Source organism: Protomyctophum bolini (assembly GCF_963924005.1).
Source record: "Protomyctophum bolini genome assembly, chromosome: 4".
In the NCBI taxonomy this organism is placed as follows: domain Eukaryota; kingdom Metazoa; phylum Chordata; class Actinopteri; order Myctophiformes; family Myctophidae; genus Protomyctophum; species Protomyctophum bolini.
Window position 1 is genome coordinate 25012912 of NC_137865.1, and position 62264 is coordinate 25075175.

A 62264-nucleotide genomic window follows, 5' to 3' on the forward strand; every position below is an offset into this window, starting at 1 on the left:
TGACTATTAGTAGATCAGTTTTCAGTCCGTAACGGTGCATGCTCATAAATCTGAGGGTGTGTGTGTGTGTGTGTGTGTGTGTGTGTGTGTTATTTATCTCCCTTGACTTTCTTCCAGTGAAAAGCCTTTGCCTTTGTGTATGACATAGTCTCTACTGCACATTAAACGCGCAGAACTACGCTAGTGAACGCCTAGGAAAACTGACAGGGGGTTGCCAAATCATTTCCTTGCTTGGGAATGACGTCTCAACGCCACATTCCAGTTATATTTAGAGCCTATATATAGTGGAGTCGCCCCCTATGCGTTGTTTGACTTTGCAGCAGCCAGGGAGAGCGATCGTTATATTGAAGATGTGTCCTGAAATTGACATCATGTGACCTACATAGCATACTTACAACGGGCATCGATACATTTTAATGGAATGATCATAACAGACTTCCAAATGTTGGACATATATATATTACAATAAATAACCAAATAACGTACAACACGTAAACGACACTGTGTAAGACACACAATGTGAGATAATGTGACCCAAACGTAACCTTACAAAATCACATTCAAGAACAAAAATAAGAAAAATAATAAGAAAGAGGATCACCACATCGAGGTGGATCAAATACAAATATAATTATTATATTACAACATTTGTCAAGTGATAGCCGGCTGAAATCCCCAGCTATGCTTTCTGGGTAGCTTGATGTTATACTCGCACAGCGGTGTTGCTGCCCCAAAAGAGCAGATCTATACAGTAGCAACGCGTCGCATTGCGTCGAGTCGTTAGCTTGTAGATCTGCGCTTTGTCGAAAGCGACACCGTCGTACGGGCGGAGTATAAAGTGGGGCTGTGTGCTACGCTGCACCCGGTATCCGCCCATATTCGCGTACAGGCCGACCTGAGCAGCAAGGCCGAACGCTGGATCAAATGGAAAGTTCTAACGATTAATTTGTACAGTTTCGCGTGTCCCTATTTGCTTTTGAAACAACTTATAACAACTTAAATGCGGGCGTTGTTTCGGCGTGAAATAGGAAATGCAGAGATCGAGTGAAAAGGGAGGATTATCAGCTTGACTTCTTTGGTCGCTACTTCGGACACGGAACTCACACGCTAAAGGTAAAACAAATGGATCAGATTGTTACATTTGTGTATTTTTTTCAGAAGGACATGGTGCTACATTGTATCGTCCCACCTAGAATACTTTAGTAGGTTAATAGCCCACTTTGAATCTCTTCGCATGGATCATTTGAGAGAGATTCGCTGGCTAAAGTCTCGTTGTTAATACAAACTACGCCCAATTGTTAACCTACTGTCTGGCCCTGCAATGCAGACCTTTGCAGTAGCCTGTTTATGGCGGCTTAATCAATCTGGGTGTTATTTAAAGCAGCAATTGTGCTTTAAAATGTTTTGTTTTTCATGCACAAGAATCAGCCAGGTTTGCATTAAGTGAACTATTAAGATAATGACTCATAAAGGGCTATTTAGCTTCCTGGAGGCTGTGGATCTCCTTGAATGCTAGGCTAACAATGCTCCCAGTCCCAACCCTCTTTAGTTGGAAGTCAACTGTATTTAGGTACTACACTGATCATGGCATGCCAAAGGGAAGCCAGGTTAAGTTATGTGTACAGCAAAGCCATAGACTTTTTGGCATGATCATTGAACCCTAGACAATTTACTACTGCAAGACTTGACTAACATATAATTCCTTGGGCTGAGTGAAAAGTTGAAAGGCCTATCAAAATAGAATCCGATTATAAACTACAAAGTAGTAGCTATTAAAAGGGTACTGGGGTTGCTTACTGCTCACATATTTGTAATCACCATAGTTGGATCTAATTATTCGCCTGTTCATTTCAGTGACTAGGGTCCATCATTGATGGACACAGTCGCACAGAGTCCCTTACTCCCTCTTACATGCTTGTAGTCCTGTACATGAAAGATGTCTGTAGTGTACAGGTGTCAACGGCCAGTCAACCAATGTCTACTTTTGCTATGCAATTGGATGGAAACGTGGTAATATTTGTATCGTCGTGGCGATATGTCCGTGTTATGGTAAAGACGTGTTACACTGGCACTAACCCTTATCTATTCAGGTAAAGATAAGACATTTCCGATATATATTTTTTCTTCTTAATCGTGTTAAAACTTTACTGCTCCAATCTATTAAATTAACCTCTTGAGTGTGGCATGTGCAATATGTCACTGACCATTTAAAGTGGTTAAAAAGTGAAATGTGTTTCTCCACAGTAATTACTTCAATACATGTATGTATGTGTATATATATATATATATATATATATATATTTTTTTTTACAGATCATTTTTTTTGTCTAGACGAGACAATAATGTGCTTCTCCCTGACCCCAGGACTGTGTTCCAGAGACCTTACTATGCCATATGTATTATGAACTGAAAAGGGTGGCCAACTCTATTGATCATTACACCACTGGCGCACAGAAGAAGCCTCCAGTTCCTTATCAATGTTGGAACCTTAATGAATTGTCATAGATTTCTGCCTGGGGTTAGTTTGCATTGTGTCGTTGTTGGTGGCTGAACAAGCTATTGAATGTGCTGCCTGATTATTTTAAGACACTTTCTATAATGCTTGTGGACTTGCAGCCTGAGCCTCCATCATCAGTTATTTGAGAGCTTGAATTTATTTTTAAAATGGGCCTACTTAAATGGGTTCTGCCCAGTCAAATTTCCAGTATTTAACATCGAAACGAGTGTTTCTCCTCTGAAGTCGTCATCACTTTCAGAAAACCATTAGAAACGATGTAATTTGACAAGTAAACAATTGAGACTTCTCATGTACAGTATGATGAGTTGTGTTTGGGGTTGCTTCCCTAATATCATTCCATGACACTACACCAGGGTTCGCCTTGTTCATGTCCTTAGAAATGCCTTATGTGCTGTACTTAACTTTTTTTAAATTCTTCCTACTGTTTTTGTATTTGTTTCTTTGCTGTCCCACAGGTGAATCATGACAGAATATAAACTGGTGGTGGTGGGAGCTGGTGGCGTTGGCAAGAGCGCACTTACGATCCAGCTAATCCAGAATCATTTTGTCGATGAATATGACCCCACCATAGAGGTAAGTGCCGTATATGTGTGTCAGAGAGATAGTCTCCATGTGTATTTATGTCTGGGGGGGGGGGGGGGACTTTTATTATCGTGTTATAGCAGGTTTTTCTTGTTTTAAGTGCTGAAAGAGACTAAACAGGTTTTTGATCATTTTCAGGGCATACCTACCTGTCTTCCTCATTGGTCCAGTAAGGCCCAAGCAAACCATTACATCATTCAGATAATAATTGTAATGAATTATTCATGTGCAGTTGCAAGGTGGCGCTCTAGTGTGCTTTATTTGAATGCCTGATATTTGAAATGGCCTGTTTAACGGCATGAACCGTAGTGTCCCAATTCTCATGAGCATTTGGTGAAAATGGCAAATTGAGCTTGTAGATCTGCTATTTTTGGCAAATATTTGGTGTAGAGGGAATATGGGTTTGGAATTATCCATATAATTCGTTAATATTGATAACCTTATCAATAATATTGATTAACCGGTTCATAAGCAGTGTTTTAAAAAATATAATCTGAGAATCAAATTTTTCCTCGATGTCTAACATAAAGATTACATTTTGCTGATATACAGAAAGAATACAAAAAGCATTATATTCCTTATTCAAATATTTATTTGACCCTTTGAGATACAGGGCCATCTTTTCATGAGGAATAAATTAAATTAAAAGTGGCACGGTCTTATCTGTCACATATTAACAATCCTAAGGGGGAGAGAAAAGGAGGGGGCCTAGTATAGACCCCTGGGGGACTCTGGTTGGTATATGAAGTGTATATAGTGTTTAAGTCACGGTTAATCTATTACAACTGAGTAATGATGCACCTTCAGATAAACCGATGATTGATATCTGTGATTAAGTGCTTAGATTATCTGATGCATTAGAAATTACGACCCCATTATTTTTTGTGAGTGCTATAAACAATGGAAGATGGAGTGTCCTACCACAACAGCAAAGTTGATGATTTATGCTGAGTCAAAGAGAATATTCTGCAGATTTGCCTAACCTAATGAGTTAGAAATGTATGGGGGTGATCACGCCAAGATGCGTCACTAGAATGTACTTTTTTCCTATGGTATTGCACGCCTAGTGTGCGCTAATCTTCGTGTATTCTCAACTTTTAAGCACAAGGCACAGAGTCTCACTGCTCATCACAGTGCTTTGTTAATAAGAGCACCAATACAGCGGTAGCGCTGGCAGCTCAAAATCGCTTTGTGTGCACAGCCCCTGTTTGCCAGGGTGTTCCTGAACCTGTAGCCATGCGTCTTGGTAGATCCACAATTGTCACTTTATTATTGAACTGTAAGTAAGTTGCTACTTGAGTCCTGATGAATGCCCAACCTCTCCCTCTTCCAGGACTCTTACAGAAAGCAGGTGGTGATTGACGGGGAGACGTGTCTCCTGGACATCCTGGACACTGCAGGTCAGGAGGAGTACAGCGCTATGAGGGACCAGTATATGAGGACAGGGGAGGGCTTTCTCTGTGTCTTCGCCATCAACAACACAAAGTCCTTTGAGGACATTCACCACTATAGGTGAGCCGATGGCTAGGGAGAGTGTTTATCAGACCACTGTCTCCCTAAATGCCTCTGCAAGGTCAAGGTAAAATATAATAGCTATACTGTAGGTCAGGGGTTTCCCAAACTTTCGATTGCCACGGGCCGCAGGCACGCATCATCGTACCAAAACACCTAGTCTACCCGCTGCTATATTATTAAATCACAACATATGTTATATCATTGATTCATTGTCCATATCATTGATCCTGGTGACGGACGGTTATAGATTCCCTTCACATGTCCCGCATACCAGCACAGGTACATGTTCCTCTGCTGCCGCAGCGCGCCAAAGGTATTTACTAAGCATATCACAAATCGGCATTTGTCTGTAAAATTTGCTTCTTATTTCACTGGAGCTGAGTATTAAAGAGACAATGTGACTAATCACAGCCACAGAGTTAATTTGAATGCACGGTTACTGTTTAAACCAGGGGTAGGCAATGTTGGCACGGGTGCCAACATTGGCACAGTGAAGGGTGATCACATAACATTAAATGAAGCTCTCTCAAATGCATGCAAATCCTGCACAATTCTACTTTAATTCAAACTGAACTCTGACTGGGGAGGGAGTCTGGGAGATGGGTGCATTATTTGTAATGATCATTACAATGTCCTGATGTGAAAGAAAATAGTTCAGAAGAAGAAACATGTTAAATTTATGGACGAAAAAAAACATTTGTTGGAATTGTTATTATTTTTATGTGTTATAATTCAACATAATGTTGGCATGGCACACTGACTATCAAGAAAATAAAAACACGGCACGTCAAGTCAAATAGGTTGACGACTCCTGGTTTAAACCATTCAGGATGGGAACCCCTTTTGGTGTTTTAGGCATCATTATTCTTTAGATATTGAAAAATGTCAGTCTGTGCCGTGCTATGTTGCTGTTTTTGAAAAAATGTGAAAATGTGGCGCACATCTTTTGAATATAATATTCCTGCAGAGTGAATGTTTTTTAAATCAAGTTTTTGCTTCTTGGGTGGTCGCTGGAACAACATATTTTCATGTGGGGGTCGGCACCCAATTGAATATTAACTTTTTGTTATTTGCATTGCATTCCATAAAGACATTTTTAGTTTATTTTGTTCTCGTTCTTGCCTTGGTGCATCAATTAATAACATGTTGAAATAAGTTGTCATTTATTGAACAACTCCCTCATGAATTCCAAGTGACAAGTGTCCATTGTGTTGACATGTAAATGACAACCCATGTGGCATTTATGAATTCAATTAAATTGGGTCTTCAGTTAAATGGATAGTTCACCCACATAGGTGATTATTGTGCTGTGTGAAATGTAATGTTCTTTTAATACATTGATGTTTATTACATGAATGACTTACTTACCAGAGACGGCTCTGCCTCTCTATGCGTCGGCCATGGTTGGCGCTGACAAACGCAATCTCTCAATATCAAATGAATGAATCGTATTGTTTAAAATGTAGGCACGCACTTCTGAGAAATGTGACTACTAGGAAATGTATCACAAAAAAGAAAACGGTTGTGTAAACAGTCTGCTGTCATTACCGAATGGATCACCTGTTTCAGCTTGACCTGCTGTGGAATCAATTAAAGTGACATATGATTCAACGTGTTTATATTCAGTTCTGCGTTCTACGGCGTCAGGGTTTGTCTGTGAGACTGCAAGAAAGGGGCGTAACTTAAAGCTGCTTGCAGTCTCGGACTGAACGGCTCTGTGATCCCGTGAGACCAGCTTCTGTGTAAGGTTACAGGATGGGTGCCCAGGGCCTCGTGTGAACTCTGATATATATATATTTCTTTACAGTTTACTATTTATTTGTAATTGTAATGTTCTCAAATCGGTTGCCTGATTGCTCGTGGCAAGTAAATAAAACATTCAGGCAAGTGGAGTTTGCTTTCAGGTTGCCCCAACGGGGCGTTTTAGTTCGTTAGTTCGGTATAAACGCACCACAAGATGTCAGAGGATCGCATCTATCATGATTTACTTTTTGGGCAAGTGGACATGACCTGTACTTGCCCGATGGGCAAGTGCCTGCTCTGAGACCTAGTGTCAACCCCTGAAAATGTAATCAAATCTAATTCGTGAAATTAATTACAAGAGCTTTTTTTGGTTTTTTTGTCTTTCTTTACAAACATTAGTTGAAACATCTGTAAATGGCAATGGTTTGCTAGGATTCTGCAAAATCTAAACTTGGGTTCTTATTGCTGACATTCCTGTCCCTATCCAGAGAACAGATCAAGCGAGTAAAGGACTCGGAGGATGTCCCCATGGTGCTGGTGGGGAACAAGTGTGACCTTCCGTCCCGGACAGTGGACACTAAGCAGGCTCAGGACTTGGCACGTAGCTACGGCATCCCCTTCATCGAGACCTCAGCCAAAACCAGACAGGTGAGAGTCCAGACAGCGATGAACAACATCTCAACACTCAAACTTGAGTGGGATTTATACTTAGTTGTGCACTGGTGCCCAGCAGATGCAGTTCAGCTATTTTTCGTGCACAACCATGTATAAATCGGGTAATTAGTCAGGTTGTCACATAACTTCTCACAGAAGCTTTCCATTGGTTGAGTTTTTGTCACTGCATAATCAATTAGTATTCTTTGAGATAAGCTCATAGCAGCTGTTTTCAGGTGTACGTGTACTGGTTAGCTAATCTTAGTGCTTGAATCACATGAATGCTAAGGTAATGTGACTCTTGTGGGGTTTTGATCTTTGTTTAATAACGGGTCATGGAAATGTCTCCGGCAATGTGTTGTGCATCCTTAAAGACTCCTTGGTTAATTGATTAATGCTTTTCATGGGTGCTAATGGAATTAGTGCATGTTGTGGAATTATTTCATCATCACACTGGATCCTATATCGCAAGGAATCAACCGATCAGTGGTTGTGTCATGAAATATGCATGGCTGGAAAATGAAATGTCTAATTCATTGAAGGGGTAAATGATTCTGGCTAATGTCTACTGTTATTGTGACCTGATGCTGGAGGTAGTGCTATGCTGCAGGGTGTAAGCATAGCCTTGTGTGACTGAATGGATGGCACTGATGTGTGTGCACTGCAAACCTTTTCCTGATCTCTTCGGGGCAATTGGGGGGGTTAATCGCAGTTCCATACGGTGCTGGGCACTTGATGATACAATGATTCTTCTCTAATTAGTTATCTCTGCAATCCAATCTCTCCATCTGGGTGTACCTGTGATTTACTGTCCACAAGGTTGTTGCTACTACTATTGCACCAATCACGATCTTTCACATCCAGTCAGTTTGTTTATCAAATGTCTGTTTTGCTTTTAACAGACGACTGCTATAGCTGTTAAAAAGCTTATGACATTACATGCAATCCCTCATTTAGATTTTCTTATATAGAGTTAACCACTTTAACCCTATATACTTTGTTGACCAGGTTCCCCCATGGGTCTATATTCCCCCCCAACACACATACGCACACACCTCAAATCTACATGTTCACAATGTTTCATGCTGTGTTGGGGTTTGTACATTGGCTGTTCTTGTCAAATGTTCTCCCAAGAATCGGGAAGCTGTGGTCAAGTCAATCCTAAAGCACACATCCCCTCAGATTGTTGGCCTGCTAAGCGCTTCGGTTTGGTTCTACACGATCCCTACACATTCTCCTAATTCACGGGTGCAGCCGTAATCTGTTACATATGGACCTGTGTCGCCCTGTATTCCCTAACATTGAGGGAAGTTGTCTCTCACACTACAGAGAGTGGAGGATGCCTTTTACACTCTGGTACGGGAGATCAGGCTGTACCGGCTCAATAAGCTCAGCAAGGAAGAAAAGACTCCGCGCTGCGTCAAGCTTAAAAAGTGTGTTGTGATGTGAAAGGGGTAAGTGTATGCAGCTGCGCCTCGGCCAGGTCTGTGTTGGTGGGGGGGCGGTGGTGGGGGGCGTTCAGGTGGGGGGCTGTGGTGGGGCGGTCAGGAAAGGGGGAACGCAGAGAGTGAGAGAGGACTGGTGCTTTGTGACCTTTCCCCACTACTATTGCACCAATCGCAATCCCTTTTGGTTTCTGCTGGGGTAGCTGTGGTGCAGTTCTAAGTGGACATTGGTGTGCCTCTTGATTTCTCTTGTGATGTATTTGTTTTATTTTGCTACTGTACATCATGGTTGATCAATTCCTTAATCGGTTGAAATCAATGTGGATGGAGAACTGTGAGTCGTTGAGTCAATTTGTGATTAATGGAGACTTGAATGGTAATCTGGGCCCAAATCAAGTACTGAAACATTCCCAATTTAAGGTGGTGTGATAAGAGACTGGAAGAGATAATGGGTCATTGTGCAAAAGGTTTGTGTATGCGTGTGTTGGGAAATAAATGAGTTATTTTCCTTCTTATACAAAATCTTTGTACTCTTTGCTGTTCTCCCCCTGATATAATGTCAAATCTTTCAGTATGAAAAAAGGGGAATACCACAAATTGTGTGTGTGTACTTTATTTATAATGCACATTTTACAAGTTAAAACAAGGTTTACAAAGTGCTGTACAGAAAAAGTTATCTATAGCTAAAACGGCAAGAACACAAAACATGGAACAGAGAATCTCAACTGGGGTTAAAATTCAAGGTATAAACGATAAAGGTGGGTCTTTAGACAAGATTTAAAAGTGTGGATGGAGGGGCCCAGTTTGATATTGAGGAGCGCATTCCATAATGTGTGGGCTATGATGGAAAAGGCTCGACACCTTCAGATGGTAAAAGCTGCATCTGAGCACAGCATTTATCTGTTTATAGAGTTTAAGCCAAGTTTTGAGAAATACGTGGAATTACCACTTTTCTAAACTGCTTTAGGTCAGGAACAAATTAATTCACCATTTTATTAGATTTTCGGTTTTCTTCCACAGATGTACTTGATTTCTACTTTAAAGTACTATAGTAACACAATGTTTTTCTTTCTTTTCAGGGCGTTGATGATGCCTTTTACACATTAGTGCGAGAAATCCGGAAACATAAGGAGAAGATGAGCAAGGAAGGAAAAAAGAAGAAAAAGAAGTCCAAGTCAAAGTGTACACTTATGTGAATAATCAACCCCCTTTTTTCAAGACAGACTAAAAAAGAAAACACATTGAACAGTTAATACATTTTGTACATTACACTAAATTATTAGCCTCTTTCTCAATACCCATCTTAGTGAATACTAAAATGAACCTGACTTTTTTTTCCTTTCTCTTTCTCTTCTGCCTTTTCTGTTCTATTCTACTTGGAAACCAATAAGCTTTATTTCCTATTAGTGCCAGTTGCCCACATGTGTTGGTCCAGCAGCCTGTTTGAACTTACTTTTTTTTTTTACTACTTAAACCCTATACTTTGACTGGATTCCCAAGGGCTCTATATACTAGGCCCCCTTCTGCTGTCCCTCTACTCTAAATATCTTTGCTGAAAGTCGATGCCCCAGAATGGGGATGGTAGGGTTCAAGTGGTTACATTTTATTAAACATGTTTCAATTGGTAGGATTGCTCTGTTGAATTGGAGGGTTTTATATAACCGCTGAATTGTTGTCGCAACACCTTTTTTAGACTACTATATTTAGTTACAACTTGCTTTTTTTTTTTATTCCTGCTGGAAGGCCATGACATGCAAATGTTTTACAATACCTTTCAAGTATGGGATGCCAAAGACTGTTTCATCCCATTCAATTAGACTCGGAAGTAAGATGAGGAGAGGGGACCAAACACGTAGATAGATGAAGTCCAAATATCCCAGCCACTGTGTAATGCCCCCCATCTCTCTTAGATATGACTTAGTTATTAAAAGTATGCATGTGAATTCCTTCGCTTCCACAATGTTTTAACACCTGACTTGGATATTATTATTATAATTTACATTTTGTCAATGCTTTCGTATTGTGTGCGTGGTTCTTTCTTGCCACCATAAGAGACTTATTTTGCATGCATTGTGTCCTTGATGACCAGGGAATTACAAAGTCTTGCAAATACTGTATGACACAGTTATCAGAGTGGGGATCTCTGACCCAAGCGAACGTTATATATTGTTACGTTTTTCATGTTTTTGAGGTCCTCAATATTCCCCATGCCTGAGGACAAAATCGGCAGTGGTTTTAGACGTATATCACAAATTGCAGGGTCGTTGATGATGCAAGGCAAAAACAAAAGTAAGATGCCTATCGGAGCACCACATCCCTGTTCTATTTCTTTATTAAATTACATTTATATGAGACCAGCAGCCAAATATTGAGTTTGTCAGAGACCCTTAATGTTGCGCAGATTCATCCCTTGATAAAAGGCCTTTTTTTTCCCTTTTTAATGTTTTTTCCCCAAAATGTATACAGATTATTTTTTCATTATGGTAGTATTTTGTGATCATCACAAATTATCAGAATGATGGAGCTCTTCTAGCATTAGTTCTGGCCCATGTCATCTGACTATTAGGCTAAAGGTTCAATAATGTGAAAAATCCAGATTATTTGTCTTCAACAACTAGACATGTACATAGTTCTGCTCTGCGGCTAATTTCTGCTGTAAGGTCCAGGACCGTTTTGCTTAGTACTGTCTAGATAATAGTGTAACATTTAAGTGAAATATCTCCATCAAAGCAAATTTATTTTCATCTATCGTCTTGCCTTTTTTAACTCATGGGATGTATCCCATAGTATGGTGTCAGGATATTCTAAATGGATTGTTCAAATGGACATTCAGATTTTTCCTCTTATGGAGCTTTTTGAGAACTTCAGCGGTCGGATTCCATTTGCTGAGGTGTTGAAATAATTTGCTGGGCTGCCTTTCAATAGAAATTACTTTCCAGTTTATTTTTCTCCCAAAGCTTGTGGATGAGAGTGGTGTAACTGGAACTGATGTCAGTAAATGAGGCAGTAATTGCCATAAAATTAGTTTTTAGAAAAAATTGTCAGAATTTATTTTGAAAATGTGGGGTCAACTCATATTTCACCTTTACCAACCTTATTTCAAGCTCGTTCCCCCGAAGGCTTCTGCATTATGCCTTTTATGTTTGCATTTGGTGCTACATTTAGACTGCAAAAAGACGACATTGTCGGGCTGTGCTTTGAACAAGGCTTTTTCTGCCTACCGTTTCTGCTTCTCCTTCACCATCTGCTCCCAATGATTGTTCTCGACTGTTCCTCGTTGGTCCATCAGCAGCTTGAATGGTTCTGGCTCGGCTGGCTTTGTCACGACTGCACTGAAAGACAGAATGCCCCACAATATTTTTATTTTCAGGCTTAATGAATTTTGACCCAATGAATTTTTTTTTTCATGAAGTAGATAACTGTTAATGCAATCTTAATTATGGAACACACTTGTTAACAAAACCGTTTCAAAAGTAGTTTTACTGAAATGTTTGAAATGTTCCTATTCCTTTATTGCGTGCCAACGGCTGATTTCTGAAATGTATCATTTATACCTGGATCGTATTTTAACAACCTTTGTATAGTTGTGATACTGAAAGGTGCATATTTTGTAAATTGTGCTTCATTTCGTTGGTGTGTCTTAATGAATGTTGCTTTATTGGAGTTTCACTCCTCTTTGTGTATGTGACTGGGTCCAGGTTTAGAGGAGTGAATGAATGACCACTTTACAGCACACCCATTGATATCTGTGGGCAGTGTAGAGTGGTGATCTGATCTCAAAGGAGTCTATTTTTTGCCATGAATCTCACCACTCCTATTTAATGTGTAATAAAGAACAAAAAGAGGAACTTGTCTTTTGTGGTTCTGTTTATAAATAATCCATATTAGTTTAAATATTAGTTATAAATAATCCGTGATATTTGTAGGTCTGGTTGTCAACTAAAGGATTGCCGTACCATGCCAGAAGTTTTGCGGGAACGCCTACTGAGTGGCAAAAAACAAATTTCTGTCTCCTGACATCCTGTACAAACAAAGTCCTATCTGATTGCATTAAGAGATGTTACTTTGCCACTATATTTGCCATTCACTGTATGCATGTGCGTAGTATACCCTCTATTGGCCAAAGTGTATTACAGTACACTGTAAATGCATGCATTTATATAGTGCCTTTATCCAAGGACTTGCTCAAGGACACTTCGACACTAACTCTGGGGGAGCCCGGGTTCGAACTGGCAACCTTGCAGTTACCATCCAGCATCATGTAATTAAAATAAAAATCATCTATAAGCAGAAATGTTCTGCTTTCTTTCTCACAATGTCCATACAGATTTACAGAACAAGAGCTTTACCAGCAGGGGTCACTGTTTCCTTAAATCCTTCAGTCATGTGAGCTCTCCAATCTTCTACTCCTATTTGAAGCATGACTTTCCCAGACAGCCTCAGTGTGCTGTACTGGGCCAAGGAGATCAGGCCTTTCCAAAAGAAAATGTAATCAGGAAAGACCAGATTTTCTTCATCGCTGGGAAACTGAGCATATATCATATATCATTTATACAAGGTGCAGTCATTGGGTGGGGTTTATGTAAAACATAATCTTTTAACACCCCCCCCCCCCCAACACACACACACGCACACACACACACACACACACACACACACACAAATTAACTTATCAACATGGAAGTCTAAAGTTCAGTTCTATCACCTGCCATGTAATCACTGCCAAAACCGATCATCTGACGGTATTCCTAAAGCTGCCCAAACAGCCATAGAAATTAGCCCTTTGCTAAGTCCCTACCCAACGTGCCCTTGTCCAATAGGAACGTTAGCAGTGAGGAGACAGGCCAAGCTGTCTTTCTCCCCCATAGAGATGCATGTTAAATGACGGGATTTCTCCATATAAATAATTGATCATTTCAGTATCAAGAGCATCAAAATGTCTTCTAAATCTAGTCAACCAGTCCTGCAGTAGGCTATGCACTGGATGAATTTGCATAATATTATTTAAAAACCTACCAAAATCTTATTGTGACCTGCACACTACGCAGGTCACAGAATCGCACCACTGTATTGTAGTGTAACACGCAGAGCTGTGCCCCAGATAATGGCGCAGGACACAGGTGTGTGTCATGGTGCATTCACAGAGGTAGATGCAAAGATCTACCCTACATTGTAATAAACCAGCCAGCGACATGCATAGCTGCATCCAACGTTTGTAGCTGCTGCAAAAGATACAAAGCTACAAAAAGATGAACTGGCTTCAACTTCAGATACAAAGATACAGAGCGACAAATATGCTGTGAATCTTTGCATCTGTCCGTGTGAACTCCGCATTGACATTAAGGAAGTATTTTGACAGGTACATGGGTATCTTGGTGCTGTATTGAATCTTGTGGACCAGACCCATTGCAAGATGCTGTACTCTGTCGTCAACCCAGTCATTCCAGTCTGTCAAAATGGGCAGGGGTGAGGTGGGTTCGAGGAGTGAGGCCAAGTAGTAACCTGACCAGCTTGTTTTGGGAAGTCTGGAGCCTTGTCTTAACCCATTTAGGCCTAAGGCCGATTCTAAAAACGCCTCTAAATCCTGACCTAAGGTTTCTGGAAAAACTTCAAATATTTATATAGCAGCATCAAAAAATTTACATTTTTGAATACTGTACAACTGTACAGAACCCAAATATGGGTTCCCGGCCTGATGGGGTAAGATACCAATATGGGCCTTTGAGGTGCTGTGGTACCAAGAGGTGCATGCATAGTCGTAGAAACCTTGTACTAGGGCTCCTGTTAGGGTCTTCAAGGTGTTTTTGTTGACTAGTGAGGAGATCCTGTATAGGAATCTTGTTTTTTGATTACGTTGGTGGCCATTTTATCAACGGAAAGATTTGCCGTTCACCTCCACCATCTGTTCTCTCTCTCTATTGCATCCAGTCAGACCACACGAGCCGACCTGGACAAATAACATAACACTATGGCAATTACAGGGTGTGTGTGTGTGTGTGTGTGTGTGTGTGTGTGTGTGTGTGTGTGTGTGTGTGTGTGTGTGTGTGTGTGTGTGTGTGTGTGTGTGTGTGTGTGTGTGTGTGTGTGTGTGTGTGTGCGAGTGCGAGAGAAAGAGAGACGTCTGTGAGTCAGGAATACATAGATCCCCCTAGGGAATGATTCGTGGACCACTTGCCTAATAATAATTGGGCCCATCCCAACTTCCCAAGCTCATCATCCCTTAACAACTCCCTCCCCCAGCCCCATACTGACTAGACCTCAAAATACTTACACAAATAATATCATCTATTATATATATACGTATATATATATATATATATATATATATAATAAAGATTTTCAAGACATTGTTAATTTAAGTTACAATCAAGACCACGGTCAAAATTATTGATCATATCTCAGAAAAAGACACATTGTCTTGGTTTGAACCTTACGGGATCTTATTTTTTTGTAATTTCTTTTATCACATACTTTCACAATTTACCGCATTTAAAAGCATTTGCATTTTATCTCTAGAGGGACTTAATAATTTATCTTCTATTACATAATTATATAGTTTGGATTCTCCCAATATCATCCATCTGCAGACTCGGAGAGTGACACACAGTGATGGCACGATCTGTCTCAGATTGATTGTGGCTCCAGGCGTGATCACAGGACGTGTGGTTTACTCAAAATATCAATAAGGAAACAATTTGGTTTTGGCCATAGCATAGCCTAATGTAATCAAGAGTACTGTCTAGAGATAAAAGTGTAACATTTAAGTGAAATCCTTTCTATCGAAGCCAATGTTCAGCTATTATCTTGACTTTTCCAACTCCTGAGATGTATCCCATAGTATGGTGTCACAGAGGATATTCTAAATGGATTGTTCAAATGGACATTCAGATTTCTATTTTGTGGAGCTTTTGAGAATGTTCGGATTCCATTTGCTGAAGTGTTGAACAACTGGATCTCCATATAATGTGCCTATATGGGCATATGGGGTTTGTTTATGTTTATGTCTGAGTCATAGTGACATCTGACATGCATATGGGGTTTGTTTATGGTTATGTCTGAGTCATAGTGACATCTGACATGCATAGTGATGAGGCCGTGGTCCTGCATATAGGCGTAACAGGGTAGTTTATGGTTATGGCTGAGTCATAGTGAGTATTATTATTTAACACTCAAATAAAATGAACACCACTGGACTATGGGTTTTACTTTGCAGGTGTTTACATTAATCATGATAACACTGATTATGAATATATTCATGGAAGACAGTGGGTGGGTTTGATGCAGCAATCTGGTGCATAAGCATCTGCTCAGCTCATTAAGCTATATCCAAATTCCTCATGGAACACATCTGCCATTTTATCGTTGTCAGTATTTATTACAACACTGACAACAAAGAGGCCTATATCACTATGCAGGACGTCGGGGAGAGGGATATGAGCAGGCCAGCAGTGCTGGATTTCCTGGGTTTGGGTGGGGGAGGGGTCTTGTATCTTAAATACCAAATCCATTGATATTTGCTGGACCCTGCCTCAGCCTTACCCTGAGCTATCCCAAACTAGTGTGTTGGAATTAGGTGGGTAGGCTTTAGGCCTAGTCGTAGGCGTGTCAGTTTGTTTTGGGAGGTCTGAATGTGTTGCAACAACTTGTTGCATCACAACACATCGTGAGCTTGTAGATAGGCTGTTTTTGCTATTTATCATATAGAAAATATGGTCGCAGCACAATTTACGGTACACCTAATTAGACCTAATAAGGCGTAATTATACATAATGTGTTTGTTATTAGACCCAAATATACCCAAACGAAAAAAATCTATGAAAAAGATCTATGGAAATCATATGAAGAAATCGCTGAAAATCGATGGAGAGCGCTGAATAAAGAACGCATTAGTACTAACAAGTCTTACAGTAGGCTATAGAGTATAGACAGAGACAATATGACATAATGAGTTACATTATGACGTACATTTTCCCTTCACTGTATCTTACAATATAATGTAAATTGCATAATACAGTGTATCTACTTAAAGACTAGTACCCGTATTGTTGTTTCTATTTCTCTACATTTACTTCTCAATATGTTCAGGGCATTCAGAGTGTCCTGTTTCAAAGGGAGTTAAGTTGTTTCTGTGCTGTTGCTGTGGGAAAATAAACAATCGTAATATATTGTGACAAGCTCCATTACTCTTTCCTCTTAAACAATAGGGCTTTGGCACCTACCACGTAGCAGCACACAGAGAACGAGGAAAAGAGATCTAATGAATTATGCAGAGAGAGCTTTCTCACAGCCTGACAGTCTCAAGCCAGCTTGGAGAAAATTGTAAGAGAAGCACGAATCAAGACCAGGCCAGAGCCTGTCAGTCAAGCCCTGCCACCCCTTCCCTGGCTGTAATCTAGATACAGCACTGAGAAGCTCGCAGGTCTGATAAAAGCACTAAAAAGATGCCCGGAAACCAATCCGGAACACTCTGGGTCCCCGAGACTGAGGGAAGGGAAAAGAGAAGGAACAGCAAGTTAAAGCTAAATTGAAAACAACAAGCCTCAGGACTGGCTGCATGGTGCATGCGGACTCCCAACTTGAAAATCAATTGGCCCTTTTGCCTCCATGCCCACCAACACATCTAATCACAATCATCGAGGCTGGCCCAAATGGAAGTGTTCAGGAAGGTGAATTTACAATCACCCGCCTGCCTGACCCCTGCCTTGTTAGTGCAGGGAAAGAGCGAATCTTCTTTTTCTTTTAATGAAGCGTGTCTTCCTCTCCTGACAGGCAGCGGAGCGTGGGGCAGCAGGAGCACGGGTTGATAATGAGAGGCCAGCAGATTCAGGTGTCTTCAAACGGCAACAGAGAGACGAGACTTAATACAGGCGTGTTTTCAAAAACCCTGGAGGAAATGGAGAGCCGGATGAATATTCATGTGACCGTGATGAATTGTGTTGCCCACAGCGTCGTGCCTCTTTGAAAGCCTTCATTCTGCTTCCTTTATCACAGGAGGTCCTCGCCGCTGAACCTCATGGGCCACACAACGCAGTGTTGCCGGCATCCAACTACCAATTATCATCTAAGATCATTAAGTTGTTATGTTGACACAAACACTGCAATTTCAGATGCCCTCCTTTAGTATTCAAATGACCCTATTCATGGGAACTGGCGAACTGAGTTGATTGGATTTTTCCCCCTCTTGCGCCTGCCTTGCAATCACTCAACAAGTGATGTTGAGACACAAAAATTAATGAATAGTATGGAGCGCTTTGAACGGTAGGCTCTGTGTTTGAGACTGAGGAAGCGGGCGTCGTAATGTCTATCAAAGCAAGTGTCGGCGGCAGGCGCACAGATACTAATGGCATCCTATTGAATGTTTATGCTTTGCAGGCAGCAGTGTCCTCACAATGATGGGGGGCCACGAGGTGAATGGGTGCATGGAGAGATGGAGGGATGGACGGAAGGAGGTATAATGGGGTGGAGGGATTGCAGGAAGGCCTGGGGATTGAGCACCGTCATGTTCAGCAGCCCCAGACGGGTGATTCATACGAGCCTCATCACTGGCAACAGACAGGACATCCAGGCCTTTATTACCTCCATCCATCACCATCACTTCATCAATCTGGGATCCTGTGGGCCAGCTCTCAAACCAGTCCCCAAACACCTATCCCAACACACCGCTGGACAGATTTACACTCCCCCATCCACCCACACACGCACGCACACACGCACGCACATGCACGCGCTCACGCACGCACGGTCACGCACGCACACGCGCACACGCGCACACACGCACGCACGCACACACACACACACACACACACACACACACACACACACACACACACACACACACACACACACACACACACACACACACACACACACACACACACACACACACACACACACACACACACACACATAATGACAGAGAGAGAGAGAGAGAGAGAGAGAGAGAGAGAGAGAGAGAGTGAGAGGGGGGCATAGAGAGAGAGGGACAGAGAGATGGGGGACATATGTGGGGGATATATGGAAAGAGTAAAGGCCATTCTGCAGCCAGACATGGTGTGGAGCTGGTCCCCTAAGGGCCTGCAGCTGACAGGCTATCCTACATTCTGAAAGCCACTTACGCCACAGCACAGCCACATCATACCACCAAGTGGCCCCTGTGTGATGGATACCCTCAGCTGTGGTACAAATCATTTCAGCAGGTCTTCCCCTCATTAAGTCCCATGAATTATCCCTCTATCTATGGAGCACTGTGTCACTGCTTTTGCTATAAATAGGCTGTTGCATTGCATTGCATGACAGAGCATAAATATGTTGTATAAAATGGTGCACATGTAATGTTTTCCTGTATACTGTATCTGTTTAACCACTTATCCACAAATAGCAAAAATAGCCTGAACCTGGGCGTTATCATCTATGAAAAGGCAACAATGAGCAGAAAATGAACCATGTAAATACAACAAATTGAGGGCACCGCAGGGAGTTGAACCCCATTCTGGTAAACCAGTAGTACCACACCAGTGCCTTAGTTTGTTTTGTTGTAATTTACAGGTCCAAAAGCAATCAAATTCATAATAATTTGAATCATAATGGACTATAAATGATAGCCATGATTATGTCTTACAATTGAAATCCGCAATTACAATTTCCGCAATTTCCAAAATTTGACAAAAACGATGGGTTATAGCCCATGTTTTTTGAAATTTTGAAAAAAAAAGTTATTCTCGTTTCTCATCATTTTGGACCATGGGCTATAGCCCATATCGTACGGCATACTATAGCGCGCCGTTTTTCATCATTTTTGAGGATTTGAAAAAAATGACGAAATTACAAAAACAATGGGTTATAGCCCATGTTTTTTGAAATTTTGAAAAAAAAAGAGTTATCCTCGTTTCTCATCATTTTGGACTGTGGGCTATAGCCCATATCGTACGGCATACTATAGCGCGCTGTTTTTCATCATTTTTGAGGATTTGAAAAAAATGACGAAATTACAAAAACAATGGGTTATAGCCCATGTTTTTTGAAATTTTGAAAAAAAAAGTTAGCCTCGTTTCTCATCATTTTGGACCGTGGGCTATAGCCCATATCGTACGGCATACTATAGCGCGCCGTTTTTCATCATTTTTGAGGATTTGAAAAAAATGACGAAATGACAAAAACGATGGGTTATAGCCCATGTTTTTTGAAATTTTGGAAAAAAAAGTTATCCTCGTTTCTCATCATTTTGGACCATGGGCTATAGCCCATATCGTACGGCATACTATAGCGCGCCGTTTTTCATCATTTTTGAGGATTTGAAAAAAATGACGAAATTACAAAAACAATGGGTTATAGCCCATGTTTTTTGAAATTTTGAAAAAAAAAGTTAGCCTCGTTTCTCATCATTTTGGACCGTGGGCTATAGCCCATATCGTTCGGCATACTATAGCGCGCTGTTTTTCATCATTTTTGAGGATTTGAAAAAAATGACGAAATTACAAAAACAATGGGTTATAGCCCATGTTTTCTGAAATTTTGAAAAAAAAAGTTAGCCTCGTTTCTCATCATTTTGGACCGTGGGCTATAGCCCATATCGTACGGCATACTATAGCGCGCAGTTTTTCATCATTTTTGAGGATTTGAAAAAAATGACGAAATGACAAAAACGATGGGTTATATCCCATGTTTTTTGAAATTTTGAAAAAAAAAGTTAGCCTCGTTTCGCATCATTTTGGACCGTGGGCTATAGCCCATATCGTACGGCATACTATAGCGTGCAGTTTTTCATCATTTTTGAGGATTTGAAAAAAATGACGAAATGACAAAAACAATGGGCTATAGCCCATGTTTTTTGAAATTTTGAAAAAAAAAGTTATCCTCGTTTCTCATCATTTTGGACCGTGGGCTATAGCCCATATCGTACGGCATACTATACCGCGCCGTTTTTCATCATTTTTGAGGATTTGAAAAAAATGACGAAATGACAAAAACGATGGGTTATAGCCCATGTTTTTTGAAATTTTGAAAAAAAAAAGTTAGCCTCGTTTCGCATCATTTTGGACCGTGGGCTATAGCCCATTATCGTACGGCATACTATAGCGCGCAGTTTTTCATCATTTTTTAAGATTTGGAAAAAATGACGAAATGACAAAAACGATGGGTTATATCCCATGTTTTTTGAAATTTTGAAAAAAAAAGTTAGCCTCGTTTCTCATCATTTTGGACCGTGGGCTATAGCCCATATCGTACGGCATACTATAGCGCGCCGTTTTTCATCATTTTTGAGGATTTGAAAAAAATGACGAAATGACAAAAACGATGGGTTATAGCCCATGTTTTTTGAAATTTTGAAAAAAAAAGTTAGCCTCGTTTCGCATCATTTTGGACCGTGGGCTATAGCCCATATCGTACGGCATACTATAGCGCGCAGTTTTTCATCATTTTTGAAGATTTGAAAAAAATGACGAAATGACAAAAACGATGGGTTATAGCCCATGTTTTTTGAAATTTTGAAAAAAAAAGTTAGCCTCGTTTCGCATCATTTTGGACCGTGGGCTATAGCCCATATCGTACGGCATACTATAGCGCGCAGTTTTTCATCATTTTTGAGGATTTGAAAAAAATGACGAAATGACAAAAACAATGGGTTATAGCCCATGTTTTTTGAAATTTTGAAAAAAAAAGTTAGGCTCGTTTCGCATCATTTTGGACCGTGGGCTATAGCCCATATCGTACGGCATACTATAGCGCGCTGTTTTTCATCATTTTTGAGGATTTGAAAAAAATGACGAAATTACAAAAACAATGGGTTATAGCCCATGTTTTCTGAAATTTTGAAAAAAAAAGTTAGCCTCGTTTCTCATCATTTTGGACCGTGGGCTATAGCCCATATCGTACGGCATACTATAGCGCGCAGTTTTTCATCATTTTTGAGGATTTGAAAAAAATGACGAAATGACAAAAACGATGGGTTATAGCCCATGTTTTTTGAAATTTTGAAAAAAAAAGTTAGCCTCGTTTCGCATCATTTTGGACCGTGGGCTATAGCCCATATCGTACGGCATACTATAGCGTGCAGTTTTTCATCATTTTTGAGGATTTGAAAAAAATGACGAAATGACAAAAACAATGGGCTATAGCCCATGTTTTTTGAAATTTTGGAAAAAAAAGTTAGCCTCGTTTCTCATCATTTTGGACCGTGGGCTATAGCCCATATCGTACGGCATACTATACCGCGCCGTTTTTCATCATTTTTGAGGATTTGAAAAAAATGACGAAATGACAAAAACGATGGGTTATAGCCCATGTTTTTTGAAATTTTGAAAAAAAAAAGTTAGCCTCGTTTCGCATCATTTTGGACCGTGGGCTATAGCCCATTATCGTACGGCATACTATAGCGCGCAGTTTTTCATCATTTTTGAAGATTTGAAAAAAATGACGAAATGACAAAAACGATGGGTTATAGCCCATGTTTTTTGAAATTTTGAAAAAAAAAGTTAGCCTCGTTTCGCATCATTTTGGACCGTGGGCTATAGCCCATATCGTACGGCATACTATAGCGCGCAGTTTTTCATCATTTTTGAGGATTTGAAAAAAATGACGAAATTACAAAAACAATGGGTTATAGCCCATGTTTTTTGAAATTTTGGAAAAAAAAGTTAGCCTCGTTTCTCATCATTTTGGACCGTGGGCTATAGCCCATGTCGTCCGGCATACTATAGTGCGCCGTTTTTCATCATTTTTGAGGATTTGAAAAAAATGACGAAATGACAAAAACGATGGGTTATAGCCCATGTTTTTTGAAATTTTGAAAAAAAAAGTTAGCCTCGTTTCGCATCATTTTGGACCGTGGGCTATAGCCCATATCGTACGGCATACTATAGCGCGCAGTTTTTCATCATTTTTGAGGATTTGAAAAAAATGACGAAATGACAAAAACGATGGGTTATAGCCCATGTTTTTTGAAATTTTGAAAAAAAAGGTTAGCCTCGTTTCTCATCATTTTGGACCGTGGGCTATAGCCCTTATCGTACGGCATACTATAGCGCGCTGTTTTTCATCATTTTTGAGGATTTGAAAAAAATGACGAAATTACAAAAACAATGGGTTATAGCCCATGTTTTTTGAAATTTAAAAAAAAAAAGTTAGCCTCGTTTCTCATCATTTTGGACCGTGGGCTATAGCCCATATCGTCCGGCATACTATAGTGCGCCGTTTTTCATCATTTTTGAGGATTTGAAAAAAATGACGAAATGACAAAAACGATGGGTTATAGCCCATGTTTTTTGAAATTTTGAAAAAAAAAGTTAGCCTCGTTTCGCATCATTTTGGACCGTGGGCTATAGCCCATATCGTACGGCATACTATAGCGCGCAGTTTTTCATCATTTTTGAGGATTTGAAAAAAATGACGAAATGACAAAAACGATGGGTTATAGCCCATGTTTTTTGAAATTTTGAAAAAAAAGGTTAGCCTCGTTTCGCATCATTTTGGACCGTGGGCTATAGCCCATATCGTACGGCATACTATAGCGCGTAGTTTTTCATCATTTTTGAGGATTTGAAAAAAATGACGAAATTACAAAAACAATGGGTTATAGCCCATGTTTTTTGAAATTTTGGAAAAAAAAGTTAGCCTCGTTTCTCATCATTTTGGACCGTGGGCTATAGCCCATATCGTACGGCATACTATAGCGCGCAGTTTTTCATCATTTTTGAGGATTTGAAAAAAATGACGAAATTACAAAAACAATGGGTTATAGCCCATGTTTTTTGAAATTTTGAAAAAAAAAGTTAGGCTCGTTTCGCATCATTTTGGACCGTGGGCTATAGCCCATATCGTACGGCATACTATAGCGCGCAGTTTTTCATCATTTTTGAAGATTTGAAAAAAATGACGAAATGACAAAAACGATGGGTTATAGCCCATGTTTTTTGAAATTTTGAAAAAAAAAGTTAGCCTTGTTTCTCATCATTTTGGACCGTGGGCTATAGCCGATATCGTACGGCATACTATAGCGCGCTGTTTTTCATCATTTTTGAGGATTTGAAAAAAATGACGAAATTACAAAAACAATGGGTTATAGCCCATGTTTTTTGAAATTTTGAAAAAAAAAGTTAGCCTCGTTTCTCATCATTTTGGACCGTGGGCTATAGCCCATATCGTACGGCATACTATAGCGCGCCGTTTTTCATCATTTTTGAGGATTTGAAAAAAATGACGAAATGACAAAAACGATGGGTTATAGCCCATGTTTTTTGAAATTTTGAAAAAAAAAGTTAGCCTCGTTTCGCATCATTTTGGACCGTGGGCTATAGCCCATATCGTACGGCATACTATAGCGCGCAGTTTTTCATCATTTTTGAGGATTTAAAAAAAATGACGAAATGACAAAAACGATGGGTTATAGCCCATGTTTTTTGAAATTTTGAAAAAAAAAGTTAGCCTCGTTTCGCATCATTTTGGACCGTGGGCTATAGCCCATATCGTACGGCATACTATAGCGCGCAGTTTTTCATCATTTTTGAGGATTTGAAAAAAATGACGAAATTACAAAAACAATGGGTTATAGCCCATGTTTTTTGAAATTTTGAAAAAAAAAGTTAGCCTCGTTTCTCATCATTTTGGACCGTGGGCTATAGCCCATATCGTACGGCATACTATAGCGCGCAGTTTTTCATCATTTTTGAGGATTTGAAAAAAATGACGAAATTACAAAAACAATGGGTTATAGCCCATGTTTTTTGAAATTTTGAAAAAAAAAGTTAGCCTCGTTTCTCATCATTTTGGACCGTGGGCTATAGCCCATATCGTACGGCATACTATAGCGCGCTGTTTTTCATCATTTTTGAGGATTTGAAAAAAATGACGAAATTACAAAAACGATGGGTTATAGCCCATGTTTTTTGAAATTTTGAAAAAAAAAGTTAGCCTCGTTTCTCATCATTTTGGGCCGTGGGCTATAGCCCATATCGTACGGCATACTATAGCGCGCAGTTTTTCATCATTTTTGAGGATTTGAAAAAAATGACGAAATGACAAAAACGATGGGTTATAGCCCATGTTTTTTGAAATTTTGAAAAAAAAAGTTAGCCTCGTTTCGCATCATTTTGGACCGTGGGCTATAGCCCATATCGTACGGCATACTATAGCGCGCAGTTTTTCATCATTTTTGAGGATTTGAAAAAAATGACGAAATTACAAAAACAATGGGTTATAGCCCATGTTTTTTGAAATTTTGGAAAAAAAAGTTAGCCTCGTTTCTCATCATTTTGGGCCGTGGGCTATAGCCCATATCGTACGGCATACTATAGCGCGCTGTTTTTCATCATTTTTGAGGATTTGAAAAAAATGACGAAATTACAAAAACGATGGGTTATAGCCCATGTTTTTTGAAATTTTGAAAAAAAAAGTTAGCCTCGTTTCTCATCATTTTGGGCCGTGGGCTATAGCCCATATCGTACGGCATATTATAGCGCGCCGTTTTTCATCATTTTTGAGGATTTGAAAAAAATAACGAAATGACAAAAACGATGGGTTATAGCCCATGTTTTTTGAAATTTTGAAAAAAAAAGTTAGCCTCGTTTCGCATCATTTTGGACCGTGGGCTATAGCCCATATCGTACGGCATACTATAGCGCGCAGTTTTTCATCATTTTTGAAGATTTGAAAAAAATGACGAAATGACAAAAACGATGGGTTATAGCCCATGTTTTTTGAAATTTTGAAAAAAAAAGTTAGCCTCATTTCGCATCATTTTGGACCGTGGGCTATAGCCCTTATCGTACGGCATACTATAGCGCGCTGTTTTTCATCATTTTTGAGGATTTGAAAAAAATGACGAAATTACAAAAACAATGGGTTATAGCCCATGTTTTTTGAAATTTTGGAAAAAAAAGTTAGCCTCGTTTCTCATCATTTTGGACCGTGGGCTATAGCCCTTATCGTACGGCATACTATAGCGCGCTGTTTTTCATCATTTTTGAGGATTTGAAAAAAATGACGAAATTACAAAAACAATGGGTTATAGCCCATGTTTTTTGAAATTTTGAAAAAAAAAGTTAGCCTCGTTTCGCATCATTTTGGACCGTGGGCTATAGCCCATATCGTACGGCATACTATAGCGCGCAGTTTTTCATCATTTTTGAGGATTTGAAAAAAATGACGAAATGACAAAAACGATGGGTTATAGCCCATGTTTTTTGAAATTTTGAAAAAAAAGGTTAGCCTCGTTTCGCATCATTTTGGACCGTGGGCTATAGCCCATATCGTACGGCATACTATAGCGCGTAGTTTTTCATCATTTTTGAGGATTTGAAAAAAATGACGAAATTACAAAAACAATAGGTTATAGCCCATGTTTTTTGAAATTTTGGAAAAAAAAGTTAGCCTCGTTTCTCATCATTTTGGACCGTGGGCTATAGCCCATATCGTACGGCATACTATAGCGCGCAGTTTTTCATCATTTTTGAGGATTTGAAAAAAATGACGAAATTACAAAAACAATGGGTTATAGCCCATGTTTTTTGAAATTTTGAAAAAAAAAGTTAGGCTCGTTTCGCATCATTTTGGACCGTGGGCTATAGCCCATATCGTACGGCATACTATAGCGCGCAGTTTTTCATCATTTTTGAAGATTTGAAAAAAATGACGAAATGACAAAAACGATGGGTTATAGCCCATGTTTTTTGAAATTTTGAAAAAAAAGAGTTAGGCTCGTTTCGCATCATTTTGGACCGTGGGCTATAGCCCATATCGTACGGCATACTATAGCGCGCTGTTTTTCATCATTTTTGAGGATTTGAAAAAAATGACGAAATTACAAAAACAATGGGTTATAGCCCATGTTTTTTGAAATTTTGGAAAAAAAAGTTAGCCTCGTTTCTCATCATTTTGGACCGTGGGCTATAGCCCTTATCGTACGGCATACTATAGCGCGCTGTTTTTCATCATTTTTGAGGATTTGAAAAAAATGACGAAATTACAAAAACAATGGGTTATAGCCCATGTTTTTTGAAATTTTGAAAAAAAAGAGTTAGGCTCGTTTCGCATCATTTTGGACCGTGGGCTATAGCCCATATCGTACGGCATACTATAGCGCGCTGTTTTTCATCATTTTTGAGGATTTGAAAAAAATGACGAAATTACAAAAACAATGGGTTATAGCCCATGTTTTTTGAAATTTTGGAAAAAAAAGTTAGCCTCGTTTCTCATCATTTTGGACCGTGGGCTATAGCCCTTATCGTACGGCATACTATAGCGCGCTGTTTTTCATCATTTTTGAGGATTTGAAAAAAATGACGAAATTACAAAAACAATGGGTTATAGCCCATGTTTTTTGAAATTAAAAAAAAAAAAGTTAGCCTCGTTTCTCATCATTTTGGACCGTGGGCTATAGCCCATATCGTACGGCATACTATAGTGCGCCGTTTTTCATCATTTTTGAGGATTTGAAAAAAATTACGAAATGACAAAAACGATGGGTTATAGCCCATGTTTTTTGAAATTTTGAAAAAAAAAGTTAGCCTCGTTTCGCATCATTTTGGACCGTGGGCTATAGCCCATATCGTACGGCATACTATAGCGCGCAGTTTTTCATCATTTTTGAGGATTTGAAAAAAATGACGAAATGACAAAAACGATGGGTTATAGCCCATGTTTTTTGAAATTTTGAAAAAAAAGGTTAGCCTCGTTTCGCATCATTTTGGACCGTGGGCTATAGCCCATATCGTACGGCATACTATAGCGCGTAGTTTTTCATCATTTTTGAGGATTTGAAAAAAATGACGAAATTACAAAAACAATGGGTTATAGCCCATGTTTTTTGAAATTTTGGAAAAAAAAGTTAGCCTCGTTTCTCATCATTTTGGACCGTGGGCTATAGCCCTTATCGTACGGCATACTATAGCGCGCTGTTTTTCATCATTTTTGAGGATTTGAAAAAAATGACGAAATTACAAAAACAATGGGTTATAGCCCATGTTTTTTTAAATTAAAAAAAAAAAAGTTAGCCTCGTTTCTCATCATTTTGGACCGTGGGCTATAGCCCATATCGTACGGCATACTATAGTGCGCCGTTTTTCATCATTTTTGAGGATTTGAAAAAAATTACGAAATGACAAAAACGATGGGTTATAGCCCATGTTTTTTGAAATTTTGAAAAAAAAAGTTAGCCTCGTTTCGCATCATTTTGGACCGTGGGCTATAGCCCATATCGTACGGCATACTATAGCGCGCAGTTTTTCATCATTTTTGAGGATTTGAAAAAAATGACGAAATTACAAAAACAATGGGTTATAGCCCATGTTTTTTGAAATTTTGAAAAAAAAAGTTAGGCTCGTTTCGTATCATTTTGGACCGTGGGCTATAGCCCATATCGTACGGCATACTATAGCGCGCAGTTTTTCATCATTTTTGAAGATTTGAAAAAAATGACGAAATGACAAAAACGATGGGTTATAGCCCATGTTTTTTTAAATTTTGAAAAAAAAAGTTAGCCTCGTTTCTCATCATTTTGGACCGTGGGCTATAGCCCATATCGTACGGCATACTATAGCGCGCTGTTTTTCATCATTTTTGAGGATTTGAAAAAAATGACGAAATTACAAAAACAATGGGTTATAGCCCATGTTTTTTGAAATTTTGAAAAAAAAAGTTAGCCTCGTTTCTCATCATTTTGGACCGTGGGCTATAGCCCATATCGTACGGCATACTATAGCGCGCCGTTTTTCATAATTTTTGAGGATTTGAAAAAAATGACAAAATGACAAAAACGATGGGTTATAGCCCATGTTTTTTGAAAATTTGAAAAAAAAAGTTAGCCTCGTTTCGCATCATTTTGGACCGTGGGCTATAGCCCATATCGTACGGCATACTATAGCGCGCAGTTTTTCATCATTTTTGAAGTTTTGAAAAAAATGACGAAATGACAAAAACGATGGGTTATAGCCCATGTTTTTTGAAATTTTGAAAAAAAAAGTTATCCTCGTTTCTCATCATTTTGGACCATGGGCTATAGCCCATATCGTACGGCATACTATAGCGCGCCGTTTTTCATCATTTTTGAGGATTTGAAAAAAATAACGAAATTACAAAAACAATGGGTTATAGCCCATGTTTTTTGAAATTTTGAAAAAAAAAGTTAGCCTCGTTTCGCATCATTTTGGACCGTGGGCTATAGCCCATATCGTACGGCATACTATAGCGCGCAGTTTTTCATCATTTTTGAAGATTTGAAAAAAATGACGAAATGACAAAAACGATGGGTTATAGCCCATGTTTTTTGAAATTTTGAAAAAAAAAGTTAGCCTCGTTTCGCATCATTTTGGACCGTGGGCTATAGCCCATATCGTACGGCATACTATAGCGCGCAGTTTTTCATCATTTTTGAAGATTTGAAAAAAATGACGAAATGACAAAAACGATGGGTTATAGCCCATGTTTTTTGAAATTTTGAAAAAAAAGAGTTAGGCTCGTTTCGCATCATTTTGGACCGTGGGCTATAGCCCATATCGTACGGCATACTATAGCGCGCTGTTTTTCATCATTTTTGAGGATTTGAAAAAAATGACGAAATTACAAAAACAATGGGTTATAGCCCATGTTTTTTGAAATTTTGAAAAAAAAAGTTAGCCTCGTTTCTCATCATTTTGGACCGTGGGCTATAGCCCATATCGTACGGCATACTATAGCGCGCCGTTTTTCATCATTTTTGAGGATTTGAAAAAAATGACGAAATGACAAAAACGATGGGTTATAGCCCATGTTTTTTGAAAAAGAAAAAAAAAAGTTAGCCTCGTTTCTCATCATTTTGGACCGTGGGCTATAGCCCATATCGTACGGCATACTATAGCGCGCTGTTTTTCATCATTTTTGAGGATTTGAAAAAAATAACGAAATTACAAAAACAATGGGTTATAGCCCATGTTTTTTGAAATTTTGAAAAAAAAAGTTAGCCTCGTTTCGCATCATTTTGGACCGTGGGCTATAGCCCATATCGTACGGCATACTATAGCGCGCAGTTTTTCATCATTTTTGAAGATTTGAAAAAAATGACGAAATGACAAAAACGATGGGTTATAGCCCATGTTTTTTGAAATTTTGAAAAAAAAAGTTAGCCTCGTTTCGCATCATTTTGGACCGTGGGCTATAGCCCATATCGTACGGCATACTATAGCGCGCAGTTTTTCATCATTTTTGAAGATTTGAAAAAAATGACGAAATGACAAAAACGATGGGTTATAGCCCATGTTTTTTGAAATTTTGAAAAAAAAGAGTTAGGCTCGTTTCGCATCATTTTGGACCGTGGGCTATAGCCCATATCGTACGGCATACTATAGCGCGCTGTTTTTCATCATTTTTGAGGATTTGAAAAAAATGACGAAATTACAAAAACAATGGGTTATAGCCCATGTTTTTTGAAATTTTGAAAAAAAAAGTTAGCCTCGTTTCTCATCATTTTGGACCGTGGGCTATAGCCCATATCGTACGGCATACTATAGCGCGCCGTTTTTCATCATTTTTGAGGATTTGAAAAAAATGACGAAATGACAAAAACGATGGGTTATAGCCCATGTTTTTTGAAATTTTGAAAAAAAAAGTTAGCCTCGTTTCGCATCATTTTGGACCGTGGGCTATAGCCCATATCGTACGGCATACTATAGCGCGCAGTTTTTCATCATTTTTGAGGATTTGAAAAAAATGACGAAATTACAAAAACAATGGGTTATAGCCCATGTTTTTTGAAAAAAAAAAAAAAAAAGTTAGCCTCGTTTCTCATCATTTTGGACCGTGGGCTATAGCCCATATCGTACGGCATACTATAGCGCGCTGTTTTTCATCATTTTTGAGGATTTGAAAAAAATGACGAAATTACAAAAACAATGGGTTATAGCCCATGTTTTTTGAAATTTTGAAAAAAAAAGTTAGCCTCGTTTCTCATCATTTTGGACCGTGGGCTATAGCCCATATCGTACGGCATACTATAGCGCGCCGTTTTTCATCATTTTTGAGGATTTGAAAAAAATGACGAAATGACAAAAACGATGGGTTATAGCCCATGTTTTTTGAAATTTTGAAAAAAAAAGTTAGCCTCGTTTCGCATCATTTTGGACCGTGGGCTATAGCCCATATCGTACGGCATACTATAGCGCGCAGTTTTTCATCATTTTTGAAGTTTTGAAAAAAATGACGAAATGACAAAAACGATGGGTTATAGCCCATGTTTTTTGAAATTTTGAAAAAAAAAGTTAGCCTCGTTTCGCATCATTTTGGACCGTGGGCTATAGCCCATATCGTACGGCATACTATAGCGCGCAGTTTTTCATCATTTTTGAAGATTTGAAAAAAATGACGAAATGACAAAAACGATGGGTTATAGCCCATGTTTTTTGAAATTTTGAAAAAAAAAGTTAGCCTCGTTTCTCATCATTTTGGACCGTGGGCTATAGCCCATATCGTACGGCATACTATAGCGCGCAGTTTTTCATCATTTTTGAGGATTTGAAAAAAATGACGAAATTACAAAAACAATGGGTTATAGCCCATGTTTTTTGAAATTTTGAAAAAAAAAGTTAGCCTCGTTTCTCATCATTTTGGACCGTGGGCTATAGCCCATATCGTACGGCATACTATAGCGCGCTGTTTTTCATCATTTTTGAGGATTTGAAAAAAATGACGAAATTACAAAAACGATGGGTTATAGCCCATGTTTTTTGAAATTTTGAAAAAAAAAGTTAGCCTCGTTTCGCATCATTTTGGACCGTGGGCTATAGCCCATATCGTACGGCATACTATAGCGCGCAGTTTTTCATCATTTTTGAAGATTTGAAAAAAATGACGAAATGACAAAAACGATGGGTTATAGCCCATGTTTTTTGAAATTTTGAAAAAAAAGAGTTAGGCTCGTTTCGCATCATTTTGGACCATGGGCTATAGCCCATATCGTACAGCATACTATAGCGCGCTGTTTTTCATCATTTTTGAGGATTTGAAAAAAATGACGAAATTACAAAAACAATGGGTTATAGCCCATGTTTTTTGAAATTTTGAAAAAAAAAGTTAGCCTCGTTTCTCATCATTTTGGACCGTGGGCTATAGCCCATATCGTACGGCATACTATAGCGCGCCGTTTTTCATCATTTTTGAGGATTTGAAAAAAATGACGAAATGACAAAAACGATGGGTTATAGCCCATGTTTTTTGAAAATTTGAAAAAAAAAGTTAGCCTCGTTTCTCATCATTTTGGACCGTGGGCTATAGCCCATATCGTACGGCATACTATAGCGCGCAGTTTTTCATCATTTTTGAGGATTTGAAAAAAATGACGAAATTACAAAAACAATGGGTTATAGCCCATGTTTTTTGAAAAAAAAAAAAAAAAGTTAGCCTCGTTTCTCATCATTTTGGACCGTGGGCTATAGCCCATATCGTACGGCATACTATAGCGCGCTGTTTTTCATCATTTTTGAGGATTTGAAAAAAATGACGAAATTACAAAAACAATGGGTTATAGCCCATGTTTTTTGAAATTTTGAAAAAAAAAGTTAGCCTCGTTTCTCATCATTTTGGACCGTGGGCTATAGCCCATATCGTACGGCATACTATAGCGCGCCGTTTTTCATCATTTTTGAGGATTTGAAAAAAATGACGAAATGACAAAAACGATGGGTTATAGCCCATGTTTTTTGAAATTTTGAAAAAAAAAGTTAGCCTCGTTTCGCATCATTTTGGACCGTGGGCTATAGCCCATATCGTACGGCATACTATAGCGCGCAGTTTTTCATCATTTTTGAAGTTTTGAAAAAAATGACGAAATGACAAAAACGATGGGTTATAGCCCATGTTTTTTGAAATTTTGAAAAAAAAAGTTAGCCTCGTTTCGCATCATTTTGGACCGTGGGCTATAGCCCATATCGTACGGCATACTATAGCGCGCAGTTTTTCATCATTTTTGAAGATTTGAAAAAAATGACGAAATGACAAAAACGATGGGTTATAGCCCATGTTTTTTGAAATTTTGAAAAAAAAAGTTAGCCTCGTTTCTCATCATTTTGGACCGTGGGCTATAGCCCATATCGTACGGCATACTATAGCGCGCAGTTTTTCATCATTTTTGAGGATTTGAAAAAAATGACGAAATTACAAAAACAATGGGTTATAGCCCATGTTTTTTGAAATTTTGAAAAAAAAAGTTAGCCTCGTTTCTCATCATTTTGGACCGTGGGCTATAGCCCATATCGTACGGCATACTATAGCGCGCTGTTTTTCATCATTTTTGAGGATTTGAAAAAAATGACGAAATTACAAAAACGATGGGTTATAGCCCATGTTTTTTGAAATTTTGAAAAAAAAAGTTAGCCTCGTTTCTCATCATTTTGGGCCGTGGGCTATAGCCCATATCGTACGGCATACTATAGCGCGCAGTTTTTCATCATTTTTGAGGATTTGAAAAAAATGACGAAATGACAAAAACGATGGGTTATAGCCCATGTTTTTTGAAATTTTGAAAAAAAAAGTTAGCCTCGTTTCGCATCATTTTGGACCATGGGCTATAGCCCATATCGTACAGCATACTATAGCGCGCAGTTTTTCATCATTTTTGAGGATTTGAAAAAAATGACGAAATTACAAAAACAATGGGTTATAGCCCATGTTTTTTGAAATTTTGGAAAAAAAAGTTAGCCTCGTTTCTCATCATTTTGGACCGTGGGCTATAGCCCATATCGTACGGCATACTATAGCGCGCCGTTTTTCATCATTTTTGAGGATTTGAAAAAAATGACGAAATGACAAAAACGATGGGTTATAGCCCATGTTTTTTGAAAATTTGAAAAAAAAAGTTAGCCTCGTTTCTCATCATTTTGGACCGTGGGCTATAGCCCATATCGTACGGCATATTATAGCGCGCTGTTTTTCGTCATTTTTGAGGATTTGAAAAAAATGACGAAATTACAAAAACAATGGGTTATAGCCCATGTTTTTTGAAATTTTGAAAAAAAAAGTTAGCCTCGTTTCTCATCATTTTGGACCGTGGGCTATAGCCCATATCGTACGGCATACTATAGCGCGCCGTTTTTCATCATTTTTGAGGATTTGAAAAAAATGACGAAATGACAAAAACGATGGGTTATAGCCCATGTTTTTTGAAATTTTGAAAAAAAAAGTTAGCCTCGTTTCGCATCATTTTGGACCGTGGGCTATAGCCCATATCGTACGGCATACTATAGCGCGCAGTTTTTCATCATTTTTGAAGATTTGAAAAAAATGACGAAATGACAAAAACGATGGGTTATAGCCCATGTTTTTTGAAATTTTGAAAAAAAAAGTTAGCCTCGTTTCGCATCATTTTGGACCGTGGGCTATAGCCCTTATCGTACGGCATACTATAGCGCGCTGTTTTTCATCATTTTTGAGGATTTGAAAAAAATGACGAAATTACAAAAACAATGGGTTATAGCCCATGTTTTTTGAAATTTTGGAAAAAAAAGTTAGCCTCGTTTCTCATCATTTTGGACCGTGGGCTATAGCCCTTATCGTACGGCATACTATAGCGCGCTGTTTTTCATCATTTTTGAGGATTTGAAAAAAATGACGAAATTACAAAAACAATGGGTTATAGCCCATGTTTTTTGAAATTTTAAAAAAAAAAGTTAGCCTCGTTTCTCATCATTTTGGACCGTGGGCTATAGCCCATATCGTACGGCATACTATAGTGCTCCGTTTTTCATCATTTTTGAGGATTTGAAAAAAATGACGAAATGACAAAAACGATGGGTTATAGCCCATGTTTTTTGAAATTTTGAAAAAAAAAGTTAGCCTCGTTTCGCATCATTTTGGACCGTGGGCTATAGCCCATATCGTACGGCATACTATAGCGCGCAGTTTTTCATCATTTTTGAGGATTTGAAAAAAATGACGAAATGACAAAAACGATGGGTTATAGCCCATGTTTTTTGAAATTTTGAAAAAAAAGGTTAGCCTCGTTTCGCATCATTTTGGACCGTGGGCTATAGCCCATATCGTACGGCATACTATAGCGCGCAGTTTTTCATCATTTTTGAGGATTTGAAAAAAATGACGAAATTACAAAAACAATGGGTTATAGCCCATGTTTTTTGAAATTTTGAAAAAAAAAGTTAGCCTCGTTTCTCATCATTTTGGACCGTGGGCTATAGCCCATATCGTACGGCATACTATAGCGCGCTGTTTTTCATCATTTTTGAGGATTTGAAAAAAATGACGAAATTACAAAAACGATGGGTTATAGCCCATGTTTTTTGAAATTTTGAAAAAAAAAGTTAGCCTCGTTTCTCATCATTTTGGGCCGTGGGCTATAGCCCATATCGTACGGCATACTATAGCGCGCAGTTTTTCATCATTTTTGAGGATTTGAAAAAAATGACGAAATGACAAAAACGATGGGTTATAGCCCATGTTTTTTGAAATTTTGAAAAAAAAAGTTAGCCTCGTTTCGCATCATTTTGGACCATGGGCTATAGCCCATATCGTACAGCATACTATAGCGCGCAGTTTTTCATCATTTTTGAGGATTTGAAAAAAATGACGAAATTACAAAAACAATGGGTTATAGCCCATGTTTTTTGAAATTTTGGAAAAAAAAGTTAGCCTCGTTTCTCATCATTTTGGACCGTGGGCTATAGCCCATATCGTACGGCATACTATAGCGCGCCGTTTTTCATCATTTTTGAGGATTTGAAAAAAATGACGAAATGACAAAAACGATGGGTTATAGCCCATGTTTTTTGAAAATTTGAAAAAAAAAGTTAGCCTCGTTTCTCATCATTTTGGACCGTGGGCTATAGCCCATATCGTACGGCATATTATAGCGCGCTGTTTTTCGTCATTTTTGAGGATTTGAAAAAAATGACGAAATTACAAAAACAATGGGTTATAGCCCATGTTTTTTGAAATTTTGAAAAAAAAAGTTAGCCTCGTTTCTCATCATTTTGGACCGTGGGCTATAGCCCATATCGTACGGCATACTATAGCGCGCCGTTTTTCATCATTTATGAGGATTTGAAAAAAATGACGAAATGACAAAAACGATGGGTTATAGCCCATGTTTTTTGAAATTTTGAAAAAAAAAGTTAGCCTCGTTTCGCATCATTTTGGACCGTGGGCTATAGCCCATATCGTACGGCATACTATAGCGCGCAGTTTTTCATCATTTTTGAAGATTTGAAAAAAATGACGAAATGACAAAAACGATGGGTTATAGCCCATGTTTTTTGAAATTTTGAAAAAAAAAGTTAGCCTCGTTTCGCATCATTTTGGACCGTGGGCTATAGCCCTTATCGTACGGCATACTATAGCGCGCTGTTTTTCATCATTTTTGAGGATTTGAAAAAAATGACGAAATTACAAAAACAATGGGTTATAGCCCATGTTTTTTGAAATTTTGGAAAAAAAAGTTAGCCTCGTTTCTCATCATTTTGGACCGTGGGCTATAGCCCTTATCGTACGGCATACTATAGCGCGCTGTTTTTCATCATTTTTGAGGATTTGAAAAAAAAGACGAAATTACAAAAACAATGGGTTATAGCCCATGTTTTTTGAAATTTAAAAAAAAAAAGTTAGCCTCGTTTCTCATCATTTTGGACCGTGGGCTATAGCCCATATCGTACGGCATACTATAGTGCGCCGTTTTTCATCATTTTTGAGGATTTGAAAAAAATGACGAAATGACAAAAACGATGGGTTATAGCCCATGTTTTTTGAAATTTTGAAAAAAAAAGTTAGCCTCGTTTCGCATCATTTTGGACCGTGGGCTATAGCCCATATCGTACGGCATACTATAGCGCGCAGTTTTTCATCATTTTTGAGGATTTGAAAAAAATGACGAAATGACAAAAACGATGGGTTATAGCCCATGTTTTTTGAAATTTTGAAAAAAAAGGTTAGCCTCGTTTCGCATCATTTTGGACCGTGGGCTATAGCCCATATCGTACGGCATACTATAGCGCGTAGTTTTTCATCATTTTTGAGGATTTGAAAAAAATGACGAAATTACAAAAACAATAGGTTATAGCCCATGTTTTTTGAAATTTTGGAAAAAAAAGTTAGCCTCGTTTCTCATCATTTTGGACCGTGGGCTATAGCCCATATCGTACGGCATACTATAGCGCGCAGTTTTTCATCATTTTTGAGGATTTGAAAAAAATGACGAAATTACAAAAACAATGGGTTATAGCCCATGTTTTTTGAAATTTTGAAAAAAAAAGTTAGGCTCGTTTCGCATCATTTTGGACCGTGGGCTATAGCCCATATCGTACGGCATACTATAGCGCGCAGTTTTTCATCATTTTTGAAGATTTGAAAAAAATGACGAAATGACAAAAACGATGGGTTATAGCCCATGTTTTTTGAAATTTTGAAAAAAAAAGTTAGCCTCGTTTCTCATCATTTTGGACCGTGGGCTATAGCCCATATCGTACGGCATACTATAGCGCGCTGTTTTTCATCATTTTTGAGGATTTGAAAAAAATGACGAAATTACAAAAACAATGGGTTATAGCCCATGTTTTTTGAAATTTTGAAAAAAAAAGTTAGCCTCGTTTCTCATCATTTTGGGCCGTGGGCTATAGCCCATATCGTACGGCATACTATAGCGCGCAGTTTTTCATCATTTTTGAGGATTTGAAAAAAATGACGAAATGACAAAAACGATGGGTTATAGCCCATGTTTTTTGAAATTTTGGAAAAAAAAGTTAGCCTCGTTTCTCATCATTTTGGACCGTGGGCTATAGCCCATATCGTACGGCATACTATAGCGCGCCGTTTTTCATCATTTTTGAGGATTTGAAAAAAATGACGAAATGACAAAAACGATGGGTTATAGCCCATGTTTTTTGAAATTTTGAAAAAAAAAGTTAGCCTCGTTTCTCATCATTTTGGACCGTGGGCTATAGCCCATATCGTACGGCATATTATAGCGCGCTGTTTTTCGTCATTTTTGAGGATTTGAAAAAAATGACGAAATTACAAAAACAATGGGTTATAGCCCATGTTTTTTGAAATTTTGAAAAAAAAAGTTAGCCTCGTTTCTCATCATTTTGGACCGTGGGCTATAGCCCATATCGTACGGCATACTATAGCGCGCCGTTTTTCATCATTTTTGAGGATTTGAAAAAAATGACGAAATGACAAAAACGATGGGTTATAGCCCATGTTTTTTGAAATTTTGAAAAAAAAAGTTAGCCTCGTTTCGCATCATTTTGGACCGTGGGCTATAGCCCATATCGTACGGCATACTATAGCGCGCAGTTTTTCATCATTTTTGAAGATTTGAAAAAAATGACGAAATGACAAAAACGATGGGTTATAGCCCATGTTTTTTGAAATTTTGAAAAAAAAAGTTAGCCTCGTTTCGCATCATTTTGGACCGTGGGCTATAGCCCTTATCGTACGGCATACTATAGCGCGCTGTTTTTCATCATTTTTGAGGATTTGAAAAAAATGACGAAATTACAAAAACAATGGGTTATAGCCCATGTTTTTTGAAATTTTGGAAAAAAAAGTTAGCCTCGTTTCTCATCATTTTGGACCGTGGGCTATAGCCCTTATCGTACGGCATACTATAGCGCGCTGTTTTTCATCATTTTTGAGGATTTGAAAAAAATGACGAAATTACAAAAACAATGGGTTATAGCCCATGTTTTTTGAAATTAAAAAAAAAAAGTTAGCCTCGTTTCTCATCATTTTGGACCGTGGGCTATAGCCCATATCGTACGGCATACTATAGTGCGCCGTTTTTCATCATTTTTGAGGATTTGAAAAAAATTACGAAATGACAAAAACGATGGGTTATAGCCCATGTTTTTTGAAATTTTGAAAAAAAAAGTTAGCCTCGTTTCGCATCATTTTGGACCGTGGGCTATAGCCCATATCGTACGGCATACTATAGCGCGCAGTTTTTCATCATTTTTGAGGATTTGAAAAAAATGACGAAATGACAAAAACGATGGGTTATAGCCCATGTTTTTTGAAATTTTGAAAAAAAAGGTTAGCCTCGTTTCGCATCATTTTGGACCGTGGGCTATAGCCCATATCGTACGGCATACTATAGCGCGTAGTTTTTCATCATTTTTGAGGATTTGAAAAAAATGACGAAATTACAAAAACAATGGGTTATAGCCCATGTTTTTTGAAATTTTGGAAAAAAAAGTTAGCCTCGTTTCTCATCATTTTGGACCGTGGGCTATAGCCCATATCGTACGGCATACTATAGCGCGCAGTTTTTCATCATTTTTGAAGATTTGAAAAAAATGACGAAATGACAAAAACGATGGGTTATAGCCCATGTTTTTTGAAATTTTGAAAAAAAAAGTTAGCCTCGTTTCTCATCATTTTGGACCGTGGGCTATAGCCCATATCGTACGGCATACTATAGCGCGCTGTTTTTCATCATTTTTGAGGATTTGAAAAAAATGACGAAATTACAAAAACAATGGGTTATAGCCCATGTTTTTTGAAATTTTGAAAAAAAAAGTTAGCCTCGTTTCTCATCATTTTGGGCCGTGGGCTATAGCCCATATCGTACGGCATACTATAGCGCGCAGTTTTTCATCATTTTTGAGGATTTGAAAAAAATGACGAAATGACAAAAACGATGGGTTATAGCCCATGTTTTTTGAAATTTTGGAAAAAAAAGTTAGCCTCGTTTCTCATCATTTTGGACCGTGGGCTATAGCCCATATCGTACGGCATACTATAGCGCGCCGTTTTTCATCATTTTTGAGGATTTGAAAAAAATGACGAAATGACAAAAACGATGGGTTATAGCCCATGTTTTTTGAAATTTTGAAAAAAAAAGTTAGCCTCGTTTCTCATCATTTTGGACCGTGGGCTATAGCCCATATCGTACGGCATATTATAGCGCGCTGTTTTTCGTCATTTTTGAGGATTTGAAAAAAATGACGAAATTACAAAAACAATGGGTTATAGCCCATGTTTTTTGAAATTTTGAAAAAAAAAGTTAGCCTCGTTTTTCATCATTTTGGACCGTGGGCTATAGCCCATATCGTACGGCATACTATAGCGCGCCGTTTTTCATCATTTTTGAGGATTTGAAAAAAATGACGAAATGACAAAAACGATGGGTTATAGCCCATGTTTTTTGAAATTTTGAAAAAAAAAGTTAGCCTCGTTTCGCATCATTTTGGACCGTGGGCTATAGCCCATATCGTACGGCATACTATAGCGCGCAGTTTTTCATCATTTTTGAAGATTTGAAAAAAATGACGAAATGACAAAAACGATGGGTTATAGCCCATGTTTTTTGAAATTTTGAAAAAAAAAGTTAGCCTCGTTTCGCATCATTTTGGACCGTGGGCTATAGCCCTTATCGTACGGCATACTATAGCGCGCTGTTTTTCATCATTTTTGAGGATTTGAAAAAAATGACGAAATTACAAAAACAATGGGTTATAGCCCATGTTTTTTGAAATTTTGGAAAAAAAAGTTAGCCTCGTTTCTCATCATTTTGGACCGTGGGCTATAGCCCTTATCGTACGGCATACTATAGCGCGCTGTTTTTCATCATTTTTGAGGATTTGAAAAAAATGACGAAATTACAAAAACAATGGGTTATAGCCCATGTTTTTTGAAATTAAAAAAAAAAAGTTAGCCTCGTTTCTCATCATTTTGGACCGTGGGCTATAGCCCATATCGTACGGCATACTATAGTGCGCCGTTTTTCATCATTTTTGAGGATTTGAAAAAAATTACGAAATGACAAAAACGATGGGTTATAGCCCATGTTTTTTGAAATTTTGAAAAAAAAAGTTAGCCTCGTTTCGCATCATTTTGGACCGTGGGCTATAGCCCATATCGTACGGCATACTATAGCGCGCAGTTTTTCATCATTTTTGAGGATTTGAAAAAAATGACGAAATGACAAAAACGATGGGTTATAGCCCATGTTTTTTGAAATTTTGAAAAAAAAGGTTAGCCTCGTTTCGCATCATTTTGGACCGTGGGCTATAGCCCATATCGTACGGCATACTATAGCGCGTAGTTTTTCATCATTTTTGAGGATTTGAAAAAAATGACGAAATTACAAAAACAATGGGTTATAGCCCATGTTTTTTGAAATTTTGGAAAAAAAAGTTAGCCTCGTTTCTCATCATTTTGGACCGTGGGCTATAGCCCTTATCGTACGGCATACTATAGCGCGCTGTTTTTCATCATTTTTGAGGATTTGAAAAAAATGACGAAATTACAAAAACAATGGGTTATAGCCCATGTTTTTTTAAATTAAAAAAAAAAAAGTTAGCCTCGTTTCTCATCATTTTGGACCGTGGGCTATAGCCCATATCGTACGGCATACTATAGTGCGCCGTTTTTCATCATTTTTGAGGATTTGAAAAAAATTACGAAATGACAAAAACGATGGGTTATAGCCCATGTTTTTTGAAATTTTGAAAAAAAAATGTTAGCCTCGTTTCGCATCATTTTGGACCGTGGGCTATATAGCCCATATCGTACGGCATACTATAGCGCGCAGTTTTTCATCATTTTTGAGGATTTGAAAAAAATGACGAAATGACAAAAACGATGGGTTATAGCCCATGTTTTTTGAAATTTTGGAAAAAAAAGTTAGCCTCGTTTCGCATCATTTTGGACCGTGGGCTATAGCCCATATCGTACGGCATACTATAGCGCGCAGTTTTTCATCATTTTTGAAGTTTTGAAAAAAATGACGAAATGACAAAAACGATGGGTTATAGCCCATGTTTTTTGAAATTTTGAAAAAAAAAGTTATCCTCGTTTCTCATCATTTTGGACCATGGGCTATAGCCCATATCGTACGGCATACTATAGCGCGCCGTTTTTCATCATTTTTGAGGATTTGAAAAAAATAACGAAATTACAAAAACAATGGGTTATAGCCCATGTTTTTTGAAATTTTGAAAAAAAAAGTTAGCCTCGTTTCGCATCATTTTGGACCGTGGGCTATAGCCCATATCGTACGGCATACTATAGCGCGCAGTTTTTCATCATTTTTGAAGATTTGAAAAAAATGACGAAATGACAAAAACGATGGGTTATAGCCCATGTTTTTTGAAATTTTGAAAAAAAAAGTTAGCCTCGTTTCGCATCATTTTGGACCGTGGGCTATAGCCCATATCGTACGGCATACTATAGCGCGCAGTTTTTCATCATTTTTGAAGATTTGAAAAAAATGACGAAATGACAAAAACGATGGGTTATAGCCCATGTTTTTTGAAATTTTGAAAAAAAAGAGTTAGGCTCGTTTCGCATCATTTTGGACCGTGGGCTATAGCCCATATCGTACGGCATACTATAGCGCGCTGTTTTTCATCATTTTTGAGGATTTGAAAAAAATGACGAAATTACAAAAACAATGGGTTATAGCCCATGTTTTTTGAAATTTTGAAAAAAAAAGTTAGCCTCGTTTCTCATCATTTTGGACCGTGGGCTATAGCCCATATCGTACGGCATACTATAGCGCGCCGTTTTTCATCATTTTTGAGGATTTGAAAAAAATGACGAAATGACAAAAACGATGGGTTATAGCCCATGTTTTTTTAAATTTTGAAAAAAAAAGTTAGCCTCGTTTCGCATCATTTTGGACCGTGGGCTATAGCCCATATCGTACGGCATACTATAGCGCGCAGTTTTTCATCATTTTTGAGGATTTGAAAAAAATGACGAAATTACAAAAACAATGGGTTATAGCCCATGTTTTTTGAAAAAAAAAAAAAAAAAGTTAGCCTCGTTTCTCATCATTTTGGACCGTGGGCTATAGCCCATATCGTACGGCATACTATAGCGCGCTGTTTTTCATCATTTTTGAGGATTTGAAAAAAATGACGAAATTACAAAAACAATGGGTTATAGCCCATGTTTTTTGAAATTTTGAAAAAAAAAGTTAGCCTCGTTTCTCATCATTTTGGACCGTGGGCTATAGCCCATATCGTACGGCATACTATAGCGCGCCGTTTTTCATCATTTTTGAGGATTTGAAAAAAATGACGAAATGACAAAAACGATGGGTTATAGCCCATGTTTTTTGAAATTTTGAAAAAAAAAGTTAGCCTCGTTTCGCATCATTTTGGACCGTGGGCTATAGCCCATATCGTACGGCATACTATAGCGCGCAGTTTTTCATCATTTTTGAAGTTTTGAAAAAAATGACGAAATGACAAAAACGATGGGTTATAGCCCATGTTTTTTGAAATTTTGAAAAAAAAAGTTAGCCTCGTTTCGCATCATTTTGGACCGTGGGCTATAGCCCATATCGTACGGCATACTATAGCGCGCCGTTTTTCATCATTTTTGAGGATTTGAAAAAAATGACGAAATGACAAAAACGATGGGTTATAGCCCATGTTTTTTTAAATTTTGAAAAAAAAAGTTAGCCTCGTTTCGCATCATTTTGGACCGTGGGCTATAGCCCATATCGTACGGCATACTATAGCGCGCAGTTTTTCATCATTTTTGAGGATTTGAAAAAAATGACGAAATTACAAAAACAATGGGTTATAGCCCATGTTTTTTGAAAAAAAAAAAAAAAAAGTTAGCCTCGTTTCTCATCATTTTGGACCGTGGGCTATAGCCCATATCGTACGGCATACTATAGCGCGCTGTTTTTCATCATTTTTGAGGATTTGAAAAAAATGACGAAATTACAAAAACAATGGGTTATAGCCCATGTTTTTTGAAATTTTGAAAAAAAAAGTTAGCCTCGTTTCTCATCATTTTGGACCGTGGGCTATAGCCCATATCGTACGGCATACTATAGCGCGCCGTTTTTCATCATTTTTGAGGATTTGAAAAAAATGACGAAATGACAAAAACGATGGGTTATAGCCCATGTTTTTTGAAATTTTGAAAAAAAAAGTTAGCCTCGTTTCGCATCATTTTGGACCGTGGGCTATAGCCCATATCGTACGGCATACTATAGCGCGCAGTTTTTCATCATTTTTGAAGTTTTGAAAAAAATGACGAAATGACAAAAACGATGGGTTATAGCCCATGTTTTTTGAAATTTTGAAAAAAAAAGTTAGCCTCGTTTCGCATCATTTTGGACCGTGGGCTATAGCCCATATCGTACGGCATACTATAGCGCGCAGTTTTTCATCATTTTTGAAGATTTGAAAAAAATGACGAAATGACAAAAACGATGGGTTATAGCCCATGTTTTTTGAAATTTTGAAAAAAAAAGTTATCCTCGTTTCTCATCATTTTGGACCATGGGCTATAGCCCATATCGTACGGCATACTATAGCGCGCCGTTTTTCATCATTTTTGAGGATTTGAAAAAAATAATGAAATTACAAAAACAATGGGTTATAGCCCATGTTTTTTGAAATTTTGAAAAAAAAAGTTAGCCTCGTTTCGCATCATTTTGGACCGTGGGCTATAGCCCATATCGTACGGCATACTATAGCGCGCAGTTTTTCATCATTTTTGAAGATTTGAAAAAAATGACGAAATGACAAAAACGATGGGTTATAGCCCATGTTTTTTGAAATTTTGAAAAAAAAAGTTAGCCTCGTTTCGCATCATTTTGGACCGTGGGCTATAGCCCATATCGTACGGCATACTATAGCGCGCAGTTTTTCATCATTTTTGAAGATTTGAAAAAAATGACGAAATGACAAAAACGATGGGTTATAGCCCATGTTTTTAGAAATTTTGAAAAAAAAAGTTAGGCTCGTTTCGCATCATTTTGGACCGTCGGCTATAGCCCATATCGTACGGCATACTATAGCGCGCAGTTTTTCATCATTTTTGAAGATTTGAAAAAAATGACGAAATGACAAAAACGATGGGTTATAGCCCATGTTTTTTGAAATTTTGAAAAAAAAAGTTAGCCTCGTTTCGCATCATTTTGGACCGTGGGCTATAGCCCATATCGTACGGCATACTATAGCGTGCAGTTTTTCATCATTTTTGAGGATTTGAAAAAAATGACGAAATTACAAAAACAATGGGTTATAGCCCATGTTTTTTGAAATTTTGAAAAAAAAAGTTAGCCTCGTTTCTCATCATTTTGGACCGTGGGCTATAGCCCATATCGTACGGCATACTATAGCGCGCCGTTTTTCATCATTTTTGAGGATTTGAAAAAAATGACGAAATGACAAAAACGATGGGTTATAGCCCATGTTTTTTGAAATTTTGAAAAAAAAAGTTAGCCTCGTTTCGCATCATTTTGGACCGTGGGCTATAGCTCATATCGTACGGCATACTATAGCGTGCAGTTTTTCATCATTTTTGAAGATTTGAAAAAAATGACGAAATGACAAAAACGATGGGTTATAGCCCATGTTTTTTGAAATTTTGAAAAAAAAAGTTAGGCTCGTTTCGCATCATTTTGGACCGTGGGCTATAGCCCATATCGTACGGCATACTATAGCGCGCCGTTTTTCATCATTTTTGAGGATTTGAAAAAAATAACGAAATTACAAAAACAATGGGTTATAGCCCATGTTTTTTGAAATTTTGAAAAAAAAAGTTAGCCTCGTTTCGCATCATTTTGGACCGTGGGCTATAGCCCATATCGTACGGCATACTATAGCGCGCAGTTTTTCATCATTTTTGAAGATTTGAAAAAAATGACGAAATGACAAAAACGATGGGTTATAGCCCATGTTTTTTGAAATTTTGAAAAAAAAAGTTAGCCTCGTTTCGCATCATTTTGGACCGTGGGCTATAGCCCATATCGTACGGCATACTATAGCGCGCAGTTTTTCATCATTTTTGAAGATTTGAAAAAAATGACGAAATGACAAAAACGATGGGTTATAGCCCATGTTTTTTGAAATTTTGAAAAAAAAGAGTTAGGCTCGTTTCGCATCATTTTGGACCGTGGGCTATAGCCCATATCGTACGGCATACTATAGCGCGCTGTTTTTCATCATTTTTGAGGATTTGAAAAAAATGACGAAATTACAAAAACGATGGGTTATAGCCCATGTTTTTTGAAATTTTGAAAAAAAAAGTTAGCCTCGTTTCTCATCATTTTGGACCGTGGGCTATAGCCCATATCGTACGGCATACTATAGCGCGCCGTTTTTCATCATTTTTGAGGATTTGAAAAAAATGACGAAATGACAAAAACGATGGGTTATAGCCCATGTTTTTTGAAATTTTGAAAAAAAAAGTTAGCCTCGTTTCGCATCATTTTGGACCGTGGGCTATAGCTCATATCGTACGGCATACTATAGCGTGCAGTTTTTCATCATTTTTGAAGATTTGAAAAAAATGACGAAATGACAAAAACGATGGGTTATAGCCCATGTTTTTTGAAATTTTGAAAAAAAAAGTTAGGCTCGTTTCGCATCATTTTGGACCGTGGGCTATAGCCCATATCGTACGGCATACTATAGCGCGCCGTTTTTCATCATTTTTGAGGATTTGAAAAAAATAACGAAATTACAAAAACAATGGGTTATAGCCCATGTTTTTTGAAATTTTGAAAAAAAAAGTTAGCCTCGTTTCGCATCATTTTGGACCGTGGGCTATAGCCCATATCGTACGGCATACTATAGCGCGCAGTTTTTCATCATTTTTGAAGATTTGAAAAAAATGACGAAATGACAAAAACGATGGGTTATAGCCCATGTTTTTTGAAATTTTGAAAAAAAAAGTTAGCCTCGTTTCGCATCATTTTGGACCGTGGGCTATAGCCCATATCGTACGGCATACTATAGCGCGCAGTTTTTCATCATTTTTGAAGATTTGAAAAAAATGACGAAATGACAAAAACGATGGGTTATAGCCCATGTTTTTTGAAATTTTGAAAAAAAAGAGTTAGGCTCGTTTCGCATCATTTTGGACCGTGGGCTATAGCCCATATCGTACGGCATACTATAGCGCGCTGTTTTTCATCATTTTTGAGGATTTGAAAAAAATGACGAAATTACAAAAACGATGGGTTATAGCCCATGTTTTTTGAAATTTTGAAAAAAAAAGTTAGCCTCGTTTCTCATCATTTTGGACCGTGGGCTATAGCCCATATCGTACGGCATACTATAGCGCGCCGTTTTTCATCATTTTTGAGGATTTGAAAAAAATGACGAAATGACAAAAACGATGGGTTATAGCCCATGTTTTTTGAAATTTTGAAAAAAAAAGTTAGCCTCGTTTCGCATCATTTTGGACCGTGGGCTATAGCCCATATCGTACGGCATACTATAGCGCGCAGTTTTTCATCATTTTTGAGGATTTGAAAAAAATGACGAAATTACAAAAACAATGGGTTATAGCCCATGTTTTTTGAAATAAAAAAAAAAAAAGTTAGCCTCGTTTCTCATCATTTTGGACCGTGGGCTATAGCCCATATCGTACGGCATACTATAGCGCGCTGTTTTTCATCATTTTTGAGGATTTGAAAAAAATGACGAAATTACAAAAACAATGGGTTATAGCCCATGTTTTTTGAAATTTTGAAAAAAAAAGTTAGCCTCGTTTCTCATCATTTTGGACCGTGGGCTATAGCCCATATCGTACGGCATACTATAGCGCGCCGTTTTTCATCATTTTTGAGGATTTGAAAAAAATGACGAAATGACAAAAACGATGGGTTATAGCCCATGTTTTTAGAAATTTTGAAAAAAAAAGTTAGCCTCGTTTCGCATCATTTTGGACCGTGGGCTATAGCCCATATCGTACGGCATACTATAGCGCGCAGTTTTTCATCATTTTTGAAGTTTTGAAAAAAATGACGAAATGACAAAAACGATGGGTTATAGCCCATGTTTTTTGAAATTTTGAAAAAAAAAGTTAGCCTCGTTTCGCATCATTTTGGACCGTGGGCTATATATAGCCCATATCGTACGGCATACTATAGCGCGCAGTTTTTCATCATTTTTGAAGATTTGAAAAAAATGACGAAATGACAAAAACGATGGGTTATAGCCCATGTTTTTTGAAATTTTGAAAAAAAAAGTTATCCTCGTTTCTCATCATTTTGGACCATGGGCTATAGCCCATATCGTACGGCATACTATAGCGCGCCGTTTTTCATCATTTTTGAGGATTTGAAAAAAATAACGAAATTACAAAAACAATGGGTTATAGCCCATGTTTTTTGAAATTTTGAAAAAAAAAGTTAGCCTCGTTTCGCATCATTTTGGACCGTGGGCTATAGCCCATATCGTACGGCATACTATAGCGCGCAGTTTTTCATCATTTTTGAAGATTTGAAAAAAATGACGAAATGACAAAAACGATGGGTTATAGCCCATGTTTTTTGAAATTTTGAAAAAAAAAGTTAGGCTCGTTTCGCATCATTTTGGACCGTGGGCTATAGCCCATATCGTACGGCATACTATAGCGCGCAGTTTTTCATCATTTTTGAAGATTTGAAAAAAATGACGAAATGACAAAAACGATGGGTTATAGCCCATGTTTTTTGAAATTTTGAAAAAAAAAGTTAGCCTCGTTTCGCATCATTTTGGACCGTGGGCTATAGCCCATATCGTACGGCATACTATAGCGTGCAGTTTTTCATCATTTTTGAGGATTTGAAAAAAATGACGAAATTACAAAAACAATGGGTTATAGCCCATGTTTTTTGAAATTTTGAAAAAAAAAGTTAGCCTCGTTTCTCATCATTTTGGACCGTGGGCTATAGCCCATATCGTACGGCATACTATAGCGCGCTGTTTTTCATCATTTTTGAGGATTTGAAAAAAATGACGAAATTACAAAAACAATGGGTTATAGCCCATGTTTTTTGAAATTTTGAAAAAAAAAGTTAGCCTCGTTTCTCATCATTTTGGACCGTGGGCTATAGCCCATATCGTACGGCATACTATAGCGCGCCGTTTTTCATCATTTTTGAGGATTTGAAAAAAATGACGAAATGACAAAAACGATGGGTTATAGCCCATGTTTTTTGAAATTTTGAAAAAAAAAGTTAGCCTCGTTTCGCATCATTTTGGACCGTGGGCTATAGCCCATATCGTACGGCATACTATAGCGTGCAGTTTTTCATCATTTTTGAAGATTTGAAAAAAATGACGAAATGACAAAAACGATGGGTTATAGCCCATGTTTTTTGAAATTTTGAAAAAAAAAGTTAGGCTCGTTTCGCATCATTTTGGACCGTGGGCTATAGCCCATATCGTACGGCATACTATAGCGCGCAGTTTTTCATCATTTTTGAAGATTTGAAAAAAATGACGAAATGACAAAAACGATGGGTTATAGCCCATGTTTTTTGAAATTTTGAAAAAAAAAGTTATCCTCGTTTCTCATCATTTTGGACCATGGGCTATAGCCCATATCGTACGGCATACTATAGCGCGCCGTTTTTCATCATTTTTGAGGATTTGAAAAAAATGACGAAATTACAAAAACAATGGGTTATAGCCCATGTTTTTTGAAATTTTGAAAAAAAAAGTTAGCCTCGTTTCTCATCATTTTGGACCGTGGGCTATAGCCCATATCGTACGGCATACTATAGCGCGCTGTTTTTCATCATTTTTGAGGATTTGAAAAAAATGACGAAATTACAAAAACAATGGGTTATAGCCCATGTTTTTTGAAATTTTGAAAAAAAAAGTTAGCCTCGTTTCTCATCATTTTGGACCGTGGGCTATAGCCCATATCGTACGGCATACTATAGCGCGCAGTTTTTCATCATTTTTGAAGATTTGAAAAAAATGACGAAATGACAAAAACGATGGGTTATAGCCCATGTTTTTTGAAATTTTGAAAAAAAAAGTTAGCCTCGTTTCGCATCATTTTGGACCGTGGGCTATAGCCCATATCGTACGGCATACTATAGCGAGCAGTTTTTCATCATTTTTGAGGATTTGAAAAAAATGACGAAATGACAAAAACAATGGGTTATAGCCCATGTTTTTTTTAATTTTGAAAAAAAAAGTTAGGCTCGTTTCGCATCATTTTGGACCGTGGGCTATAGCCCATATCGTACGGCATACTATAGCGCGCAGTTTTTCATCATTTTTGAAGATTTGAAAAAAATGACGAAATGACAAAAACGATGGGTTATAGCCCATGTTTTTTGAAATTTTGAAAAAAAAAGTTATCCTCGTTTCTCATCATTTTGGACCATGGGCTATAGCCCATATCGTACGGCATACTATAGCGCGCCGTTTTTCATCATTTTTGAGGATTTGATAAAAATGACGAAATTACAAAAACAATGGGTTATAGCCCATGTTTTTTGAAATTTTGAAAAAAAAAGTTAGCCTCGTTTCTCATCATTTTGGACCGTGGGCTATAGCCCATATCGTACGGCATACTATAGCGCGCTGTTTTTCATCATTTTTGAGGATTTGAAAAAAATGACGAAATTACAAAAACAATGGGTTATAGCCCATGTTTTTTGAAATTTTGAAAAAAAAAGTTAGCCTCGTTTCTCATCATTTTGGACCGTGGGCTATAGCCCATATCGTACGGCATACTATAGCGCGCAGTTTTTCATCATTTTTGAAGATTTGAAAAAAATGACGAAATGACAAAAACGATGGGTTATAGCCCATGTTTTTTGAAATTTTGAAAAAAAAAGTTAGCCTCGTTTCGCATCATTTTGGACCGTGGGCTATAGCCCATATCGTACGGCATACTATAGCGAGCAGTTTTTCATCATTTTTGAGGATTTGAAAAAAATGACGAAATGACAAAAACAATGGGTTATAGCCCATGTTTTTTTTAATTTTGAAAAAAAAAGTTAGGCTCGTTTCGCATCATTTTGGACCGTGGGCTATAGCCCATATCGTACGGCATACTATAGCGCGCAGTTTTTCATCATTTTTGAAGATTTGAAAAAAATGACGAAATGACAAAAACGATGGGTTATAGCCCATGTTTTTTGAAATTTTGAAAAAAAAAGTTATCCTCGTTTCTCATCATTTTGGACCATGGGCTATAGCCCATATCGTACGGCATACTATAGCGCGCCGTTTTTCATCATTTTTGAGGATTTGAAAAAAATGACGAAATTACAAAAACAATGGGTTATAGCCCATGTTTTTTGAAATTTTGAAAAAAAAAGTTAGCCTCGTTTCTCATCATTTTGGACCGTGGGCTATAGCCCATATCGTACGGCATACTATAGCGCGCTGTTTTTCATCATTTTTGAGGATTTGAAAAAAATGACGAAATTACAAAAACAATGGGTTATAGCCCATGTTTTTTGAAATTTTGAAAAAAAAAGTTAGCCTCGTTTCTCATCATTTTGGACCGTGGGCTATAGCCCATATCGTACGGCATACTATAGCGCGCAGTTTTTCATCATTTTTGAAGATTTGAAAAAAATGACGAAATGACAAAAACGATGGGTTATAGCCCATGTTTTTTGAAATTTTGAAAAAAAAAGTTAGCCTCGTTTCGCATCATTTTGGACCGTGGGCTATAGCCCATATCGTACGGCATACTATAGCGAGCAGTTTTTCATCATTTTTGAGGATTTGAAAAAAATGACGAAATGACAAAAACAATGGGTTATAGCCCATGTTTTTTTTAATTTTGAAAAAAAAAGTTAGGCTCGTTTCGCATCATTTTGGACCGTGGGCTATAGCCCATATCGTACGGCATACTATAGCGCGCAGTTTTTCATCATTTTTGAAGATTTGAAAAAAATGACGAAATGACAAAAACGATGGGTTATAGCCCATGTTTTTTGAAATTTTGAAAAAAAAAGTTATCCTCGTTTCTCATCATTTTGGACCATGGGCTATAGCCCATATCGTACGGCATACTATAGCGCGCCGTTTTTCATCATTTTTGAGGATTTGATAAAAATGACGAAATTACAAAAACAATGGGTTATAGCCCATGTTTTTTGAAATTTTGAAAAAAAAAGTTAGCCTCGTTTCTCATCATTTTGGACCGTGGGCTATAGCCCATATCGTACGGCATACTATAGCGCGCCGTTTTTCATCATTTTTGAGGATTTGAAAAAAATGACGAAATGACAAAAACGATGGGTTATAGCCCATGTTTTTTGAAATTTTGAAAAAAAAAGTTAGGCTCGTTTCGCATAATTTTGGACCGTGGGCTATAGCCCATATCGTACGGCATACTATAGCGCGCAGTTTTTCATCATTTTTGAAGATTTGAAAAAAATGACGAAATGACAAAAACGATGGGTTATAGCCCATGTTTTTTGAAATTTTGAAAAAAAAAGTTAGCCTCGTTTCGCATCATTTTGGACCGTGGGCTATAGCCCATATCGTACGGCATACTATAGCGAGCAGTTTTTCATCATTTTTGAGGATTTGAAAAAAATGACGAAATGACAAAAACAATGGGTTATAGCCCATGTTTTTTTTAATTTTGAAAAAAAAAGTTAGGCTCGTTTCGCATCATTTTGGACCGTGGGCTATAGCCCATATCGTACGGCATACTATAGCGCGCAGTTTTTCATCATTTTTGAAGATTTGAAAAAAATGACGAAATGACAAAAACGATGGGTTATAGCCCATGTTTTTTGAAATTTTGAAAAAAAAAGTTATCCTCGTTTCTCATCATTTTGGACCATGGGCTATAGCCCATATCGTACGGCATACTATAGCGCGCCGTTTTTCATCATTTTTGAGGATTTGATAAAAATGACGAAATTACAAAAACAATGGGTTATAGCCCATGTTTTTTGAAATTTTGAAAAAAAAAGTTAGCCTCGTTTCTCATCATTTTGGACCGTGGGCTATAGCCCATATCGTACGGCATACTATAGCGCGCTGTTTTTCATCATTTTTGAGGATTTGAAAAAAATGACGAAATTACAAAAACAATGGGTTATAGCCCATGTTTTTTGAAATTTTGAAAAAAAAAGTTAGCCTCGTTTCTCATCATTTTGGACCGTGGGCTATAGCCCATATCGTACGGCATACTATAGCGCGCAGTTTTTCATCATTTTTGAAGATTTGAAAAAAATGACGAAATGACAAAAACGATGGGTTATAGCCCATGTTTTTTGAAATTTTGAAAAAAAAAGTTAGCCTCGTTTCGCATCATTTTGGACCGTGGGCTATAGCCCATATCGTACGGCATACTATAGCGAGCAGTTTTTCATCATTTTTGAGGATTTGAAAAAAATGACGAAATGACAAAAACAATGGGTTATAGCCCATGTTTTTTTTAATTTTGAAAAAAAAAGTTAGGCTCGTTTCGCATCATTTTGGACCGTGGGCTATAGCCCATATCGTACGGCATACTATAGCGCGCAGTTTTTCATCATTTTTGAAGATTTGAAAAAAATGACGAAATGACAAAAACGATGGGTTATAGCCCATGTTTTTTGAAATTTTGAAAAAAAAAGTTATCCTCGTTTCTCATCATTTTGGACCATGGGCTATAGCCCATATCGTACGGCATACTATAGCGCGCCGTTTTTCATCATTTTTGAGGATTTGAAAAAAATGACGAAATTACAAAAACAATGGGTTATAGCCCATGTTTTTTGAAATTTTGAAAAAAAAAGTTAGCCTCGTTTCTCATCATTTTGGACCGTGGGCTATAGCCCATATCGTACGGCATACTATAGCGCGCTGTTTTTCATCATTTTTGAGGATTTGAAAAAAATGACGAAATTACAAAAACAATGGGTTATAGCCCATGTTTTTTGAAATTTTGAAAAAAAAAGTTAGCCTCGTTTCTCATCATTTTGGACCGTGGGCTATAGCCCATATCGTACGGCATACTATAGCGCGCAGTTTTTCATCATTTTTGAAGATTTGAAAAAAATGACGAAATGACAAAAACGATGGGTTATAGCCCATGTTTTTTGAAATTTTGAAAAAAAAAGTTAGCCTCGTTTCGCATCATTTTGGACCGTGGGCTATAGCCCATATCGTACGGCATACTATAGCGAGCAGTTTTTCATCATTTTTGAGGATTTGAAAAAAATGACGAAATGACAAAAACAATGGGTTATAGCCCATGTTTTTTTTAATTTTGAAAAAAAAAGTTAGGCTCGTTTCGCATCATTTTGGACCGTGGGCTATAGCCCATATCGTACGGCATACTATAGCGCGCAGTTTTTCATCATTTTTGAAGATTTGAAAAAAATGACGAAATGACAAAAACGATGGGTTATAGCCCATGTTTTTTGAAATTTTGAAAAAAAAAGTTATCCTCGTTTCTCATCATTTTGGACCATGGGCTATAGCCCATATCGTACGGCATACTATAGCGCGCCGTTTTTCATCATTTTTGAGGATTTGATAAAAATGACGAAATTACAAAAACAATGGGTTATAGCCCATGTTTTTTGAAATTTTGAAAAAAAAAGTTAGCCTCGTTTCTCATCATTTTGGACCGTGGGCTATAGCCCATATCGTACGGCATACTATAGCGCGCCGTTTTTCATCATTTTTGAGGATTTGAAAAAAATGACGAAATGACAAAAACGATGGGTTATAGCCCATGTTTTTTGAAATTTTGAAAAAAAAAGTTAGGCTCGTTTCGCATAATTTTGGACCGTGGGCTATAGCCCATATCGTACGGCATACTATAGCGCGCAGTTTTTCATCATTTTTGAAGATTTGAAAAAAATGACGAAATGACAAAAACGATGGGTTATAGCCCATGTTTTTTGAAATTTTGAAAAAAAAAGTTAGCCTCGTTTCTCATCATTTTGGACCGTGGGCTATAGCCCATATCGTACGGCATACTATAGCGCGCCGTTTTTCATCATTTTTGAGGATTTGAAAAAAATTACGAAATGACAAAAACGATGGGTTATAGCCCATGTTTTTTGAAATTTTGAAAAAAAAAGTTAGCCTCGTTTCTCATCATTTTGGACCATGGGCTATAGCCCATATCGTACGGCATACTATAGCGCGCCGTTTTTCATCATTTTTGAAGATTTGAAAAAAATGACGAAATTACAAAAACAATGGGTTATAGCCCATGTTTTTTGAAATTTTGAAAAAAAAAGTTAGCCTCGTTTCTCATCATTTTGGACCGTGGGCTATAGCCCATATCGTACGGCATACTATAGCGCGCTGTTTTTCATCATTTTTGAGGATTTGAAAAAAATGAGGAAATTACAAAAAAAATGGGTTATAGCCCATGTTTTTTGAAATTTTGAAAAAAAAAGTTAGCCTCGTTTCTCATCATTTTGGACCGTGGGCTATAGCCCATATCGTACGGCATACTATAGCGCGCCGTTTTTCATCATTTTTGAGGATTTGAAAAAAATGACGAAATGACAAAAACGATGGGTTATAGCCCATGTTTTTTGAAATTTTGAAAAAAAAAAGTTAGCCTCGTTTCGCATCATTTTGGACCGTGGGCTATAGCCCATATCGTACGGCATACTATAGCGCGCAGTTTTTCATCATTTTTGAAGATTTGAAAAAAATGACGAAATGACAAAAACGATGGGTTATAGCCCATGTTTTTTGAAATTTTGAAAAAAAAAGTTAGCCTCGTTTCGCATCATTTTGGACCGTGGGCTATAGCCCATATCGTACGGCATACTATAGCGCGCAGTTTTTCATCATTTTTGAGGATTTGAAAAAAATGACGAAATTACAAAAACAATGGGTTATATCCCATGTTTTTAGAAATTTTGAAAAAAAAAGTTAGCCTCGTTTCTCATCATTTTGGACCGTGGGCTATAGCCCATATCGTACGGCATACTATAGCGCGCTGTTTTTCATCATTTTTGAGGATTTGAAAAAAATGACGAAATTACAAAAACAATGGGTTATAGCTCATGTTTTTTGAAATTTTGAAAAAAAAAGTTAGCCTCGTTTCTCATCATTTTGGACCGTGGGCTATAGCCCATATCGTACGGCATACTATAGCGCGGCATTTTTCATCATTTTTGAGGATTTGAAAAAAATGACGAAATGAAAAAAACGATGGGTTATAGCCCATGTTTTTTGATTTTTTTTAAAAAATTGCGGAGTATTGCGGAGGAATTGCGGAGTGTTGCGGAAAAACGATGGGTTATAGCCCATCGTTTTTGAATTATTTCGGAGTGTTTGAGTGTTTTTGCGGAGTGTTGCGGAGAAATTGCGGAGTATTGCGGAGGAGTTGCAGAGTGTTGTGGAAAAATGACTTCAATGACTTCTGAGACCATGGACCAATGAACCATGTAAATACAACACATTGAGCAGGGCACTGCAGGGAGTTGAACCCCGTTCCAGTAAACCAGAAGTACGACACCAGTGCCTTAGTTTTTGTGTTGTCATTTACAGGTCCTTTCGTTGAAATGTAAATTTTACATTTCAACAGTAAAGTAATATATAAAGAAGAGAAATACAAAAGCACAAAAATAACATTTTCGAATTACCGGTATTTGCTTTGATTTTTTTAACTTTCTCTTGCCGACCTCCCACATTTAATTAGATGATTAACAAAAAACAGTGTTGGATCTGTAAGGATCCATTTGGTTACACGTGCGCGCGCACGTGCGTGCGCGCGTGAAATTTTGAAAAAAAAAAAGTTATCCTCGTTTCTCATCATTTTGGACCGTGGGCTATAGCCTATATCGTACGGCATACTATAGCGCACCGTTTTTCATCATTTTTGAAAAAAAAAGTTATCCTCGTTTCTCATCATTTTGGATCATGGGCTATAGCCTATATCGTACGGCATACTATAGCGCACCGTTTTTCATCATTTTTGAAAAAAAATGTAATAATGAAAACAAAATTTGTATGTCTACTTCGAAGTTATGCACATTTTATGATAGGCCACTCCCATTGCATCTCCCCCACCCCTTTTAGCCAATTGGTCTGAAAGCACATGACCTTCATGCAACATTTCAGTCTTCTACAGCAAATATTGTAGCTGCTAGAGGGACGTTTAGGAAGATTTGACAAAACCGCTGGCGGCCATTTTGAAAAATGGCTGCCACACCCACCAGAATAAGAATTTGGGATGGCCCAATATCCAGTTTCGTTACCAATATATCTGTCAAAACTTCTGCCAAATTTGGCGCTTACGTCATAAAATGAACGATAGGTTAGCTATGCCGCCTCACTATGGAACGAAAATCATTCCGAGACCATGGGCTATAGTCCATGAACTTGGAATGATTAGTCTATTTTTTCAAATCCTCCAAAATGAAAAACGGCATACTGAAAAACGAGGATTTGAAAAAAAGTTCCATGGACTTCTAATATGGACCCCCAACTGACTGCCGAGTGTGACCGTGGACTGCCATTTTTGGTGGAAGGAGAAGAGAAAACCAAGAGTACCTTCGGGCTTGTCCCTAAATAGACTTGTAACCCAAATGTAGAGAGTACAAACGCAGTAAAGAACCTGGGGGTTATCATCTCTGAAAAGGCAACAATGAGCAGAAAATGAACCATGTAAATACAACAAATTGAGGGCACCGCAGGGAGTTGAACCCCATTCTGGTAAACCAGTAGTACCACACCAGTGCCTTAGTTTGTTTTGTTGTAATTTACAGGTCCAAAAGCAATCACATTCATAATAATTTGAATCATAATGGACTATAAATGATAGCCATGATTATGTCTTACAATTGAAATCGAGAAGAAGACTAAGGAAAACTCCTCAGACATAAACTAAGAAAATATTTTATTTTTCCGTGCTCATAAAGAGCTGCAAAGTGCTAAAAGTGAAAAGTGCAGCAGAAAACCTTTGGGTCATAGGCCCATCGTCAATGCCTCGCCTACTGACCGGCATGAATTAAGTTTTAGCTGCAAATGGCAGCATAAATAAATCACATCAATACACACCACATAATGTGATGTGAACTGACACGATGAAGCTTCACTCGCACATTATAAAAGACATACATCACATCAATCCACATCACATACCTAACCCTAGCCCTAACCCTAAATTCATCATGTGATGTGGGGATGACGTGATGAAGCCTTACTCACCAATGTGAAATGATACGAGACATAAACACACATCACATACCGGGCCTGTGTTCATATGTGATGTGGGCTTAGATGAAGCTTTACTCACAAATTGGATCTGATAATATAGCACAAACAATGCTCTTATGACCTAGAGGTTTGCTGCTGGACTTCTCACTTAAAGCACTTGGAGCGCTTTATGAACATGAACAAAACAAAAAGATTCTTGGTCTCCGCCCAAGCAGTTGGCCTTAGGTTTGTGGCCAGTCTTTCTAGCCAGTTGTCCCACATTTCTATTTTAAAATCTACATGTTTTCAAAAGAATTGCCCACATTTAAATATACATTACAATTTATGCCATTTGTGGACGATTGACAAATTATACGAGGTGCAAATTATGCAATGGCAGAAGCATTCTTTGGACCCCAGTATTTGTCAGCAATACAGCAACACTATGAACATGAGAACACAACATACATACAACACTGAGGATGACATTAGAACACAAGAGCAATGAACAGAGTGCATGGCGTGCAACGAGCTATCCGCAATTTGTGAAATAATCACATAAAAATATCACATAAATGCACATCACATACCGGCTGTGTTCATATCTGATGTGAACTGACGTGATGGCGCTTTACCAGCAAATGACACAACGCAAATGACGTGAAACGATACAGCTCCAATCAAATGATTAGAAACTGTATGAGAGACACGACCCGACACACGCACCACATACACTAGTGAAGAACTAGTGATAGATAGGAAAGAAAGAAATGACTTATGAAAAATTAAGCAAAATGCGATTAAAAACTCTGACCAGAAAAAACAATAACTTTATTAAAGCAAAGAATAGAAGAAGAGAAGATGAAAGGTCGGGGTAGAAACCGTGCATGTTCGATACTAATAGGTTATATTCAATAATGGATGATCTTTGCATCGTGAGCTTGTAGATCAGCTATTTGCTACTTTAGTGTGTGACACTGTAGCATGACCAAGTAAGGAAATTAATTTACAAAAGGTTGAACTATGGAGATACAAGGTTTCTGCCCGACATCAAAAGATAATAAACTACGCCCACTTACCTTCAATATCAGCACTAAACAAAACAAACTAACCAACGAAGAAAATCTGCCATCATTTTCTTCCTGTTAGTTTGGACAGATCTACAGCATAGAAGGCTGTAAACAGTGTTAAGCAGGCTACATGCTACCATAATGATACCGGAAATAAGTCGCATGACGCCAAATCACATTTTGTACACACAGTCCACTAGTGAAGAACTAGGGCAATGGGCAAGGAGAAATAAAAAAAAAATACTTTTTTTTATTAAAAGAGAAAGGAAATAGAAATTCGAATAACTCGACACAGAAAACAGCACAGAAAGACTACAACAGAACATACATAATGTGATGTGACGTGACGCGACAGCTTTACCCGTGAATTATGTTAAACAATACATACATCACATTGCGGCATGTGATGTAGAGTGGCATTATACACAGATTACGTGAAACGATACACGGTGTGAATGTCAACCTATGGTATGGTAGCATGTAGCATGTAGCCCACTTACACAAGCATCAGGAATCAAAAGGTTCATTACTAACCTTCACTGCCAACAGCACCCAGGAGTGGCAACAGCACTGTACCTTCAATACCGACGTCGCCTTGTCAGCTTCACGTTCTGAAATGACAATAAAAAAATATATCCATTTAGTTGTCGGCCTACAGGATGACATTTTGTAAGTCATAACAGTCACTGAAAGCTGTGTCACCAATATCTTACTTTATTATTGTCACAAATTGTGATTAAAGCTCCTATAAGCAATAATGTCAATTTTAATGATTTTTATTTCATTCAGCAATGAGTAAAACACACATGATTTAGTCTCTGCGATACATCTAGGGGCCACAATCTGCAGTCAAAGATATTCCTAGAAGCTTTGTCATTGGTCAGAGAAAAAAAGAGAACCCGGTCAAAATGACTGACCAATCAGGAAGTAGACAGGCAAATCGACCAATGACAAAGCTAGGAACATCTTTGAATGCAGATTGTGGCCCCAAGATGTGTCAGAGACAATATTGTTTTACCCATTGCTGGCAGTCTGAATACCATTTTTTTTTAAAGTAATTACATTTGACATATTGCTTATAGCAGCTTTAATGATTCAACCCATTAAACGGCGACTTCACCCCTTTTGCAACCAGAGCTTATTTTAATGATATTTGGGAGACAAGAAACACTTTCCTGGGTAATCGTCGTTTTTAGATATGTAGTATTTCAAAAGTGTCCATGGGCTCCATGATGTCATGGACAATGGGCTCACTTCCTCCCTAGACTACATGTTGTCTCAGTAAGACAGCCCTCCCCTATGCACAAGGAGCAGTGCACCAAAGCATTATGGGAATTGTAGTCTGGGTAGGAAGTGTCCATGAAATCATGGACACATTGAAATACTAAAAACACATAAAAACCTCAGTAAGGTTTTTCACCCAAACATATGTAAAATCATATGTATGACAATAAATGGTCAACTTGACATGTAATGGTGACACTGCCCTTGTTTCTACTACAGCCACATGTAATCCAGGTACATACCATGGGGGGGCTTCCGTCTCTCAGTTGAAGATAGCCGGTATTAATAGAGCCGCGTAGGTTGTATGGCACAATACGTCCCGAGCACCGTACGCCTCGTAATCTCAGGGAGCGTTCGTTGACACCGTTATACGTTTCAGCTCAGCCGAGTAGACACTCTATTATCAATACCAGCCATCTCCTGATGACCCCATCCAAGGTCACACATGACACCAAGGTCACATGATTAACCTGCAAGACATAAATAAAAACAACATTACTCTTTATCCAGATTTCATACATTGTAAAATTCATAATATTAAAAGGATATTTCACTTTATCGTCTACTCAGGCTTATGTGAACACTGCAGACAGCTTTTAAGTTGCTTGATTCAGTATTTAAATATTCATTTTAGCTTTTTAGCATTTTAACTTAAAAACTGTCTGTAGTGTTCACATAAACCCGAGTAGATAATACAATGACAAAAAGTTAGTTTTTTAAAGTGAATTGTCCCTTTAAGATATTGGTAAAAAAAAATCTAAACTTCAAAATCTACATTATATAACTTGAGTCAAAGTTAAAAGGTTTTGGCATCAAAATGTACTTAAACATTTCAAATGGGACAATCTGCATACTTGGTCATTTTGAACAGAAAAAAACCTTTTGAAAATAGCAGATCTAAAAGCTCACAATGTGTCACATCACATTCACAATGCATTGTGAGCTTGTAGATCAGCCATTTTCACAGACAAGACAATGCTTTTGTTGCGATCAAGGCCCAAGGCCTCAGTCACACATAAGCATATGTTCTGGGCTCTGCCTGTGTTTGATTGCCCCCCAAAATCAAACACAAATGTTTGGTCAAAGCATGTGCCTCCCATTGGAAATGCATTGGGGCGGCCATTAAACAGACAAGTGTAGCAAGTGGCACAATGGGTAGAGATTGACTGCGTGTAAAGTAAACCAGGTTCGGAAAAGGAGCTCAATGCGCAATTCCGTACCAGCCGGTACGAGAACCATCCAAGTGGGTTTCCTTTTGATGAAACAAAAAAAACCTGACCTGCAAGGCCAGGTGTCTACATCAGTCTTTTGTTCAGAAAAGTCATTGTTGTACAACTTTAAATAAAACTATTAAATGAATAAAGAGTTCGATTTGATCAGGATCGAATCTTTAATCATTTATCTAATAAGTCTATATCTTTACATGCATGTTTTTAGAAAATAAAATTCAAAGTATTGTATATAATTATATAACATGATATATATATTATAATATAATAAATCAAAATTCAAGGGGTTTCATAATATATACAATTATATAACATGACATATATATATTATAATAGAATACACCAATATTAATTAAACCAAACATAACTCATAAATCAAATGCTTTCAAAATATAAATCAAATGTTTTCAAAATAAACAAACAGTTAACCAGTTGATCCAAGTTACAGTTAATGACACCAAGCCTATATGACTCACCGCAGAGTATTCCAAGATTGTCACAGTGAATCTGCCATGCTGCTGCCAAACAATTCGGCCATCTTGTATAGGTGGAAGTGGGAGTGGGGAGTGTAGGACCTGATGTCACTTTTATACTGCCTTGATTGACAGTTGACATGGGTTGCCATTCGTGGGTTGCCATGTTGGCTGGGTTACACAAGACAAATGTTTTTTGTGTGATCGAGGCCCAAGGCCAAAGAACGAGTCCTATAAAAGGACAAACATTGCTGACATTGTTGTCCATTTAGTGTCACAATAAACAACAGTCTTATAAATACTCTGTTTAAACAATAAACAGTCCTATAAATCATCTTAATGTCTAAACAACAACAGTGCTCAAGGATAAAACCGTGTTTCTCAAACAAACGCTTCTTACCTTGGAACAAACAGCTCTGCTCACAGACAGCATGAAGTGGATCCCAAACCAAACAGCATGCTGGGAAAAAACATGGCCGCTCCTATTTAAATCCAAAGCCCCGCCCACTGGATCCGGTCACCTGTTCAACTAGTCCGTCCGTCATTGGTCCGTTAGTCAGAGTGATTTGTATTTGGATCATCCACTGTTGATGTAACTGCTGTGTGCACCCCACACACACACACACACACACACACACACACACACGCACTCATGCACTCACGCACGCACGCACGTGCATTATTTCACCCTTTGGTTGGTTATAAAGGCTTATATTAATAAACACAAGGACGTGTGTGTCTGTGGCTGTCTGTATCAGCCTTTATAGGTTTGTTTATTCCGCAATCAGGCAAATGAGCACCAGCAGCCATCTAGCAGCTGTCTGCCTTCCTGCCTGTCCAATTGTCCGTGAGTAGCTGTCTGTCTGTCTATGAGTAGCTGTCTGCCTGCCTGCCCAATTGTCTATGAGTAGCTGTCTGTCTGTCTATGAGTAGCTGTCTGCCTTCCTG

At 37.9% G+C, this 62264-nt stretch overlaps 1 protein-coding gene across 2 annotated transcripts; it reads left to right on the forward strand.

Moving 5' to 3' along the window:
• The first annotated feature begins 852 nt into the window (after nucleotides 1-852).
• On the forward strand, nucleotides 853-12305 carry kras (v-Ki-ras2 Kirsten rat sarcoma viral oncogene homolog). 2 transcript variants are annotated; one of them, XM_080761866.1, is made up of 6 exons: nucleotides 853-1113; nucleotides 2974-3091; nucleotides 4434-4612; nucleotides 6847-7006; nucleotides 8342-8466; nucleotides 9537-9674. In XM_080761866.1, exons 2-5 carry the CDS (start codon nucleotides 2981-2983, stop codon nucleotides 8459-8461), a joined length of 570 nt encoding a protein of 189 aa, XP_080617992.1. In that variant the 5' UTR covers nucleotides 853-1113; nucleotides 2974-2980; the 3' UTR covers nucleotides 8462-8466; nucleotides 9537-9674. The 2 variants fall into 2 exon arrangements, with proteins under 2 accessions (XP_080617992.1, XP_080617993.1); XM_080761867.1 differs by lacking the exon at nucleotides 8342-8466 and having other exon boundaries at nucleotides 854-1113; nucleotides 9537-12305.
• Nucleotides 12306-62264: the final 49959 nt, after the last annotated feature.

What these genes read in the sequence shown, in the direction of transcription:
- kras (XM_080761866.1), top strand. Translation starts at nt 2,981, where the DNA reads ATGACAGAATATAAACTGGTGGTGGTGGGAGCTGGTGGCGTTGGCAAG. An exon ending in AATATGACCCCACCATAGAG is followed by an intron (nt 3,092 to 4,433) that starts GTAAGTGCCGTA and finishes TCCCTCTTCCAG; the next exon opens with GACTCTTACAGAAAGCAGGT. An exon ending in CCTCAGCCAAAACCAGACAG is followed by an intron (nt 7,007 to 8,341) that starts GTGAGAGTCCAG and finishes CTCACACTACAG; the next exon opens with AGAGTGGAGGATGCCTTTTA.